Source organism: Apium graveolens, chromosome 5 (genome assembly GCF_009905375.1).
Source record: "Apium graveolens cultivar Ventura chromosome 5, ASM990537v1, whole genome shotgun sequence".
NCBI classification, from domain to species: Eukaryota; Viridiplantae; Streptophyta; class Magnoliopsida; order Apiales; family Apiaceae; genus Apium; species Apium graveolens.
Window position 1 is genome coordinate 246,635,305 of NC_133651.1, and position 72,089 is coordinate 246,707,393.

At 36.8% G+C, this 72,089-nt stretch overlaps 3 protein-coding genes, 1 non-coding gene and 1 pseudogene across 5 annotated transcripts; 4 read left to right on the top strand and 1 right to left on the bottom strand.

The window, feature by feature from the left end:
- Window positions 1-4,167: 4,167 nt before the first annotated feature.
- On the top strand, window positions 4,168-4,274 carry LOC141663059 (small nucleolar RNA R71). The gene has a single exon (XR_012551145.1). It is a non-coding gene; the product is annotated as a small nucleolar RNA R71 (small nucleolar RNA).
- A 1,540-nt stretch (window positions 4,275-5,814) lies between these two features.
- LOC141661685 (phosphoglucan phosphatase LSF1, chloroplastic-like) lies at window positions 5,815-9,811 on the bottom strand. The gene is made up of 7 exons (XM_074468691.1): window positions 9,576-9,811; window positions 8,920-9,006; window positions 8,264-8,479; window positions 7,636-7,741; window positions 7,153-7,233; window positions 6,973-7,069; window positions 5,815-6,888 (listed from the first exon to the last, which is right to left on the bottom strand). Exons 3-7 carry the CDS (start codon window positions 8,458-8,460, stop codon window positions 6,869-6,871), a joined length of 501 nt encoding a protein of 166 aa, XP_074324792.1. The 5' UTR covers window positions 8,461-8,479; window positions 8,920-9,006; window positions 9,576-9,811; the 3' UTR covers window positions 5,815-6,868.
- Window positions 9,812-12,139: 2,328 nt separating this feature from the next.
- LOC141663042 (18S ribosomal RNA) lies at window positions 12,140-12,434 on the top strand (annotated as a pseudogene).
- A 19,295-nt stretch (window positions 12,435-31,729) lies between these two features.
- On the top strand, window positions 31,730-33,046 carry LOC141660860 (uncharacterized). The gene is made up of 3 exons (XM_074467843.1): window positions 31,730-32,079; window positions 32,137-32,317; window positions 32,420-33,046. Exons 1-3 carry the CDS (start codon window positions 31,730-31,732, stop codon window positions 33,044-33,046), a joined length of 1,158 nt encoding a protein of 385 aa, XP_074323944.1.
- A 3,815-nt stretch (window positions 33,047-36,861) lies between these two features.
- Window positions 36,862-39,037, top strand: LOC141725030 (transcription factor bHLH30-like). Of its 2 annotated transcripts, XM_074527392.1 has the most exons (3): window positions 36,862-36,994; window positions 37,197-37,643; window positions 38,383-39,037. In XM_074527392.1, exons 2-3 carry the CDS (start codon window positions 37,209-37,211, stop codon window positions 38,848-38,850), a joined length of 903 nt encoding a protein of 300 aa, XP_074383493.1. In that variant the 5' UTR covers window positions 36,862-36,994; window positions 37,197-37,208; the 3' UTR covers window positions 38,851-39,037. The 2 variants fall into 2 exon arrangements, with proteins under 2 accessions (XP_074383493.1, XP_074383492.1); XM_074527391.1 differs by lacking the exon at window positions 36,862-36,994 and having other exon boundaries at window positions 37,191-37,643.
- The last annotated feature ends 33,052 nt before the right edge of the window (window positions 39,038-72,089 follow it).

The window sequence follows — 72,089 nt, forward strand, 5'->3', positions numbered from 1 at the left end:
TACGTCTATTATGAAAAATGACCTTAAATTATATTTATATAGCAGCCCATGCAAAGTAGAAGTCTTCTGGATCAAAATCAGAATAGAATCAGAATTTTCTTTCTCTGAACTGGCGCGACCATGCTGACATTCTGCCTTCCCGGCGCGGGCGCTGTGCCTCTAGAAAAATTTACTGCCTCTTCCTTTCTTGCTATTTGAGTTGGTCTTTCACGAGCTTTATTCTGGACACCATCCTTACACTAAATTAGCACTAAAACCATGCAAAATCACCTGGTTACCCTGGTAAATGCTTGAAATGCAAAAACACTACAAAAACACGTTAAAAATACTAACAACTTGAGTACAAAACACTAATTCAAAGCTTTACGGAGCGTTATAAAGTGTCATAAATGCCACTCAACACTTCTGGAAGCGGATATGCTGGGGTTCCAAATTTTCTAGTTTGTTTTTAGGGATCTTCTTGAGTTTACCCTTATTGGTTCAATCGGCTTTACTAATTCCTAATGCTTGCCCACTTTCTTTCAGGCCAACGCTCATTCAATGCATTAGGAAATATATGGATTTTATAAAATCTTTTTCCGAGTATTTAAAAACTATTTTCTATAATCGGGAACCGACCGACGTCATCCGTTTTTACGTTTTTATAACCCGAAACTCTTCCGAGAACTCCTTCCTAACCTAATTACAATATTCTGAGCATTTTCCATGTTTCAACTTTTTCGATCTGGCGTACGGTTTGTCCTGCGCGGGTCCCGGCGCAACATTTTCGATACATTATTCGTTTCGGTAAATCAATAAAACTCGTATTTTCGATAAACGGGAATCTTTTTATTAAACTATCACAATTATTACCTCGTAATACGTGAAACCAGGCGCTGAGACCAAGACCGCAGTACAAATTGTACTGGTTTGGATATTATCCCGAAAACCGGTACCGTTTGGATCAATTTTTATAAATAAACGTACCATTTTATATCTGGAATGATCCAACGGGATATTAATTTTCCGTAATTATAAATAGCCTTTATCGTATTTTATTTCGTACCGAAAATCATTTGCAGACAGTAATTACATAATTTTTCAGAGAAAATTTATATATTCATAAACCTTTCTGAAAATCAAACCAACAATCGGAGGTGCTACCGGAATCCATTTGGAAAGCTCGAGTACTCAAAACGAAGGTCTTGAGGTGTACTATCAGAATATGTGCTCCATAGTACTGCAGAATCAAAGGTTTATTTTTTATACATTTATTTATTTTCGAATTATTTTGATTAAAAATATAAATTTTTGTTTAGATGATTGTTTGGATGATTTGATGCTTGCATGTTATAGAGCTTGTTTTCCTAATGATTTTCATGTCATATGAATGATTTGGAGTTCAATAACATGTTCAAAATTGAGTTTAATCTTCGAATTTTAAAATTAGGGTTTATAACCCGTATGAATATTCTTAATTGAAATTTAGGGCTTTTTGATTTAGGGATTATTAGTTGTTGTATTATAGTGGGTTGTGTTCCTTATGAAATTTGCAAGCGATTGGTATATAGCTCGTTAACAGAGGATGTGTGAATCGAAGGGAGTTGTCTTTTGAAAGTTCGACAGTGTTCTTCATTTTCCGGCCATTTTCCGGCCAATCCGTAATAGGTTATGTGTTTTGATTGTATGTATATGTTCCTGGTAATCTGTACTCCAACTGTGGAGAGTTTGGTGACCTGAGGTGGTTGGAATCGTGTCCTCCGGCCACACTCCTGTGAGTCGACGGCGGGGGCTGCAAAATTGCAAACAGGCCCCTGAACTTTTGAAGAAGATACAGATTAGTCCCTGAGGTTTCCAGAAGTTTCAAAAACTGGATTCTTGTTTCTAAATTATTTAAAAATCATATTTTCTATTTAGTTTAATTATAAAAATCCGTTTTTAATTTCTGAAAATTCTAAAAATTATTATTTTAATTCCAAAAATTATTTTTAATTCAAAAATAAATCTGAATTAATTAGTTAATTAATTTCAGTTAATATTTAATTGATTAATTGGTCAATTAATTCGAAAAATTAAATGATTAATTGATTTAATTAATTATTAATTGATTTTAATTAATTATTTAATTAATTTAATTATTTAAAATGATTTAAAAATTTCGAAAAATAGTTTCGAGCTTTAAAATATTATTTTAAATTGTTTTCAAGGCTCGATAATTATTATAAAATTATTTTGAAGCCAGATTTGGCCAATCGAACCCTGTTTATTATTTTTAAAATTGATCCAACGACCCGTTTTAATTCCGAAAAATGTTTTAAAAATCATTTTAAATACCCGAAAGCTGTTTATAACCCGAGGCTTCTTTATAAATAATATATCATTGACTGTTTGATGTGTTATGTGCTATATGTGACTTGTTGGTTGACTGTCGGTCTATATGTTCGATGTTTACTTATTATTAGCGTAACTTTCAATCCGTTAAGCGGATTTGGGTAAAACGAATGGTAGATAGAAGTGTATGTCGAATAGAATCGTATGAGTTGAATATTGATAGATGCTTATGATATGTGAGCAGAAGAGGCAAGGCGTAGGAAAGGGAAACAGGTAGTCGAGGAGTAGACGGTTGTGATTGGAAGTTAGTGCAGTATAGCAAGCTAGTACCAGGCAAGTGTTCTGAACTTTCTCGAGATATATTGTAGTTGGTTGATAGTCCTGTTTTATATTGCAAGTGCTTTGAAGCACTGAACCCTAAACCCTGATTCTAGTTATTGATCTTGAGCCGTAAACCTTATTCTTTCTAAACCATTGATTGTTGTATACCCAAATACAAACCACAAATATGCGATACTACTCCACAAATACATACAAACTAAATACCAAACACTGAACCGAATTACTTACATATTCTAACCAATGTACCTTATGCTTTGAAAGACCAAATCCTTGAAACTTTGAAATGTTGATTCCTTTGTTATCCAATTCTTTCATTACCTAACAGCCAAGCTTTGAAATTGCCATATTGATCCTTTGTGAAGGTGGAAACCATTTCATTATCGAACATCCAATGTTGTTTATGATTCTGTTTATTGCTTTACATTGTTTATTCTGTTATTATGTTAGAATTGGATTGTTTTATAAAATTGTGGACCAGATTCGTGGTCAGACCATATAAATGGTCAAGTTAGGCCAATGTGTGCCTTGGATCCAGTAGGTAGAGCAGTGTTGTGTGCTTTGCTCGGGATTAGTGTGTGACTGATCAGCAGCCTAACCTTGGTTTTTAAAATAAAAATATAATATCCAATTCTAAATCATCCATTGTTCACTTGATATCATAACTCTTTTTACTTGATGATCATTATTCTCAGTTTTGTCATTGAGACTTGCTGAGCTAGTTAGCTCATTCGTGCGATGTTGTTTATGTTCTTTTCCAGTTAAGAAGGAACTAATTGGTAGCGAGGATCCCCAGTCCAGCACGAGAGCTAGGGGTTCAGGTTGATCGAGTTAAGTTAGTAGGCATCTTTTGAGATAATTTAAGTTTGTAAAAGTTTGTAATAATACTTAATACTCAGTTCTGAGTTTGAATAGTTGGGATTTGGATGGTTTGTAATATAAGTGTGTGTTTGGCTTGTGTGCATACTTTAACCTATTGTGGTCCGTGGTAGTTGGTAAGTAGGGTCACTGCATATTATTATTAACTTTATTCTTTGTTATAAGCAGGTTATAAATAAGGTGTGTGTGTGTGTGGACCCCAAACTTCTGACCCGGGTTTGGAGGGCGCCACAATAAGTGGATGGAGCTTGTTATTGTGATCCCTGAAAGTTACTCACAAATTGAGCTGATTCGCTAGAAATAACACACTGCTCAGTTTCACGTGCCCCCGCACAAAGCTCACAAACATTAGTGATTTGATTAACTCCATAATTTGCCAAAGAGTCAACTTTCATCATCAAAGCTTGAAGTTGAGCAATTATAGCAGTAGCTGTATCCACTTCCAGAATTTCTGCTACCTTGCCTTGTAACATTATTTGCGTAGGATTCTGGTATTCATTAGCTTCCATTAGCTCAGTCAACTCATAAGCTTCATTATAGCTTTTGTCCCATAAGGCTCCATCAGATGCTGCATCGAGCATAGGTCTAGATTGTGTGCCTAAACCATTGTAGAAACAGTTTATAATCATCCAATCAGGAATGCCATGGTGTGGTCACTTCCTTAGCATCTCCTTATATTGATCCCAAGCCTCATACAGAGATTCTTCAGTTTGCTGTGCAAAATGAGTAAGAGCATTTCTGATTGCAGCAGTCTTCACCATAGAAAAGAATTTAGTCAGAAACTTTTGAGCAAGATCCTTCCATTTAGTGATAGACCCTGGTGGTAGAGAATATAACCAGTACTTTACTTTATCCCTCAGAGAAAATGGGAAGAGTCGCAGCTTGATAGCATCTTCAGTTACCCCATTGGACTTGAAAGTGTCGCAGATCTCAATGAAATCCCTGATGTGCATGTTGGGGTCTTCTGTAGGAGAACCCCCAAACTGAACTGAGTTCTGTATCATCTGAATTATGCTCGACTTGATCTCAAAAGTGTTAGCCGAGATGGATGGTCTGATGATGCTCAACCGAATATCATTGATCTTAGGCTGAGAATAGTCCATCTGAGCCTTAGGATTTTCTGCTTGATCTCCCATCACTACTAAAGCTGGTTCCTTGACTTTCTCTTCTTCTTCTACTTTCTATTCATCCTCAAAAACTTCCCTTCAAATTACTACAGCTTCTTCCTTGGCTTGATCTGGAGTTCTCTTACGAGCCCGCGAACGCGTATGCATACACGCTCGCTAGAGTACCTGAAACACGACAAGAAAAACAGTAGGTAAGTAACAATGTCCGAGTTAATGAACTTTAACGATCACTGATGAAAATCACATAAACTATAAGTTAACACCGAGTCCCCGACAGCGGCGCCAAAAACTTGTAAGTCGCTAAACACGCGCTAAAATTCATGCAAGTATACTCGTTCGCAAGTAATATAGAATTATTTCTAGTTCATTCCCACAGGGACTGGTTTAGGCTAACTCGTGATATGCACTTATGCAACAATGATATTGCTACTATCCAATGTTAAGACGAATAACAATTTGGGTTTTGATTATACTATAATTAACTATTGAGAATTATACTATAGAACATTAACTAAAAGATTGAAGAGACACTACTAGAAAAAGTAGAATAGACATCGGCTAAAAACCGATGTCTATGAATAAATAAATCCGATGTCTTCGTGGGTGATGTTAAAGGCCCCCCATTTAACATCGGTTTTAAACTGATGTTAAAGAAGACATATAACATCAGTTTTTAAAAATTTAAATTTCTAACACATATCTAATCTTAATATATTATCATAATATGATATTTTTATCAATTTAAACATATGTGAGATAAGCAAAATATTTTCATTTACCTATTGAACTGATGTTACTAATACCAGTAACAACGGTTCTCAAGATAAAGCGATGTAAACATAACTTTTGACATCGGTTCTTTATTTCAAACCGATATCTATTGGTGACAAACCGATCTCTATAAAGCTTAATAACATCGGTTTTCTGTTTTAAGATTTTTTTGTTGTAATATTTAACATCGGTTTTATTCGATATTACTGATGTCAATGTTCCACTTAAACTAATGTATTAAGTTTTGATAGACATCAGTTTTTTATTTTATAACATTTGTTAAAGTGTTAAATTAACATCATTTTCCATTGTAATGATTTCTGATTACCTGTTTCATTATTGTACATTTTATAAATATAGATGCCAAAAATTTTCCAAACCAATAAACTAACAAAACCAATTACTGCATAATATCAATTGTCTATATATCCAATAACAATATCCAAACATCAGGAACAACACTTTAATCTAATCCAAACATCAAGTACTGCACATATTTATGTAGCATATTGTTTGCAAACATACTGTATCACCAGATTCTGGATCTTTGGCTACATTGGCAGTCAATCCAACAATATAGCTCCCTCGTCCACTTGTGTGAATTCCGCAAGGGGATAGCTTATGTATATAAGTCAGCAACTGTGACTTGTTGGTTCCAGGATCACCAAGAAGCAAGATGTTGATATCTCCTCGAAAGCTAGCCCCAGATTGCAATGTCAATGCACTCCGACCAAAAAGCTGCAATTTGTCAATCAACCAAAACTCAGAGTATGGAATGTATATGACTAAATTATATAGTATTGTGCCAACCGTAAAGAAGAGCAATAAAACAGAAAGTTATATAGGACTGTGCCAAAAATATCTAGGATGGGTATATCGTTCAACTTTACACTAAATTATATAGGACTGTGCCAACTGTAAAGAAATCTATTAGCTAGAAGAACTCACACACAATCCAAAGATGAATCAAGATAACCGAGATCAAGAAAGAAGAAAATTTAAAAATAAAATCAAGTTTGGGAGCGGTACCTTTGTTGATCCAGAATTACAAAGCGGCAAAAGTAAGACTAAGAGGACATACCATTTTGCCAATCTCAGTGTCCGCATACAACATCCAGTCGTCTTCACAATACATATAGTGAAGAGCTCCAGGTCCAGATTCATTATGGTTGACAGGGGTGTGATATGAAGTATAAATTGGTGCCCCTGTTGACTGAGACAATAGTACTTTCTCATACTTTGGATCCACTAAATGAATGGTACCATCCAATGTTTTTTGTTTGCTGCTATTCTTCAAGTGATGCAACTGAGATGCTCTTAAAATAGATATCTTATGTACTATGACATATATATTTTCATACATGTGCTAGACAATAGGAATGAAGACAACCTACTAATCCAAAAATTGCTCCAGATGCACCAACTGTTGGTGCTTTACAGAACTAATAACTCATTGATATACCTAATTCACAGTAACAATTTAATCAGATAATAGTAGAAGTACTACCAATGTAAGAGAAATGATACATAATTTATCTGTGGTTACCTGCAACTGCAGAGGTGACATAAACTGCCATATATCTTCCACGACCACTAAGTTTCTCCACTGTCGGACCAATAGAGTTCAAAAAACAACAATTTATCTGAAAAAAGCAAACTCCTCTTATTACACACACTATAAAATAGTTTCCATATTATAATTGTGTGCACAGATATTTAATTAGACCAGGAGATGTCCGATATTTGCATGCAAAAATGAAGATGCCACAAGTCTCCACAGTTGTCCTCTGTCAATTAGACTATTAATCTGCAAGTATATGCAATTTAAATATAGTTAAGGAATTGCATATCAGACAATAGAAGACTATCTGACCAAATAATAGAAGACTATGTATGTTCAATTTTAATATGACATTATCAATATATGCAAGACCTTAGCACCCCAGAGCATTAGTTTCCCTTGTGTTGCCATCTTAAAGCTATAAAAAGTAAAACTTTTCAAATTATGTTATTCACATCTTGCATATACTATCTACATATGACAATTGATCCAAAACACCTTCTCAATGTATAGCAAATTAGCAATCACGTCCAACAGGTGTATTCAAAATATTAATATTTTTCGATATTGATACAAACAGGGAATTTATCACTCAATTTAATAGAGTATTATTAAGGTGGAAAATAAAGAAAGAGCAGAAGCCATTACCCCGTGTCCTATCCACACAAAAGTTACAGCATGGGTTGGAGGTTCATCATGTTTCCCGTCTTCCACCATTGCAATGAGATGCCAGGTTTCCCAGGCAATCGCTGGTCTGCAAGGAATAAAGTTTACTGTAAAAATGTTGAGATTGCATATTGAAAAAAAGTTAACCAAACTGTTCTTTACTACAACATATTTGAGATTAAATGGTGCTTCCTTTTTCAATACAATAACAATTTCCCTATATTGCTTGGCTAGAATCTAATATAACAAAATAACTGGAGACGTCCAAGTACAAGTGATTACTAGGATACAAGTTGAAGGGTTCACAGTAAACTAAGTACAACCCATATCCATGTTATCCACAAAATAATAGATTTGTAATTTGTTTTAAGTTGAAACATTAAAATATTTACAAAAGAATTTACCCTACTAACACTGACTCACAAATAACCTGCACGTGAAAGCCAAAATTTTACACCTTTGAGAACATTAGTCATTCAAACATTCATTTCCATAAATCTTCTTGACTGATATTTGTCTTTCCATATAAAGAACAGAAAACATGCAAACAATAATTAACACACTTCAATAAATAATATTTAAATGAAGGTAGCTGAAGATCAAGGAATACCTATCAGGTCTGTATGAATGTAACCAGGTTACAAAACTATATGTTGTATGAAGAGAGGTATCTGTCATCCAGTGAAGGTACGCAATGACGCAGGCGAGAGAGAGATCAAAACCAGTGGTACAAGTCACGTAAAGACGGTGATTCTTCTTCAGTAAACGTAATAGAAGACCCACACAAAATGACAATTTCTTTCTCATATCAAATGAATTTACTTCCCTAATAAGAAAAATGAAATGAAAGTGCTCATGATTTAAGAAACTTGAAACCTACACTTATTACCTCAACTAATATGAAAGAAAGCTATAGTGTGGAAAAATATGCATGATTTGGCATACCAATTAACTAAAAACCTATTTAAGCACAATAAGGATACTAGGAAGAAAAACCATGCACTTATGCAGGTGACTGCAATTCTAAGCTAATTCAAAAGTTTAACTAGTTTTAGTCTGATGGATGCAAATATAAAAAAACAATTATATTGACATGACATCGTGCTTCTTGTTAGGACATGAACATGAAACTTATCTATTGCAGCCTTTAGATTCTCTTTTCACTTATTTTTTAACTACTACATTGTTTAGTATATTCTAACTAATCTACCTTGGAAATTTAAGCAATTAACAATAAGAGGGAAGATTTATAGCAAAACACCATACCTCTTTCTCGAGCATTCTTTCTCGGCACATTCTTTGCCTTCTGATGCAGCACCAATAGGAAGTGGAGCATCAAATTCTGAAACAGCACTGCAACAAAACAGTAAAACCAAATTAATCCAGTCTGGTACTCCAAAATTAAACTTAAAAACAGTCAACCAAATTGATCACTAGCTTTAGATACAGAAGATTATCAACTAGAATCAATAAAATGAATATCCATCAAAAACTCCACATATTTTACACAAGTAATCAGACACCGATAAATTAATAAGTGATAAATAACAAAAATAAATAATAAAACAGATTACTTGTTGACAACTTAGATCGGAGACCACAATAAAAGCCATTACCACCATAACATATAAAGCTATCAACTTTAATAACCCCCGTACTTACCACTACTAGCCACTACATACTAGATAAACTATCCTCTGCCTACAATTATAAAAGAAAAAAAACCCACCAGAACAGGTAAAGCTTTCAACTTTAATAACGCTCGAAATTAGTACTAATAGGCCCTAGGAAAAAACATCCTCTACCTCAGATTATAAAAGAAAAAAAAACCACCACATCAACATAATTAGTGACCCAAGAAGCACAAAAAATTAGGGTTTAATTTAAAACCCCAAATTTAAAAGTTAGGGTTTAATATTTACCCAATTCAAGTTTAGACCTCTGAATTAGCTTTAACCTCCGACTTGAGCTTTATATTCCAATTTGAGCTTTAAACTTCGACTTGAACAAACTCTAACGACCTTTGCAGAGAGAGCGAGAAAGAGAGAGAGAGAGAGAGGGAGAGAGAGAGAGAGAGAGGGGGAGAGAGAGCGGTCAAGCAGAGAGAGAGATGAGCACAGTTGAGATGGGTTGTTCTTCGGTCGAGTAAAGAGACAGAGGAGAGAGGATAGGGTTTTGATTTTATGTTTTATATTTGATGTTTTAATAGATGTTGTATGTATACGTATTTTAATTTCTGATTTAATTTTAATCTTATGTGTAAAGTCCAAAGAGGGGAGGGAAGATTTAGGCTTGAAATTTTGCTAAGGTAAAAAAAAGGGGGAATTTTAAAGAGGGAATGAATTATTTGGTTAAGGGGGGGAAACACTTGGAGGGAATGAATAATTTGGTTAAGGGGGGAACGGGGAAGGTGCGTTAATTAATTTTTTTAAAACAGACATATAACATCGGTTGTGCTAAACAACTGATGTTTATAACAACAAAAGACATCGGTTGTCAAAAACCGATGTAGAAAACACCTTTTACATCGGTCAGAAAAGCAACCGATGTCTAAGAGGTGATGTCTATTCTACTTTTTCTAGTAGTGAGAGTTGAATAATATATGACATAAACATGGGATTCTAACTTCATTAAGTACTTCATTCAATAGCCTTTTCATTCTTAACCTTAGAATGTAATGGTGACGACACTAATCAGATAACACGAAATGGATAAACGCCAACTTTCGTTGCACGAATAATATACTACCAAACATCCAAAAAAGAGATAAGCTAAATAGACACCAATTATAATGAGACACAATATATCTATAGAATTTAATAACATAACGATTTAATGCACAAGTTATCTATTGTGATTACATAGGGCAAGTAAGATGGTTGAAATTACCTACGAATCATGCATAACAATAACACATGAACCTATGCTAGCATGGAAAGTTCTAAACCCTTAAATTCACTTTCGCTTCATTAAGAATTAACACACTATCTTATAAGTTCACGACGCTCATAAGACGAATAAGCATAACCAAAACTAGGTTATCATATAATCACCACACACTAAGGCATCAAAATAAATTAACTAAAGAAATCCATAAATAAATCTGCTAGAACCCCACAATAACGATCAGCCCATAATCGGACTCATCATCAACATAGGTTCCGAAGAAAGCATGGTATAACAAATATAGTCTTTATAAATAAATAATAAACAAAGTACGTGATCCAGAGTATTAGGTTCAACAAAACAAGAAATGAGCATCCAAGATTACAACTTAGAACAAAGATTCACAAGAATAAACTAGATCTTCTCCGCCTTCGTTGAATTATGTTATAGGTCTTCTTGTCGTCTTCTCCTTAAGCTCTGTTACGTTTCCTTATGAAAAATGACCTTTATTTATATATATATAGCAGCCCATGTATGGTAGAAGTCCTCCAATCGAAAGCCCAAGAGAATCAGGATTTAAATTTCTGACTCGACGCGACCACGCGCTTGATCAGCGTGGGCGCTGTGTCTCTGTACTTTGGGCGCAGCCGCGATCTTTGAGAGTGCGGGCGCGCTGGCCTCCTCGAGAAAATTCTATTTTCCTTCTTTTCTTGCTACAATGAGTTGGTCTTCGTGAGCTTTATTCCTTAGACACCATCCTAACACCATATTAGCATCAAATCAATGCTAATTCACCTTAATCCGGATTAATGCCTGAAATGCAAAAACACTAGAAATACATTAAAATACCAATAACTTGAGTACGAAAATACCAATTCAAAGCTTATGGAGCGTCATAAAGTGTCATAGATTCCACTCAATAATGGTCTCCAAGAGGGGAATTGAAGTAAATCCTGATAAGATAAAGGCCATTTTGGACATGAGCCTCCGCGGTCTATTAAGGATGTTCAAAAACTCACTAGAAGGGTTGGTGCCTTGGGATGATTTATCTCCAAATCTAGAGACAAGTGCTTGTCATTATTCAAAGCCTTGAAGAAAGTAAAAGGTTTCATATGGACCGAGGAGAGTCAAGAGGCATTTGAAGGACTGAAGAAATACATGGTTCAAGCCCCGTTGTTGGCCAAACCAGTCCTGAATGAAAGTTTATACTTATATTTGGCCATTTTAGAAAATGCCCTGAGCGTTGTATTGGTTAAGGAGGAACTTAAAGTCCATAAACCCATATATTATGTCAGTAAAATTCTGCATGGGGCTGAGTTGAATTATTCGACTATTGAAAAGTTTGCTTTAGCCCTGGGATGGCCTCAAGGAAGTTGTGTCCTTACTTCCAAGCTTATAAGATTGAGGTACTAATGAATCATCCTTTAAGAAACATCATTCACAATCATAAAGCCAGTGGAAGGTTGATTAATTCGGCCATTGATCTGGGAGAATTCGACATAAAGTATAAGCCACGAACGGCGATAAAAGCCCATGCCTTGGCTAACTTCGTGGTTGAATGTACCATCCCCAACCAAGAAGTCGTGGGGAAAGAAGAAACCGTACCTCATGACATGGAGGGAAAAGAAGAAAATGAAGGAGGACAGAACAAGAACAAAGAATTCTGGGTTCTCTATTTTGATAGAGCATCAAAAACAAATTCTTGTGGAGCAGGGCTAATTTTACAAAGCCCCGACTGATTAGCTAGTTGGTGAGGCAATAGCTTATCAAGGCGATGATGAGTAGCTGGTCCGAGAGGATGATCATCCATACTGGGACTGAAACACGGCCTAGACTCCTACGGGAGGCAGCAGTGGGGAATTTTCCACAATGGGAGAAAGCCTGACGGAGCAATGCCGCGTGGAGGTAGAAGGCCCACGGGTCGTGAACTGATGGGTTATTGATTGAATATGCTATAAAGTTAGATTTTCCGACTATAAATAATATAGTTGAGTATGAAGCTCTGATAGTTGGCCTTGCCCTAGCAGGGACTTTGAGAGTCAAAAACTTGAAGGTTTGTGGAGGTTCGAAACTTGTGATATTCCAGGTCAAGGAAGATTTCGAAGCAAGAGATGAAATAATGGCGAAGTGTGTACGCCTGGTGAGAGCTGTGATGACCCAATTTAATGAGTGCCAATCGAGCATATTCCAAAAGAAGAAAACACTTAGGCTGATGCATTGTCCAAGTTCGCTTCGTCAGAGGTAAAAGAAAGTTATGTGAGCGGGTATTTTCATGTTTTGAAAACACGTAACAAAGATGTTGAGCTTGTTGCCCCTATAGGGCTTAGGAAATCATGGATAGATCCCATCAAGGCCCATATCCAAACTAGTTGGCTCCCGACTAATGTGATAAAAGCATAAAAATTGGTTGTACGAGCACTGAGGTACTCTTTGATTGACGGGATTTTATAGAAGAGGTCTTATGTGGTTCCCTACCTGAGATGCCTTAGGCCCAACGAGGCATGTTTGACCCTCGAAGAAGTACACGAAGGAATTTGTGGACAACACTTGAGGGCAGAGCTCTTATGCATAAGATAACCAGGTTAGGCTTCTATTGGCCGGAAATGATGGCTGATGCCAAAGACTATGTAAAGAAGTGTGATTGTTGTCAAAAGCATGCACCAGTTGTCCAACAACCCCCCGAGATGCTGAATTCCATCAACACTCTCATTCCCTTCGCTATGTGAGGAATGGATATTTTCGGGCCTTTCCCCATGGCCACGCCACAAAGGAAGTTTTTAATTATGACTATTGACTACTTTACTAAGTGGATCGAAGCCAAGCCTTTAGCCAAGATTATGACCAAGCAAGTTGCACTATTCCTGTGGGAAAATATCATGTGCAAATATGGAATCCCTCGTATCCTGGTAACTGATAATAGAACATAATTCAATAATGAGGAATTCAGGAAGTATTGTGAAGAGAATGAGATTGAGCTGCAGTTCACTTCCATGGCCCATCCTCATGCCAACGGGCAAGCAGAAGTGATAAATCGAATTATTCTGGATGAATTAAAAAAGAGGATTGAAAAATCCAGGAATAACTGGGTAGAAGAGATACTTCTGATACTCTGGGCTTACAGGACCACCTGTAGAGTCACTACAGGAGCAACACCGTTTATGTTAGCATACGGGGCAGAAGCAGTCGTTCCAGTGAAGATATCACATTCAACTCCGAGAATTCAAGCATATAATGCTGAAGAAATGAGGAAGGAAAAAGGTTAGCCCTGGACTTAATAGATGAAGTGTGGGATAAAGCACATGCGAAGATTGCAGAATATCAGAAAAAAGCTTCCTTTTATTATAACCTAACGGTGAAAGAAAGTTTTTTCACGCAAGGTGATTTGGTCTGTGGAAGCTTCTGGAGTAGGGAAGAGGGGAAAACTTGCCCCATATTGGGAAGGCACATACAAGATTAAGAGCGTTCGGGGAAGAGGATCCTACAAGTTAGAGACTATGGATGGAGATAAAATACCAAGGACTTGGCACGCTCAGAACCTGAAAAATTATTATATATAGTTCCTCGGAAAGGAAGTACTAACCAAGGATTTCGTATTCTAGTTCAATAGGATTTCATATATCAGTTGAATAGGATTTCTGTTTTAGTTCACAATATTTATGTAAGGGATGGACCCCAAAGATTTATGAAATTTGTGAAGTTTTCAATATATAATGTTGAGTTTCTGGAAAACATTATAGATTGAAAATATGCAATCCAAATGCAGATAAATATAAGGACAATAAAGTTCGACAAATTAAGAGACCACAAGTCCTGAGCGTAAATAATATAAGTAACAAAGCCACGCAGGGCCAAAAAACTCTAAGGAGAGGAAGTGTCCTCTACGTCCATATCATCCCCTCCGCTCTCACTCGATGTCTCAGCAGTACCGGTCTTGCTGAAAGAGGAGATGATATCCTCTGTGACAGGCCTAGAAGATTACTCTGGAGCAAGGACCAATTGGGTATGAGGGATATCCTCAGAGACAAATACGCGGGTATGAAACCTCTGTAGTAAATTCTCGTCATCTAGGAAAGGTAGTCCGCCGGGTTAATATCCGGACAGGCATCATTCACAATCCCAAGGGTTGTGTCCCAGTCGGTCCTGAAAAACCAGGGAAAAGCTGAATCATCCCTAACCCGCATGGTCTGAGTGAACTCATCCGTGTCCAAGTAAGCATCGATGACTCTATCTTTCTCAAGTTTAAGCTTCACCAACCTCCGCATTGGCTTCAGAAAGTTCCTCCTCTTTGCGCTTTATCTTCATTCCAGGGCCATATGCTTGGAATTCTGCTTCCTCAAGCCCCTGTCATATTTCTCCGAAGCCTTCTTCCAAGACTCGTCATGTCTCACGGCCGCTTGGAAATGAGCGTTGGTCTGAAATAAGAAAAAACAAGAGATAAGGAAAGACAAGCTTCATGCTTTTTTTAAAAAAATGAGATGTTTAAAATTAGAATGCCAAAAAAACATACTGAGGCAATGGACTGAGCTCCCAAAGCTTCACACGCTCCGGGTCCTGGACGGCCATAATATATGTGAAGTCCTTAGGAGTAATGGAATGATAGGACCAATCCCAAGCATACTTCGTGGAACCAACCACGGTATCTCCACGGCGAAAACCCCATATAGGCTGAAATAAGCCCGTAGGAGTAGGAGCAGGAGTGGCAGGGGTTCAGTACCCCCTGAAGAGGCCTCCACCATGGGCTCTTTATGCTTCATCAGGAAGCTAGGCTCCGTAGCCTTACCACGAGGATCCAATCCTGCAAGTCGGGCCTTCTTCATCCTAGTTCTTTCCTCAACCACCGGGATGACGGAGTTGTTTATCTCCTGGGTCGCTGAAAAAGAAACAAAAACAATGGATAATCTATGTTAATAACGTCTAAGAAAAAGGAAAACAAAGTATAGAATGAGAAATACCCTTTTAAGTGAATGTAGAAATTCCCACGTGGATCAGGGAAAACTCTTCCAACAAAGTTCAACTGGGAGTCCTGTCCCTAATCTTTAATAAGTTCCCTATATATAATATTTTCCTCCTCTGATAGGCGAATGGTTTTGGGGCTTCCATCACTAAATTTTTCCAAAGGAAGACCTAAAAAGGGTGCCCTAATCACCGCTCGCCCATCTTAAACCAACAAAACTATCTCTCCAGTGCTGGTTGTTATCAGGGATGGAGGCACTATTGAAAATTTATGGGCACTTGGGCCTCTGCCTAGTATAAACCCAACCACAAGAGGACCAGGCATTGTTATAGCATTGGAAAATTTTCCTAAAAATGGCTACAGAAATGGGAAAACCATGCCTAAGGCATAAGACCATTAAGGATATGACATTTCTCCAAGCATTGGGTGGAAGTTGCATTAGTTAACTTGTGTAAGTCAGCCAATAATCTAGGAATAAACTCATGAAAATGGAACCCAAAGCCCCATATCAAAGGCATCTACATAGATAAATAGAGTATCTGATTTCCAATGGCATGTTCGATCATTACCGTCAACAGGAATTATTTTAAGGGGATGACGACGTTATAAGTTGTGTTAAGAAGGTTAATACTAGCTACATTATATCATTTGTTACAATAATCAAAATAATCTAAATGAGCTATGGATGGGTAGTCATCTCCATAGAGTTGATCATTTCTATCAAAGACATATAGAAAAATGAATATGAATTTATTTACCTCTCTTTGAAGCTGAGGTGATTTTGGCTGCCCTCTCTGAGCTTCTACCCGCAATTAATGGAAGGTGAAAGAGGAGCTTGATGCTGAGATGGGAAGAAAAGGGGGGAAACCTAGCCCTGAAACTTGGCCGGAGAAGCTTGTTCACCACCGGAGAAACTTTAAGGAGCGGGGAGAAGAGTTGAAAAGGAGAGGATTTAGAAATGGGAAAGTGAAGTGTGAGACTTCACTTCTCCCCTCCAACCTCTTATATTACTCCTAGCCGGTCACTGGGTCGGTAAAAAAGGGGATGCCAACCGTTTGTAGCCGGTAGAAAGCCCATCCGAAAACCTAGGGCCCAAATTCCAGAAGGTTCCAGAGCATTCCTAAGGGATAAAGTAAATAGAAATTAAGTATAAAGTTACAATCTAGGGCATTCCAGAACGTTCGGGATATTCCTAGATATATTTGAATAATTCGAAAGAACCCAGATAAAGAGGCCCATTCTAAAAAGGCCCGGATTGGAAGGCCCAATTTAAAAGGCCAAGATAAATAAAGCTCAAAAAGGACCTTATAGCAAAGGCCCAAATCAATAGGCCCAGTTGGGAGGTTTGAAAGAGATATGTCCTAAGTCCAATCACGTATGAGGATTTAGGAATAACTTTTATGTAATATGTTTTGATTTCATTGATATTAATAAAAGACTTGTTTTGTTTTTATTACGGGCTCTATCTATTTCAGTGTTTAAATAAGATATACCATAGTTTAGAGTAAAGCTTTTTATGGATTATGATGAGATCATAATAATGAGACCTAAAAGATGATAACTCTAAACTTAAATAGTTCCTGGTCATAGGATTACTAACTGGTAATTAATAATCCGCAAAGATTGGTACATACTATGCTTGCTCCCTTCAGGAGGATGTCTGTTCTCATAGGCATTTGTGTGGTGACACTTATCTAGTATGTAGGTGCTTATTAGGGAATTAGTTCACTGAACATGACTCGATAAGTTGAACAACTAATGGAGATTACTCACGTGTCAATAGTTATTCACTGAGTGATAGTTGTACAAGTGTCCTTAGACTTGAGATCGTTAAAGGTATCTTATATATAATGAACTGTGCTTTGGTTTAATCCTTAGTCTCAAGGACATCCATTAGGTTTATTCTGGGCATAGGGATTTGTGTATAGAGATAGTTAACGTCAATAGAGGATCTACCCCTTCCAGTATAGGAAGAGAATATCCTATGTTATTCTTAGTATGCGAGTTCTGGAATCTCTGGCCAGAGTGTATGAAATTAGAAAGGAGTTTCTAATTTGCATTAATATGAACTTTGCATTATGAATAAGAAATCATATGATTAAATTTGATAGGCTTGACACGAGATCCATGCCTTGTATTTATTCGGGATATTATAAGGGTAGAAGGAATTTATTGTACGGTAACTAGTCACTGACAGGTTCTTGATATTCTAAGCAGTGAATTCATATTATCCGGATAGTCGCGATATGTTGAGAAGCATCACTCACGATGTAGAATAAATATAATTAATCAGTTAATTATATTTAGTGAATTTTAGTATTCATGTAAATAATTATTATTATTTATTTCTACTACCGGCATAATATTGAACCTACAGGGTCACACCATAAAAGAATATTTTCTTTGATGAAATAATGAGAGAGAGAATTATTTTCTAAATAGTTAAGAAAAAGAAATAATGATTAAAATAGTTTTAATTATTATTAAAGCATTTTTTGAAGATAAAATGTGGGGGTTAATATATATAAAGATATATTATAAAACCCTAGGAGAGCCCTATAAATAGAATGAGATGGATGGCTCATTAAAAAAATAAACACACAATTTTGGTTTTGTGAAAACCATAGCCTCCATCTTCTTCTTCTCTCTCTCTCTCCCAAAAACTCCATTTTTTATAAAAGCTTAGTTTTATAAAAAGGTTCATCAAAGAGGATCGTTCTTGTTGGATACCGGTAGAGTGCTTCACACACTGAGGAGCAACTGCTAGCACTCTAATTTTATAAAGCTTCGATTCACGAGGTATGGTTTCGATTCCACAGTTTTTCCCTTTTATATGTTTTTCTATATGTGTGGTATATGGTTTTTATGGAATAATTATTATTTCACGCTTCCGCTCATCTGTAAATTCCTTCATTGGTATCAGAGCCAGGTTCTGCATATAGAGATTCATATAAAAAATTTCAGATTTTTTTATGCATGTATGGATTTATTATGATTTTGCAAGTTTATTTGGATTTAATTATGAATTAATTCGAAATAATTTTTGCATGAGATTTTGACTACTGATCTGGGTTCTACAAGTGTTGTAGATCGTCTAGGTATTTTTTTCATAATTTTGTGATGTGTAGATTATTTGTTATTAATTTTTAAAAATTGTTTTAATTAAAATTCATGGAATAATTATGCATGTGAATAATTATGATTAAAATTTGCACAAGGACCCATGGATGATCTGATAATTTTCTGCTACTGCCTGATTCGATAAATCATATTATTTTGATTTATATTAATTTATTAATTAAATGTTAATTAATTTATTAATAATAAAATTAAAATAATAAATTAATAAAGAGTTATTAAGGAAGGGAGTAAAAGAAAAAGGGGGTTACCTTTTTGTTTGTAACAACAGCAAATAGTAACGGCTGGAAGCAGACAGGTCGCAGAAGAAGGAGGAAACAACAGAAAAAAAAAACCCTGCTATCGGCTGTTGCAGGCGCGTGCAGCGCACGCGGGGGGGGGGGGGGGGGGTGTTGCGCATTCCGTGAATGCGTTACACACTGTTGCGCATTTATGGAATGCATTACACACGTAAATGGCTCAACAGTGTTGTAACGCATTACGTGAATGCGTTATAGACCTTGTAACGCATTACTTTAATGCGTTACAGCCCATCTGTCTTTTTAAAATTTGATTTTTGGGAGTTTCGTAACTCCGTTTTGGGCGTGCAATATATCGTTGGATTCGTTTTTCTGAGACGGATCTAATGGAGTGGTCAAATATTTTTTATATAAAAGTTTTGAACTGTTTATATTCCCGAAAGTGTTTTAAAGCATGTTTTAATTGTTTTAATTGCTTTTAAATGCTATAATAAATCCATACATCATTATATCAATGTGTGACATGATATTACTTGCATGTTTACTTGTTTATTTATTTTTATATATGATATATATGCCTGTGTTTACCATGCGATGATAGATTTAGGTGAACTTAAATCAATATAAGGCGTGCTCTAGAAAATCTAGAATAGGAATCGTTTCTTGCCTTGACAATATTATTATGAATACAATCATGAGATTCTTATGTTTATGAAACACGTAATTAAACATGAATTTTCAATTTTGAGAGAAAGGATGATTCTGTCAACAACAGATTTCTATCTGTAAGAAAGGGTTATTAAGTGACGCCTCTTGACAATGCTCCACCCGATCTGGGAATCATCTAATTATTGATTATTGATTTGAAATATTTAATTTAAAAGGAAGAATCTCTTTATAATATGATTATGATTTTAACATAATATAATCCCTTTAAAATTAAATAATATCAAGTAGTAATTGGCCAATGACACAACGGGCTTGTGTCGATCATAGCCTTCCAACATGATAGAAAGTGGTTCTTATTTTTAAATCATTGTCGTTTCGTGCTACAGCCGAGGGTTTTGATTTCGAAATAAGAAATACTTGTCTATTACATAGAGATGTGTACATTGAATTAGAATCTAAAGGTCGTTACGTGCTACAGCCGTGGGCCATTGGAGACTGATTCAATTGTACGAAATGTTGGGTTAGACTTGACTTAGAATATTGAGTTTGTCGTGCTACATCCGTGACTCAATTATTCAAGAGGCTAAAATTATATTAGGGAATAATATAAGATGTAATTGATAAGAGTTGTCTGCCTATTGAACATCACATGACGTTTCGTGCTACAGCCGAGGTTGTGTAATGGAATGCAGGATCCCTATTCCCACTAGCATTATGAATGCCTAATTTTCACTTAAGGGGTTGTATAAATTAGATAAACTAGTGGGAGCCACTTATGAATAAAGACCCGATTCATATAGTGTTTTGAAATGAAATTGAATATTTTCTAAGTGTTGTTATGTGTTTATCATTTACAGATTTACTATATTCGTTATGTCTTCTGCACTATCACTCCGGAGTATACTAGATGCTCACAAGTTGACTGGTCCTAATTTTGCTGACTGGCTTCGAAACTTGAGAATTGTTCTCAGGGTGGAGAAGCTGGAATATGTGCTTGACTCACCTAAGCCTACTGAACCTGCTAACGATGCACATAATGATGAACATGTTGTGTATCGTAAGTGGATAGATGATGCAAATGTTGCTCAATGCATCATGCTAGCTTCCATGAACATTGAGCTACAGAAGCAGTATGAGCATATGGATGCTCACACTATCCTTATGCATCTACAAGAGTTGTATGATGTGGCAGGGAGGACAACTCGATACGAGATATCGAAGGAGCTGTTCGGTTGTAGGATGTCTGAGGGATCATTCGTGAATGACCATGTACTTAAGATGATAAATTTGATTGAACGTCTTGGACAACTTGGTTTTGCCATGGATGGGGAGCTGAGCCAAGACTTGGTCTTGCAATCACTTCCGGGTTCATTTTCGCAGTTTGTTGTGAACTTTCACATGAATAAGTTGGATGTCAGCCTGGCTGAACTCCACAACATGTTGAAGACTGCGGAATCGAATTTTACCCCTAAGAAGGGCTCTGTTCTTCTAATTGGTGAAGGTTCCAATCCTAAGAAAAGGAAGAGGAACCCTTCCAAAAAGAAGAAAGTAGGTGAAGAAAAGCCGGTTCCACCAAAAGCTGAAGACCCCAAGAGCAAAGTTGTTTGCTTTCACTGTAACAAGGTGGGGCACTGGAAGAGGAACTGTAAGGTTTACCTTGTAGAGTTCAAGAAGACATGGGGAGTGAGACTACCGCTTCTGATTCAGGTATGTTCATGATAGAAATGAATATATCATTAAGTCAAATTTCTACTTGGGTATTAGATACCGCCTGTGGTTCTTACATCTGCAATTCGTTGCAGGGACTAAGGAGAAGTAGGACTCGTGAGGAAGAGGAGGTGATTCTACTGATGGGAAATGGAGCAAGAGTTGCTGCTGAAGATGTAGGATCACTTCATTTACATATGCCTACGGGCAAGACTATTGTTTGAAATAATTGTTATTTTGTTTCCACGATTGTAAGGAATATTGTTTCTATTCCTATGTTGGATTTGGATGGTTTTTCATTTTATTATTAAGAATAATGAATGTTCTATCCTTAGAGATAATATTCTTTATTGACGTGGTATTTTAAATAATGGTCTGTATGTATGTGACATAATTTACTTCAGATTGAACAAACTAATAAAAGAAAAGGGATGATGAAAATCTCACTTTCTTTTGGCACTGCAGACTTGGTCATATTAGTGAAAATAGACTGTGGACATTGCATAAGGAAGGGTTACTTGACCCCTTTTGATTTTGAATCATATCCTACATGCGAGTCTTGTCTATTGGGTAAAATGACCAAATCTCCATTTAGTGGACATGGAGAGAGGGCTGCAGATTTGCTAGGATTGGTACACACAGATGTATAAGGACCAATGTCTACACAAGCCATGGGTGGATTTTCATACTTCATTACTTTAATAGATGATAGATCTAGACTCGTATATGTGTTTGATAAAATACAAGTCTGATGCCTTTGAAAAGTTCAAAGAGTATAAGTATGAAGTGGAGAAATAAACCAAAATGGTATTATAACTCTTCGATCAGATCGAGGTGGTGAATACTTGAATGGAGAGTTTCTGGATTATCTCAAAGAAAAGGGTATAGTCTCTCAGTGGACTCCTCCAGATTGGTATCTGAAAGGAGAAATCGAACTTTGTTAGACATGGTTCGGTCCATGATGAGCTATGCGAATCTTCCAGTATTCTTATGGGGTTATGCATTGGAAACCTCAGCATATTTACTGAATAAGGTGCCTTCCAAATCTGTCCCTAAAACTCCATATGAGATATGGAAAGAAAGGAAACCGAGTCTTAAACACGTTAAGATTTGGGGATGCGCAGCTTATGTCAAGAAAGTTGACCCAGATAAACTGGAATCTCGATCCGTAAAATGTAGTTTTGTGGGATATCCTAAAGAGACTTTAGGGTATTACTTTTACACCGATCATAGGGCATTTGTCTCCAGACATGCTACTTTCTTGGAAAAGCAGTTTATCCTTGAAGGAAACAGTGGGAGCAAAATTGAACTTGATGAAGTTCAAGAAGCACAAACTACTATGAATCAAGTGGAAACACCTGTTCAGACTGAACAACCTTCTGTGGAACAACCCATTCGTAGGTCAGGGAGAGTGTCTCGCCAACCTGAGAGGTATTATGGCCTTGTCATTGAGAATGACAATGAGTTGTCAATCATTGATGATGATGACCCTATGACCTATAATGAGGCTATGAGTAGTCTTGACTCAGAGAAATGGCAAAGTGCCATGAAATCCGAAATGGAATCTATGTATACGGTATACAAAAGAAAGATTAGAACAGATGGCCAGGTGGAGACCTTTAAAGCCAGGCTTGTGGCAAAAGGATTCAAACAAAGGCAATAGATTGACTTTGATGAAACCTTTTACCTGTAGCCCTGTTAAAATCAGTTTAGATTTTTCTTGCGATTGCTGCTTACTACGACTATGAGATCTGGAAAATGGTCAGATGGTTTTCTTTTCCCTGTAAGCTGTTGCGAACCATATGTGGTTTAAAGCAAGCTTCTCGTAGATGGAACATCCATTTTGATGAGACAATCAAAGAGTTTGGTTTTATCAAAAAACGTAGATGAACCATGTGTCCACAAAAGGGTTAGTGGGAGCGTGGTAACATTTCTTGTATTGTATTGAAAGAGAGTTGACACACATAACAACATAGCAGACCCACTCACAAAGCCACTTTCTGAAAGTCACTTTGATCGTCATAAAGACAAGATGGGTATTAGATACCAGAGTGATTGGCTTTAGTACAAGTGGGAGATTGAAAGAGATATGTCCTAAGTCCAATCACGTATGAGGATTTAGGAATAACTTTTATGTAATCTGTTTTGATTTCATTGATATTAATAAAAGACTTGTTTTGTTTTTATTACGGGCTCTATCTATTTAAGTGTTTAAATAAGATATACCATAGTTTAGAGTAAAGCTTTTTATGGATTATGATGAGATCATAAAAGTGAGACCTAAAAGATGATAACTCTAAACTTAAATAGTTCCTGGTCATAGGATTACTAACTGGTAATTAATAATCCGCAAAGATTGGTACATACTATGTTTGCTCCCTTCAAGAGGATGTCTGTTCTCATAGGCATTTGTGTGGTAACACTATAGCTAGTATGTAGGTGCTTATTAGGGAATAAGTTCACTGAACATGACTCGATAAGTTGAACAACTAATGGAGATTACTCACGTGTCAATAGTTATTCACTGAGTGATAGTTGTACAAGTGTCCATAGACTTGAGATCGTTAAAGGTATCTTATATATAATGAACTGTGCTTTGGTTTAGTCCTTAGTCTCAAGGACATCCATTAGGTCTATTCTGGGCATAGGGATTTGTGTATAGAGATAGTTAACGTCAATAGAGGATCTACCCCTTCCAGTATAGGAAGAGAATATCCTATGTTATTCTTAGTATGCGAGTTCTGGAATCTCTGTCCAGAGTGTATGAAATTAGAAAGGAGTTTCTAATTTGCATTAATATGAACTTTTCATTATGAATAAGAAATCATATGATTAAATTTGATAGGCTTGACACGAGATCCATGCCTTGTATTTATTCGGGATATTATAAGGGTAGAAGGAATTCATTGTACAGTAACTAGTCACTGACAGGTTCTTGATATTCTAAGCAGTGAATTCATATTATCCGGATAGTCGCGATATGTTGAGAAGCATCACTCACGATGTAGAATAAATATAATTAATCAGTTAATTATTTAGTGAATTTTAGTATTCATGTAAATAATTATTATTATTTATTTCTACTACCGGCATAATATTGAACCTACAGGGTCACACCATAAAAGAATATTTTCTTTGATGAAATAATGAGAGAGAGAATTATATTTTAAATAGTTAAGAAAAAGAAATAATGATTAAAATAGTTTTAATTATTATTAAAGCATTTTATGAAGATAAAATGTGGGGGTTAATATATATAAAGATATATTATAAAACCCTAGGAGAGCCCTATAAATAGAATGAGATGGATGGCTCATTAAAAAAACAAACACACAATTTTGGTTTTGTGAAAACCCTAGCCTCCATCTTCTTCTTCTCTCTCTCTCTCTCTCCCAAAAACTCCATTTTTTATAAAAGCTTAGTTTTATAAAAAGGTTCATCGAAGAGGATCGTTCTTGGTGGATACCGGTAGAGTGCTTCACACACTGAGGAGCAACTGCTAGCACTCCAATTTTATAAAGCTTCGATTCATGAGGTATGGTTTTGATTCCACAGTTTTTCCCTTTTATACTTTTTTTTATATATGTGGTATATGGTTTTTACGGAATAATTGTTATTTCACGCTTCCGCTCATCCGTAAATTCCTTCACAACCTCTGACAGTGCTCAAGTTGATTTAGACAAGATGGAAGTAGCTGATAAAAAGAAACTTATGTGGAAAAATGTCAAACCATCAGATCCAAAGAAAAGTCAATTGTTATCCGATTTCATGACTGTTGGATTTAAAGCCAGAGAAGCAAGAGATAGAGCTGGACTAGGTTCTGATGAAGCTAAGATCAAAACAGGAGTTGAAGTGCTTACAAGAGATCCATTTATGTTGACTGATAGACATCTTGAAGATGTTACACAGAAACACCTTGATAAGGTTATCTCTATTCAAGTGGTACTGGATGTTCATGACAAGCACAATGTCAAGGAAAATCTGATTCTTTTTCTAGAAGATGGAAGGATATATCAAATGTCAGAATCAGATGTGCTAAACAAATCACTGAAAGAACTTCAATTCTTTCATTACCTTTTAGAGGTAAAGTCTGATATTACCAGGAGATGGTCAAATTTCATACTGAAGACCGTCAGAGATAAAGCAAGAATTTCTGGTTCAAGAGTTACAAAATTCATTTCTAATATTGTTGAAGGTGATGGAAGTGAAACTCCAATGAGGAAGGATTCTGCTAAGCTTGAAGTGTTACTGAATGAGAAATGTCTGTGCTACAATGAAGATTCTTCTCATCCAATATAATAAGACTGAATGATGGTTTAGAAAGAAACCATATCTCTGCTTTAAGGACTGCAATCTACCAGACTGGGAGTCAGAATGAAGAGATGAAGCAAGTCAAGACTACAATGGCTCAAGTCCCGAGGAGTAAAGAAGAAAAGATGGTATCAAGCTTTGTCAAGAATCATTTTGGATTCAGATTGACTTAGTGAGATTGATAAAATCTACAAGGAATGTAAGTTGTAGTTAGTTATCTAGTTAAACTCTTATTGCATTTGTACTTAAATATTTTTGACATCATCAAATCTATTAACTTATATATTTTGAATAATTAACAAGTTGGGGGAGATTGTTAGATATATTTGAGATGTCATGTCTAATATGATTTGTGTTTAGTTTTCAGAACTTAACAACAGGACAAATCAGGACTTACTGAAATTAAGACTTACTGGAAGTCAGAACTTAATATCAGAACTTAAGGTCATATCAGAACTTAAGTGCGGGAAGACTTTAAGTTAAGGAAGGAAGCTGATTTGCAGGAGAAGATCGAGACGAAAATAAAAGAAGATGTGCATGGAAAGAGTTAGAAGACTGGAAAACTTGTAGAAGATATATGGTTGATATATTTTAGGAGACAGAATTGTATTCCATATCAATTAGAATATATCTTGTAACTGTGTAGTATATAAACACAGAATTAGGATTTACACTATATGTGTTATCATTATCGAGAAGATTATACATTGTAACCTAGCAGCTCTTAGTGATATTTGTTCATCACTGAGAGAGAACAGCAGTTCATATTATAAAAAAGTTTATTCAATGTACTTAATCTTTGTTACATACTAGTGTTAACTCGATTTGATTGTATAAATACTGTATTCAACCCCCTTCTACAGTGTTGTGTGACCTAACACTATCATCTTGTAATAGTCCCCAGAAGTAGCAATTTCTTTGTTCACCAGTGATACAAAGTTGTTCTTTTCATATACAAATCCAGATTGAGACATGATTTTGACTACTGGTGTCATTGTTGTGATTTGAGAGCGGTTACAGAGAAAGGGGTTTTGTTTTAATTTGGAGATGAAGGGAGTAAAATGCTTTGAGAAGGAATAAAGAAAAATGAAAAATGAAAGGGGGCTTTTATACTTTCTCAAAAATAAACAAGAAAAAATTATAAAGTACAATAAAGTACCCAATAAAATATGCCTAAAATAGTCATTTAGAATTAGAATAAATTGTAGAAATTCTAGAGGCTATCCATCGAAATATACTTACAGACTGTAAGTAAATTTGACGGATAGGAAATAGAATTAACAGCTATTATTAAAGCAATTCGATGGATCAAGATTAAACAGATATTTGTTGAGGTAGAAAGTACTCAGAATAATATTTGATTTTTCAACAGAGAATAAAATTCAACGGATATTCATTTTCGACGGATAATGAACATCCGTCGAGATGTAAATTACGACTTAGCCAAAATTTCATCTTTATGGGAAAAATCAAATTTGATTATGGCTACATTTCAAATCGCTTAGACATCAAAGAAATTTAAGTATAATTAAGCATACCTAACTCACTTACCAACCTAGTAAAGGTGGACTCATCAAGTGGCTTGGTAAAGATGTCTGCAAGTTGCTTCTCACTTGGAACAAAATGAAGTTCCACTATACAATTCATGACATGTTCTCGGATGAAGTGGTACTTGATGTCAATGTGCTTAGTCCTTGAATACTGCACATGATGTTCAGTAATAACAATGGCACTTGTGTTGTCACAGAAGATTGGGATCTTGTCTACATGTAGACCATAGTCCAATAATTGATTCCTCATCCATAAAATATATGCACAATAATTACCAGCAGCAATATATTCAACATCAACTGTAGATATAGAGACTGAATTTTATTTCTTACTAAATCAAGATACTAGCTTGTCTCCTAGAAATTGACAGGTTCTTTTTTTACTTTTTCTAACAATTTTATAACTTATATAATATGCATCTAAATAACCAATTAGATCAAAGCCAGAATCTCTAGGATACCAAATGCCAAGTTTTGGTGTTCCTTTGAGATATCTGATACAAATTTTCATATTACAACATATTCCTAACATGGGGTATTTCAACTCTTCAATATCTCACCACAAAAGGGCTAATATGATGGAAAATGATCTTTAATCAATGAAACGCCCCAGAAGAGGCTTCAATCGGATGGGTATCCATGGATGAACCCCAGTCTCTATTGAAATGAGATAAGTCCTAATCTCATGCTTATACATATTCAATATCATGTTATGTGCATATATGAAAATTAAATAACACTAGGCTGCACCTCATATATCTTATTTTTCCCTACATATGGACATATATTTCTAAATATGCATATCATATGTTCTGAAGGAATAAAACTTACATGGGTTTATAAGTATGGGGTTATTGCATTTTATATATTTCCTTCCATTATGCACGGGGTTACAATATTTCTTCAAACTTGTTGGCCGACGCTTTCAAGTAGATACATAGGCACACAATATGCCCTATAAGATACCCACTTGAAAGGACATAACAATAATTTATGGGTCTCTCAATGACCTTTCATTGGTCTCTCCTGCGGTAAACTCAAATAGCCCCATGGAACATGGGCGGGTCAAAAAAGTCCCATATTACATGGGTAGTATTTGAAAGTCCCATATTACATAGGCATGATTTGAAAGTTCCATATTGCATGGGCAGGATTTAAAAGTCCCACAGGCACTGGGCATCATGGGGGAAGTCTTTAAAAACTAAACGATATCTTAGAAGGCCAGGTGATGAAACCGTTAAAGCCTCTAAAAATTGTTGCTTTTTCCTGCAAAGTGTATTAGCCAAGGTTCAGCCTGATTTCTAACGCAGCAACATATATGTATATCTATATTCATACAAAATTATTCGTACTCTCATCTTGAAACTTGCATATTCATGCTTGCATTTTATATGTATGGGTTGCATGCGTTATTCATGTTAGCTACTTAACTCGTGTTACTATCACTTATTTTCTAAGTTAGCTTGGTAGCCCGAGATTTTTGGATGCTCGAAGCCTATTTGCTACAGCAGGATAGCTTCCAGGCTTCATTTGTAATGGATTTTGACTCGAAAATCAACTTCATGAGAAAGAAGAACATCTTGGAAGGTCAGGGGATGTCTTTTGAGGGAAATGGCCGAAAGCTATAGGATTCAACCAATAAGATCAGGAAGCCCTAGATCGGAAATGACATGAGAGTATGCGGTCTAAAGTGTATTGAAGGATTTCATTTAAGGATACAGATTGAGGTACATATGCTCAACTGTTGTGTTTTCTGTTTCTTACGCCGAATTAGCTCATGTAAGCTTGGAATCCTAACACGAAAGTTATGCATTTCTCTGAGGATGATATGAAAGGATTGAACCCTGTGCTTTATAGGTTCCCTTACATTTAATTGTTGCGAGGAACCGGTGGGTAGTTGTTGTACCCAAAATCACGAAGGAATGGGCTTGGTTATCGTGGCTCACTAGGCCTGCTAGGGAGAAGGTACGACAAGAAAAGGCCATAGGTCATGGAAAGAGGATAGAAGGATTATTTGCATGCTGGAAAATGGAGGCTTCCATAAGGTGATTCAATTGGGGTTTTCATAAGGGGCTTTCATTAGGCTTTCCCACATGGCTTCTTTCAGGGTTTCTCGAAGGGTTTCCTTGTAGGGCTAAACAAAGGGCTTTTTATAGATTGGCTGTTACCCTGGGATTCATATAAGGCCTGCTGCCGGGGTTTCTTCACAGGCCTTCCCAAAGGGGTTCGTTACAGAATTTCACGAGAGGTTCCTATATAGGAAACCACCTCTCAGCTGGAAATGATAGGTTGTTGGACTTCTATCAGGATTCTACTACTGGATGATGGATTTGGATGACTATACAAGAGATATATGCAATATATACGTGTATATCTATAGATTAACAAGGTGTATAATGGCATACTTGGAGTATGACTCATACTTCTACCCAACTACTACAAGATCAGCATTGGAGGAAGGTTTAAACACATCAAATGCTTATCAAAACATAGCTTATTTATTAAGAAGAAGTCCCAAACCTAAGAACTACATGGGACTTGATTCCTATATATGTAGGCACTTTGAAAGGGTTGAATGCCTGAGTACGAATAACTCAGCCATGTTGCCCGAAAACCTTGCAAACTCAGTTTCGGCAGCTCAGGCCTGTACTGTTTCCACGTTCAAGCCCGATTTTAGACCTAAATCTCAGCGATTATTCCGTTATATTAACAACAACATCCGTAAGTATTGTATCATTTAACGAGTATAAGATCATATTCAGACCTGTTTCTACTACCTTAAGGTTTTAGTGTGACTAGTTACTTAACATGGTATCAAAATTCGCTTTAGGGAGGGACTCGGGTTCGAGTTCTCTCAACCTCATTTATTTAATTTAAATATTTGTGTACAATTGAGGGGGAATATTGTTGAAGAGTATAAGATCTTGTTGTGAAATTTTTCTACCACCTTAAAATTTTAGTGCGACTATTTACTTAAAATGATACCAAATTCCTCTCACAAGATTAATTATCACATCTAGATTTAAAATTTTAGTGCGACTATTTACTTAAGATGATACCAAATTCCTCTCACAATCACAAAATGAATTATCACATCCAGATACTTACATGAATCCGATCTCTTCATATCTCATAAAAGTAACGGAGACGAGGAAAAGTTAACGTGACATATAAAAATATACGGCCATTAATCATGCATGTGTATAGGTAGACGTGAGATATAAAAATGTAGTGCCATTAATCATGCATGTGTATAGGTAGTCAACAGAAGATATTAAAGGGGAAAGTTAAGAAGAAACACATAGTTAGGCATATTATATAGGCTAGTATATATGTTTGTGGAGGAGGAAGAGTGCGCTCCAAGACACAATGATTACACTGTTGTTGAGGGAAACAGAAAGTACCGGCGTGAAGGAGAGTGCGAGAGAGAGAACATGGAAGCTTGACCAGCGGAGCGAGCATGGAAATACGAAAAGAGTGATTACTTTTTGTATATAGGGAGCAAATAATCACGAGTAGACAGACATAAATTAAACCCTCCTTTTATCACCGTGTCTAGGCTTAATATACTTTAGTAAAAAAGGCATTATTGTCTGATTAACATTTATACATGCTTAAAAATCCTTTCATTATGTTCGGATTTTTAACCCTTGTTTCAATTTTTGAAAGGGAAGAAAATCAAGTAACAGATAATTAAAGTAATTTTACTTTTCTCAATAATTTTGTTTTAAGTTTTTAACGGAAATGAAAGCAAGTATGATGAATGCAAATTTGATAAATTATCCTTTCAAATTTTTCATTCCAAAAATAAAATGAAACTATTTTAAATTATTATCATTTACTTCATTCACTTTTAAAAATTGCATAATAAGACTTAAATACATGAATGGGATTTCAATTGATTCAAAGGTTGAATTAGTACTCAAATTTAACCGGATATGCTAAAAAAATTATTATCTAATATATATTTGCGTTTTTATTATTCTGCTAGGAATAAAAATCTAAAATCTAAAGGCTATATTATTAGCAACCTGATTTCGCCCTGAATACCTAAACTTTCAGTTTTGTAAGTTCCCGAAGGACTTGGAGGAAAATTGATATCGTAATGCATTAATTTAAGAAAATGCACGGATTTTGGGTTGTATGATTATTGAGAGAGCACGATTCAAGATGCGCTACTAACAAGAAGTGGTAACAATTCCTACAACAGAGATACTGTTCTACCCAAACTCCTGGGGTGCTAGGGGCTAAACACTTACTTGTTGGTTAATGTTGGAATTAATCTAAACATGTTTTAGTTAATTAAATAAATGCTATAATATGCTGGATATTGTCAGCTTAGTTAAGTATTTGAATCAGTCATAGAACGTTAGGGAGTATTTGTAGGGAGCAATAAGGTGGTGGCATCATAGTAGGATTCAGGTGCTATTTTCTAGCAAGTCACGATTGGTGTAGTTTAACTTTGATATATGTTTTGTAATCGTTCTTGTTTTTTTCAGTAATACAATTTGTTTTCTCTCAGTTAACAACTTTCTGTGTTCTAATTCACATCACATACAAATTAATTCCTACAGTTGGTATCAGAGCTGTTAAACAATCGTGACAAACCTAGTTCAGTTACAATGGAAACAAGCAAAGTAAAGGAGAACCCGTTTGGCTTGAACTATCCGATGTTGACAAAATACAACTACACCTCATGGGCTATGAAAATGCGAGTCTTTATGCAGGCACATGGAGTATGGGAGGCTATAGAACCCAAGAATCCCAGAGCCGCTATTGAAGATAAGATTGACAAACGTGCATTGACAGTGATTTACCAAGGGATTCCTGAGGACTATTTGTTGGCACTCTCAGAAAAGAAGACATCGAAGGAAGCTTGGAACGCCCTTAAGATGATGTGTTTGGGTGCTGATAAGGTGAAAGCAGCAAAGACACAAACTCTGAAAAGTGAATTCGAGGCCTTGACCATGAAGTAGACTGAGGAACTGGATTGGCTACGATAGAATGAGTTCTATATGAAATTGAACAGATTGGCTACGAAAATTAGAGTATTGGGAGAAGCATATGCGGTGAGAAAGTTACTCAGAGCTGTTCCCTCCAAGTTTGTACAAATAGCATCAACCATCGAACAGTTTGGCAACTTGGAGGAGATGTCCGTAGAAGAGGTGGTTGGCTCATTGAAAGTTCATGAAGAAAGGATTCGTGGACAGGTTGAGACAAGTCAAGGAAAGCTTCTACTGACAGAGGACGAATGGAGGAAAAGGAAGAATAGTGAGGGAAAGTTGCTACTAACTTGAGAAGAATGACTAAAGAGAAGTGGCAAGGAAGGAACTCGAACTGGTGTGAATGTTGCAGTGAGAGATAGGAGCAAAGTGCGTTGCTTCAATTGTCAGGCATACGGACACTTCGCTGCAGAGTGTCGTAAGCCACGAAGGGAGAGAGAAGCACAAAGGGATGTGCAAAAGGAAGCAAATTTGACTCAGCTGCTTCAGACAGATGAACCTGCATTACTTGTTGCTGAAATTGTGAAACCAGTGATAGAGGCTACGCTGTTCAAGAAGGAGATAGCGGTGTCAGAATTGCAATTGAACACTGAAGGGCGACGGGACTCGATGGTCTGGTATCTAGATAAGGGGGCATCAAATTATATGACTGGGCAGTTGGGAAAATTCAAGGATCTGAATGAGCAAATAACTGGTGAGGTTAAATTCGGTGATGGCTCGACAGTAAGCATCAAAGGTAAGGGGACTGTGGTGTTTAAGTGCAAAAACGGTGAGGTGAAAATGCTAAAGGATGTGTATTACATTCCCAGTTTGTGTAACAATATAATTAGTTTGGGTCAACTATCAGACGATGGAAATAAAGTGGTGTTAAGTGGTGACTATCTGTGGGTCTATGATGAAAAAGAGCGACTGTTAATGAAGGTGAAAAAGTCATAAAATAGGTTGTATAAAATCAGTTTAGAAGACACTGTTCCTATGTGCTTAATGGGAAAAATGGAGGAACGAACATGGTTGTGGCATGCTCGGTTGGGTCATGTCAATTTTCAGGCTATGGAATTGATGTCCAAAGAGAACATGGCACGTGGTCTGCCAAAGATGGTACAACCATTGAGAAAGTGTGAAGGGTGTCTTATGTCAAAGCAAACGAGGAAACCGTTCTCATCGCAAACAGACTTTAATGCAAAGGGAATTCTTGAGCTCATTCATGGGGATATTTGTGGACCAATTTCTCCTTCAACACCTACAAGCAACAGGTATTTTCTTTTGTTGATTGATGATTATAGTAGGAAAATGTGGGTTTATATGCTGAAATTAAAGAGTGAAGCTCTTAGTGCATTCAAGAAATTTAAGTTGTGTGTTGAAAATGAAACAAATCAGAAAATTAAAGTGTTTAGAACTGATCGAGGTGGTGAGTTTTGTTCAAATGAATTTGAAAATTTTTATGAAGATAATGGTGTACAAAGACACTATACGGCCCCTTACACTCCACAACAAAATGGAGTAGTGGAGCGTAGGAACCGTACGGTGGCTGCTATGACTCGAAGTTTCTTGAAGGGTGCGAAATTGTCGTCAACAATATGGGGTGAGGCTGTTAGACATTCAGTCTATGTCCTTAATCGATTATCAACACGGGTGTTGCGTGGATGGACTCCTTATGAGGCCTGGACAGGGGACAAACCAGATTTGGAGCATATAAAATTGTTTGGATGCTTAGGGTACATGAAAGTACCAGCTGTGCACACACAAAAACTGGACGATCGAAGTAAGGTGGTTATCTATTTGGGAAAGGAATCGGGAACAAAAGCTAGCAGATTGTATGATCCAAAGGAGGGTGTTGTGTGTGTAAGTCGCGATGTAGTATTCCAAGAGGATAGATTTTGGTCTTGGGAAGATAAGAACAGCAGTGAGGTTGTATTTTTAGGAGTAGAATCGAGCTTTGTTGTTGAACATTCAGTCGAGGAGACAACTGAAATAAGTGGGGAAGACTCAGTGGTTGAACCTGTCATACCTATACAGAACTATGGAGGAATGACAACTGAAGGATCAGTGACAGGTGAACAGGAATCAAGGTCGAGTACTGCAAGTTCAGAACCGAGGAATTACCGTTTATTAAGTGATGTGTATAATGGTACGGAGGAAATTGAGTTAGCAGATGATTTGTTGCTATTAAGTGTTGAAGAACCCAGCTCGTATGATCAAGTAGCACAGGACAAGGAGTGGCAACGAGCAATGGAGGTTGAACTTGAGTCGATTGAGAAAAATAAGACATGGCAACTGACTGATTTGCCACTGGTCATAAAGCGATTGGGTTAAAATGGGTATACAAGCTCAAGAAGGATATAACAGGAGCTATAATCAAGTATAAGGCACGTCTTGTGGTGAAAAGGTACGTGCAAAAACAGGGGGTGGATTTTGAAGAAGCGTTTTCACCGGTCACAAGGCTGGAGACCGTGCGTCTCTTGCTTGCCCTGTCTGCTACAAAAGGCTGTGAAGTTCATCATCTAGATGTAAAGTCTGCCTTCTTAAATGGTGAGATTCAAGAGGAGGTTTATGTGTTGCAGCCAATTGGTTATGAAGTAAAGGGCCAAGAAAATAAGGTGTATAAACTTATCAAGGCACTATACGGTTTGAGACAAGCTCCCCGTGCCTGGTACTCACGTCTGAGGAAGTTCCTTGAACAACTGGGATTTAAGAAGTGTGTATATGATCATGCGGTCTATATTAAGAGGGAAGGAAACGAGTCTTTAATAGTGGGTGTATATGTGGATGATTTATTAGTAACTGGGACAAGTGTGAGTAATATTGATCGGTTTAAGGAACAAATGAACAAAGAGTTTGATATGACTGATTTGGGCAAGTTGGCATATTATCTCGGTATTGAAGTCGATTAGAGGAAGGGACATATCGAGTTGAAGCAGTCTACTTATGCACGGAAAATATTGGAAAACGCAGGTATGAGTGATTGCAATCCATGTAAGTATCCTATGGAAACTAAAGTTCAGCTGCATAAGGATGAAACAGGGAAAGCTGTGGATTCTTCACAGTACAGAAGTTTGGTAGGAAGCTTGCGTTATTTGGTCCACACGAGGCCAGATATATCGTTTGTTGTTGGTATGATAAACAGATTCATGGAACGACCAACTACGTTACATCTCAATGCTGTGAAACGAGTGCTACGTTATATCAAAGGAACACTGGGGTATGGTCTAATATACTCGAAAGGGACTGGTAATCATATGCTATCAGGTTACTCTGACAGCGATTTTGCAGGGAATAGTGATGATCGTAGAAGCACTGGGGGAATGGCATTCTAATTAAGTGAAAGTCTGATAGCATGGGTATCTCAAAAGCAACGTCGTGTTGCCTTGTCATCTTGTGAGGCGGAATTTATGGCTGCAACTGCAGCAGCTTGTCAAGGGATTTGGCTCCAGAAATTACTAAGTCAGGTTACTGGAGAAGCTTCAAAATCAGTCATATTATTTGTTGATAATAGGTCTGCAATAGATTTAGCAAGGAATCATGTCTTTCACGGTCGGAGCAAACATATTGACGTGAGGTTTCATTTCATTCGTGACTGTGTGGAATGTGAAGACATAATGATCAAGCACATCAGTTCTGAACAGCAGCGCGCAGACGTGCTTACCAAAGCTATGCCAGCAGCTAAGTTTGAGAAAATGAGAGAGTTGCTGGGGATTAAAAAGTTGCAGGACAGTGTTTAGATTAAGGGGGTGTATGTTGGAATTAATCTAAACATGTTTTAGTTAATTAAATAAATGCTATAATATGATGGATATTGTCAGCTTAGTTAAGTATTTGAATCAGTCATAGAACGTTAGGGAGTATTTGTAGGGAGCAATAAGGTGGTGGCATCATAGTAGGAGTCAGGTGCTATTTTCTAACAAGTCACGATAGGTGTAGTTTAACTTTGATATATGTTTTGTAATCGTTCTTGTTTTTTTCAGTAATACAATTTGTTTTCTCTCAGTTAACAACTTTTTGTGTTCTAATTCACATCACACACAAATTAATTCCTACAGTTAAACTATAAACGGGTTTTCTAATGTGTGCTTTTGGCACATAATAAACACTAACTCCCATGAGTTTGGTGTATTTTGATTGGTGCTCTAATTATAAATATTAATGGACCTCCTGGATTTACAACAACTCCACTAATAAAAATGCACCAAACTCATGGGAGTTAGTGCTTATTGTGTGCCCCAGAAAGACCGAAACATAAAATTAGAGAGCAGAAGTTGGTAAAGTATGGAAAAAAGGATGGGCTGTAACTTGAAACTTGAAATATGCAGATCATCAAATCTGAATAGAATTTATCTTTGAGTAAAAGCTTTACAGATTCATGTATGGTTTTTACTACTTTGGTCATGTTTGGGATCTCACCTAAATGACTTATAAAAATCCATTTTTTGTTCTCAATTTGAAAGATATATATCAAAGGATTGTTAGCATCATAGTCGACTTACTTAAATCGATTATACGCATTTATCTTATATAAATATAAAATAATTAGAATAAAATCAACCAATGAACTTACAATCACCATGAATATTAGAAGGATCTCACCCCATAGTACAGTATCTCTTTTTTTTCTCTTAACAGTTTTTACAGAAGTTATAAAATTCAGAAACTAGCTTTATATGGAGGTGGGTCCCACTCAATGATATCAACACCATTCAAAAGCAGGCAGTGCGCCACATCAGCTACCCTAGCTCAAAGATGAGTGACCAAAAGAATTCTTGAATCCCCTATTTAAATAACTTGAACACAACTCAATTCATTTTAGGCTTTGCTTCCGCTCTTGCTCGACCAAAAAAAAAAACACTTGAATCAGAGAAAAAGACTGATCGAAGGGGTTCATCAGAAAAGGTTTGTCTTTAATTTTCCTTTCACATATATGTGTGTGTATTCGTAACTGGCAGTCTAGAACCATCTTGCATGATTCAACTTCTTCCTCCACTTTTCTCAATATTCTCCCCTTTTCATCTTCTTTTTTAATTTCTCATAAAAAGTTGAGATGATTATGTAAATATATTTATTTCTTGATAATATTTTACAAATAATCATGCAGAAACAACAAAAAATGAGCAGTCATGATGCATATTTACAAGGTGCAGCAGCTGGTGTTGGAAGTAACAAGATGTTTGGTGAAGTTTTACCCTGGACTCTCCCTCATCATTTCCAAACAAACCAGATCCAAGATCAGTTTCTTTATCCTCCACCACCCCCATCAACTTATGCTAATTTCTTCAATACATCAAAATATGGTGTGCATGAGGGTCAATCTTCTGCTGATCAGCTCAGATTCATATCTGATGCGGTTCTAGGCCAGGTTATTCATCCGTGTTCCGGGCCTTTTGGGCTCCAGCCTGATTTAGGGAAGCTAACAGCTCAGGAGATTATGGATGCTAAGGCTCTTGCTGCTTCTAAAAGCCATAGTGAAGCTGAGAGAAGAAGAAGAGAAAGAATCAATAATCACCTTGCTAAGTTGCGCAGTTTACTCCCTAGCACGACTAAAGTAAGTTGTACCAACACTTTAAACATGTCATACATTTCATACATATATATAGTACAGAACTGTCACTCCTGCAAAATGTTATGTATGATTTCGTAATATTGTAGTCTTTTGTTTGGCGAGTGTATATAATTTTACTTGATTTATTGGAGACTAAATCTAAGATTCATTCGGATGCTAACTGGGATTTTATTCTTTGCTACTACTAAATAGTCTAAATTAGTAGCTATGTGTGTGTGTATTATTCCTTGCAGTGTGTCCTTTCATATTGAGGTCTCGGACAACAATTTTGTATTCTCGATCTGTTTGTTATTCTCTGTGATTCTAGTGATAGTTCCGAGGGTAGAATAAATTCTTTTGACTACTAGGCTATGTACCTAGTAAGGGTCCCCATCAATTGTTGTTATTATGAGTAAAGCTTAGCTTTCATGGAAAACTCTTGCCGGTTTCAACAGTTGCATATAACATAAAGTTCTATGAAAGATGATTATGTAACACGAGAAGACAAAATAGAATTACTGTCTAAAGGGATTTTTTTTTTTTTTTTGTATTTTCGACAACCTTTGTATCTATGGATTAGTGTCTAAATAAGGATAATTCATTTAAACATTTCATACAACTTACTATTTATGATCACAAATTATCATCTTATCATATTTCTGCTGAATCTTTAAACAATTTATTCTAGTTTTATGAATTACGATCAAGCTTCTCTTAAGATATGATTAAATTGTTGGCGCAGACAGATAAAGCATCTTTACTAGCTGAAGTGATACAACATGTGAAAGAACTGAAGCGTCAAACATCCATCATCTCCGAATCTACTCTGGTACCAACCGAGATGGACGAGTTAATCATCGATAATAATGCTGATGAGGAGGGCAGGTTAGTAATTAAAGCATCAATTTGCTGTGAAGATAGGATTGATCTGTTGCCTGATTTAATGAAGACCCTGAAAGCGTTGAGATTAAGAACACTTAAAGCGGAAATAACAACACTTGGAGGACGAGTCAAGAATGTTTTATTTATCACCGGGGACGATGATGAAGGTCTGAGGATGAATTATGAGCAAGAAACACCTTATGAATGCTCTATAAGTACGATAGAAGAAGCACTCAAAGCAGTAATGGAGAAAAGCAATGGCCATGAATCTTCATCAGCCGGCAGTACTCATGTCAAAAGACAAAGAACCAATGCTTTCTCTACTTAATTTGGTTTTCCCTTTCTTCTAATTTCGGTTAATGTTTTCTTCTTGCTGTTTAGTCTTCCTAATTTACACTTCAAAATATGGCTAACAAGCACTTAGTATATGGTGCATCATGCCATTATATATATGTAAAATATATCTCACTAATTTCTTAATTCAGTACTGAATTATTACACTTTTATTCTTCTTATGACAATCGATTACATGAATTTAAATGTTTAAGCACGTACACATGTCTCTCCGATGACCTGACTACAACGTCGACCTCTTAATACCAAATGCATATAGATAAATATAATTCCACTATGATTATTGTGAAAATGAAATATACTGTTAAATAGAGAATGAGAGAGAGAAAAAAGTTGGAGAGCTTTTGAAATGTTAAATAGGGGAAAGATCTTTATCGTGAGGACTGAATAGAAAAGCCTTAGTTGATAAGAAGCAAACAAATGGAATGTGAGACTTTGTTGATCATGTTTCCACGCAAAACACCCAGTTGGGGATTTGGTTTGTACCTTTACTTTCTTCTCTATCTCTCCAAATGTGTCCATAAATCTGTGTAAGCAAATGAACTTGCATAAATGTATGCTGCTCTATCTAATAATTTGTCAGAGTGATGACTGATAAAAAACAGTATTGATGATATACATAATGTTAAGTTCCCTGCAGTTTCACTATCACCATCTTCGGATCGGGACTGTACTATACGTAGCATATGAAAATGCTGAGCTGCAGCAAGTGTATTCAGAGAAAGTAATTATGACCAAGAAAACTATACATGCGTTTGGTCGTAGAGAAACGGAAGAAATACTAAAGGAAGATGGATTCGAGTCCCGATTTCTTCCATTTTCTTGAAAGTAGTAGCATTTATCTCTTTACAGAAAACGAGGGCAAAAGTATAATTACCATTGGTTAAATCAGAAGTTACCTGCAGGTAATCTCTGGAGAATATGTTGCCTAGCTATATACTGCCCCCATGCATAATGTAGCTTGATTTCACTTAACGTCATGTGATGCTTTTTTTCTTGAAAGAAAAATCATAATTACATAAGTAAAATTTTATTTTCGGCTATAAATGGTCAAGTATCTACCTTTTACGAAACAGTTAAATTTAAAATCTGAATTCAAATCACACATACTTGAAATAGTTAAATTCAAAATCTGAATTCAAATCACACATACTTTAGTTATAGTTGAAGACAATGTTAGCTACATGAGAACATAATTTCAGAGTTTTGTGAAATGTGAATATTGAGCATTGTGCTTGAGTACCACCATATCCACATGTGTACCATATCCATACTTTAATCACTTATTCGGGTAAATTTTTTGCAGAACCCGATGTATTGCAATATTGCATGCAAGAATCTTATATGTTGCATGTCTGATTAGCATGTACAAAATTTGTTTTCTTCAGTTAAACAAATTCTTTCGAAACGTATGTGTGGAAGATTTACCTGTTTAGAAAGATATTACAACTGTATATTTAAACTTCTCGCAGGCTTATAGATATTCGTCAAAGAGTCATACATGCATCGGTGCAAGAACTCTCATGTACCAGTAGTACTCCAGTACAATTTTTTTAATTGTAAATTACATAAAAGCATGATGCATATGGAGAGATAAGAATGATAACTCCGTTTGTGGAGGGAACCAAGAACAATCATACATACATACAACTTTTGAGTTGATTTTTTTTAACCATATGGGATGTTTCTTATGATCAGCTAGCTAGTAACATCAATAAACTCCGGCCACGATAATTTTCAATCTTAGACAATATTCATCATTCTTCGAGCAGCTAACTTTCCACAGACCACTATCTTTACACATGATATGGCAGACATGGAAAGTAAATCTCTACAAGTTTAAGGAGAACAATAATGTTGCCTCTGCAATTAGCATTAAACCTGCGAGCCATGTCACCCATCACTATACTCTTAAGTCTTAACACATAATGTTAAAACACTATACACTGTCGAAGACACCACTAATTTTAGAATTCAACTAAAGCTTTCTATTACTTGTTATCCTTTTATCTCGTCCATGTGTGTAACTTCAAATATATTTTCAACATAGCATCCTCATTAAAACAATACGAGACCATCATTTCCCAGTAAAAACATAGATTTCTTCATATTAGCATTGCTATTACTGATTAATTTAAATTGCATAGTTTTACCTATATAGGGTTGATTTTTGATAGTCGTCTTGGTATTGTACAAGGATCCCATGTTTTTAAAGGTGGGTGCTTAAATCTTATGATGTTGTCTACCACAGTCTTTAAAAGTTTGACAGGAAACAAAATTAAAAGCTCTAAAAACTAATAATAAGAGATCACCTTGCCAAAAAGGCATTGACTTGATCATCACAATATCAGATTTCCAATATAGTCCACTATCATTTTTTTTTCAAAGATGCCTTTTTCGTTTGTTGGATCATATGCTGAAGCGTTCAACAACAATTATGTGTAGTTAACTACTGTATACTTTAGAGGTGTCTCCCCCAAATTTTGTATCTGCTGAATAAATTTCAGAATATTTGTTTGTTCGACTAGATTATTTTTTTAGATGTCGATACAATTTTTTATTTTTAATTTTTTCTTGAAAAAACAGGATCTGTATTTTTTGTGAATAAATAAGCTAAATAAGAAATCATAAATCATAAAATAATAATTATAACATTATTAAACCAAAAAACAAAAACAAAAATTATAAAACACAAACATTAGGACATTCATAACTTATCAATCTCAAACACAAATTATGAAACACATTAGTGCTAGAAAATGGAATTTTAGAACATAAGTTTTTTTATGCTCTTGATATTAATTCCATATTTTAACAATTGTTAACTGTTCTTTTTTTATGGGAACTTAAACTTTTAGATACGGATCTAAGTAATTGTTGTAGTGACATCCATAAAAAATAGAGTTGAAGTGAGTAGCTTCTAAAAGTTTGAAATGAGAATGTGTTATTTTACGCCACATGGTAATAAATAAAGGGATGTTGACTTTATTTTTTATTACACGCATGATTAGTGTATAACTACTAAGGTATATGATGGTGCATGGTGTTCTTACGTGCTTTACACGCACACACAAGTGCGACCCCGCCCCGCCCCACCACGACTCTGGTCGATGGGCGAATGTCTCGGCGTCTCGCGTACGCGAGACGACCTGGACGAGTATTTTATTTATATGAGATTTAATTTTTAACTAGAATTAATTTATCAGTTGGGCTGAGTTATTGTTTCGGTTGGGCTCAATTGGGATGGGCTACGATTTCAGTTGGACTGGGTCACTGAGTAAGTGGGCAGAGTCAGATTCATTTAACTTGGACATGTAACTAATAATATATTCAAAATTAAAATACTGAAACTGATTTATGTGTGGATTAAATATTCAAAGGCTGTTACATTTTATTTAATTTAAAATCATCAGTTTTGATTTTTTTTATTAAATGTAAATGAGCAGTTACATTTCTCTTATTAGTACAAGGTGATATCAGTTACACTTAGCCTCTAGTATAAATAAAGACCTAAGTTGTTGATTCTAAAAAACCAAACATTACATTCTCTTCTTCTCTTCTCTATTTTCTCTGCTCTCCCAATAAGAGTTTGTGGTTTTTTCGGCGATCAAGTAAGGTACAAATCGTCGTAGAGATTTGAAGGTGCTTTGAATTCAAAGCTCAGAGCTGTTTTATCCTGGAGGAGGTGTTGCAAGCATCCCAACATAGCAGGTGGAGGAAATTATTTCTTCAAGAGCAGTCAGGAATTCGAGGAAGGCCTGTCGACTCAGATGTTACTATTTCTTGTTTATTTGTACCTGTTGATGGCTATGGTTTCCGCTTTTCTATTTGTTTATAAGTCTGTTAAAGTTATGGTTGCTAGTATAACTTCTAAACTTTCTTTGTTATTATAGTTACTAATATGCATATTTTTTACCTTCATGTTTTGTTTCGTTAATTTTTTCCTTGGCCTTGGCTTGTTAAATATATTATATAACTGCCTCTATGTTGCTATAATAGTTAATATTTCCAACATTCCTGAAGAGATAATTTGTTATATATTATTAGCATAATGGTTAGCGAAACTGATGATCTTGTTAGTGGTAGTTATGGTGCACCTGCTGAGGTCATTGATGGGACCACTTACAGTTTTCCACAAACCGTTGAATTAACTGGCTTGCCAGAGAAATTCAATGGGGGCATCGGCTTTTCTCGTTGGCATAAAAGGATGAAATTGTGGTTGACTGTAAAGGATTTATGGCCTGTTATGAAGTATGAGAAACCGATTGTGGATCAAGAAAAGGCTGATACAGTTAAGGATTTTTCAAAGTGGGATGAGAAGGATGGGATGACTGAGGCCATTTTGACTGCTCTAACGAACACCTTATTTGATGTTTATTCTTCTGATGCCTACTACGCAAAACTCTTATGGGAGAAGCTGGACCAGACATACAATACTAACTTACAAGGTCTGGAAAAGTATTATATGGCTAGGTTCCTTGAATTCAAGCTAGTGGACAATAAATCCATGACTGAGGAAGTGCATGAGTTCAAGATGATAATGCATGCTTTGAAGGAGTCTGAAATGGACCTCCCCGAAAAGTTCAAGGTTATGAGTGTGATTGAAAAGATTCCAAAGTCTTGGAAAGAGTTCTCTCTCTCCCTGAAAAGACAGAAAGGAGAGATCACTTGGAACAACCTTATGTTGGACATCTCGGTTCAAGAACAACACAAGTCCAAACAGGAACATGTGATGCAATTGAGCACGGTAGCTTGAAGGTAAATGGAGCAACTGTAGGACTAAAAAGGAAGGTTGTAGCTATGAAAGTTAATGGTAATAAACCTAAGAGTGACAATGAAAAGGACAAGAAACCAAAGGAAAACAAACTGTGTTAGTCTTGTGGGCAGGTGATGCCTTATTTTATATAGTACCGCAAGTGCACGGTGTCTGTTGGTAGTAGAAACTAGCAAGTACGAGTCGAATCCACAAGGAGACAAGTCTCAAGAATTTTAGTCTAATTATTGCAAATTGTTCCTACAGTGACAACAATTGCTGGGAATTTTCTATAACCAAATAATGCAAATAACTATGTTTTGAGAATCAATTAACTAAAAGTCTAAGGCAATTGGGTTCACCATGCTTACACCAAACGGGTTCTTAAGCTAAAGCGACTAAAGGGGTCACACAACTAGAGTTTATCAATCTCTCTCAATTATTAACACTCTTGGAACATGATTACACAATAATAACTTTTAGTAATTTAATTGGTCAAGTGATTAGAATATATGTCAATCTCTCTGGAATATTAACACTCTCAGAAATCTAATGATACTCTCGCATTCACATTCATTCGGCTAATCGTATGTGTGCCTCTAATTAGTACATTATCTCTCGATCTAGTACCATTATTGCATATAATTAGTCTATGATATTGGTCAATTACAAAAACTAAGCCTTAAAATATATCAATTAGAATCACTTAAACCAATCAAAATACTATGAAAATCCAGCTATTATAGTGGTGTAAACATGATTTTCCCAGCGCCCTAGATTACTACTACTCACTCATGATTGGAATAAAAACAAGGAAACAAATGAAGAAAGCCATAATAAACATATACTACAAAAACAAGAGAAGAAAATAGTATCTCAAATAATTATATTAATAGAGAACAAAGCTAAAACAAAGTGTATGTGAAAAAGAGTAAGGACCCTAACTCTAATACAAAGTACGTATCTATTCTTCTCTCCAAACTAATAAAAATAAAAACTCACTAACTAATAATAAAATCTAATGTTATATCTAATTATCAAAGTATTTTCTTATTCTAACAAAATAACAAGAAACACTTCTAAACCGAATAGGATTATTTTGTAAAAATTCGCAGGCTTATGTTTTTCTCTATTTCTGGGTTACTCCCACTGGATTCTCCTTACTGGACCATCTCTGAATTAAAGAAAATTCTGGGGGCTTCACGTGGACTGTAAGATCATCAAAATCGGACTTGTGCATCTCTAGATACGGCCCAGATAGTATTTGCAACCCGTGTAGTGATAAGTGGCATTTTATACCACTTAGAACGTCTTATAATGGCTCGAATTGATGTCTTAAAATCAAGTATTTTGTGTATTTGATGCGTTTTTCTAGTGTTTGTGTATTTCAGGGTATTACTTGTGTCTGAGGGGATATTTCATCATGAATAAGCCTAAGTATGTGCTTGGCATTACAAGTGGGAAGTTAGGAGCAGAACGCAGCAGAAAACGGGAGCAAATTAATAAATTTTTCAGTGAGGTGATGGGCTCCCGCTCAGCCTGGCTGGGCGGCCGCTCAGGAAGCTGGGCGCCCGCTCAGGATTGCTGGGCGGCCGCTCAGGGTCGTAAATTAAAACACTGATTTTTAGAGTTCTATTTATGTTGGACTTCCGACTTCTGAGATAGATGGGACTTGTGGGGCTTCTATATAAGTAGTTTTCATAGACGTTTCACGTGTGTTGAATCGTGGTATCAATTGAGGAGCAAGGAGAGAAGGAAGAAGACCGTTTTAGCACATCGCAACGAAGAAGAGGAAGCATAGTTTTCTTGTGATTCTTTTATTCGTTGTATCAGTGAATGCTAGTTTTCTTTACATTGAACCTTATTACTCTTGTGACGTACTCTGGTTTAATAAGTATTTTTATTAGTTACACCAATGTGTTATTATCATGTTTTCATATGAATCCATGGTGACGATGAGTTCAATCATGGGCTAATCGTAATCATGGGGTCGTAACAGATTTACTATGGAATTATTTAGTTAGTTGTTTAATACCTTAGTGTGTGATGATTGTATGATATCTAGTATTGGTTGTGCTTATTCGTCTTATGTGCGTCGTGAACATATAAGATAGGGTGTTAATCTCTTGTGAAGTGACAGTGGATCTTGAGGATTAGAACTTGCCATGCTAGCATAGGTTCTTGTATGTGTATGTATGATTAGTGGGTAACTCTAACCGTTTTACTTACCCTGTGTAATCATAAGGAATAACTTGTGCTTAAATCGTTATGTTGTCAAATTCTGTAGACATATAGGGTCTCAACATAATTGATGCCTATTCAATGTCTATCTTAATTGTGGATCTTTGGTAGAATGGTATTAGTATAACGAAAGTTGGCTTTTATCAGTTTCGTGTTGTTCGATTAATATTATCACCGTTACGTGCTAAGGGTAATAACAATAACTATTGAAGGAAGTAGTAACGAAGTTATAATCTCATATGTGTTTAATATTGTTAATTCACGTGTTAATTAAGTGTTTAATTCTCATAGTTAATTATAGTTAATAATTAGTTAATCAATTCTACATGTTATTGTCTTGACATTGAGAAGTAATCATACATTGGTGAGTAAGTGTTGATTGAACATAATTATTCTGAGTCTCTGTGGGAACAAACTAGAAATTATTCTATATTACTTGCGAACGCGTATACTTGCGTGAAATATTAGCGCGTGTTTTGTGCCTAACAAGTTTTTGGCGCCGCTGCCGGGGACTCGGCGTATTTGTTTAGTTTATGTACTTACCATCAGTGGTCATTAGGACTCATTGATTAAGACGTGTTACTTATTGTTTCCAGTTGTGTTTCAGGTACTTTAGCGAGCGTTTATGCAAACACGTTCTCGTACTCGCAAGAGGATTTAGATACAACTGAGGAGACAGACTCAGTTCTTGATATTTCAGAGAAGATTGATTTTGAAGATTCAGATAAAGAGAGTGAGCAGAAAGAACCAGTAATCATGGGTGTTCATATAGTTCCGCCAGATCCAGCTCTTATGGACTTTTCTCGGCCTAAAATTGATGTCATTCAGTCAAGCATCCTTCATCCCTCTATTCAGGCCAACACTTTTGAAATCAAGCCGGGCACTATTCAGATGGTGCAGAATTCTGTTTCTTACGGAGATGCTGCGACTGAAGACCCCAACATGCACATCAGGAATTTTGTCGAGATCTGTAGTACTTTCAAATATAATGGTGTGACTGATGAGGCTATCAAGCTGTGGCTTTTCCCATTCTCTCTAAGGGATAAAGCTAAGGACTGGTTACATTCTAAACCAGCTGGGTCCATCACTACTTGGCAAGATCTTGCGCAAAAGTTTCTGGTGAAGTTCTATCCAATAGCGAAGACTGCAGCTATGAGGAGTGCTCTTACTCAGTTTGCGCAGCAAGCAACAGAATCTATGTGCGAGGCTAGGGAGTGCTACAAGGAGATGTTGAGAAAGTATCCACATCATGGTATGCCTGACTGGATGGTGATCACTGGTTTCTATAATAGTTTGGGGGCCCAATCTCGGCCCATGCTCGATGCAGCAGCTGGAGGCGCCTTGTGGGCCAAAAGCTATACTGAGGCTTATAATCTTATTGAAACTATGGCTGCAAATGAGCATCAAAACCCAACTCAAAGGATGATGCCTGGGAAGGTAGCAGGTATTCTGGAAGTTGATGCAGCTACAGTTATTGCAGCGCAGCTCCCATCGCTGTCTTTGAAGGTCGATTCTTTAGCCACCTATGGAGTCAATCAGATAGCTATGGTCTGTGATCTTTTTGCAGGTTCTCATGCTACTAATCAGTGTTCTCTTGTTAAAGAATCTGTTCAGTATGTGAACAATTATCAGCGACCGCAGCAGACTGTGCGAGCAACTTATCATCCTAACAACAGAAATTATCCCAATTTCAGCTGGAGGAATACTCAGAATGCTATTCAGCAACCATATCAGCAAGGCGTAAGTAAACAGTTTAATCCACCTGGATTCCAGCAACCACAGTATTATGCTCAAAGGCAATCATATCCTCAACAAGGAGGTGCCGCTCCACCTTCTAGTGCTGATTTTGAGGAACTCAAGCTGTTGTGCAAAAGTCAGGCTGTTTCTATCAAGACCTTGGAAAATCAAATCGGCCAAATAGCCAATGCAGTGCTCAATCGTCAACCTGGCATACTTCCCAGTGATACTGAAGTGCCAGGCAGGAAGGAAGCTAAAGAGCAAGTCAAGGCTATTACCTTAAGGTCTGGAAAAGTTGCTGATGCTGAAAAAGTGAAAGACGGAGAAGCTGAAGTTGTTGATGAAGAAGATAAGCTAAAGGAGAAAGCAGAGGAACCAAGGAAGACTACTATTGAACACACTCTGCTTGAGGGTAATACAAGGGAGAAACAGCTCTATCCTCCACCACCTTTCCTTAAGAGATTGCAACAACAAAAGCTGGACAGGCAGTTCAGTAAGTTTCTGGAGGTGTTCAAGAAACTTCACATCAACATACCTTTCGCTAAGGCTCTGTAACAAATGCCTAGTTATGCGAAATTCATGAAGAGTATTCTTTCAAGGAAGGTGAAACTGGATGACCTGGAGATCGTTGCTCTAACAGAAAAGTGCAGTGCTGTGCTGCAACAAAAATTACCTCCAAAGCTTAAAGATCCAGGTAGATTCACCATTCCTTGCACCATTGGCAAGTTGTTTTTTGACAAATGCATGTGCGATTTGGGAGCAAGCATCAATCTGATGCCATTGTCTATCTTCAAAAAGTTGAATATTCCTGATCCAAAGCCCACCTACATGTCTCTACAATTTGCTGATCGTTCTATTACATATCCACGAGGCATAGTGAATGACATGTTAGTAAAGGTGGATAAGCTCTTCTTCCCTGCAAACTTTGTCATTTTAGATTTCGAGGAAGATAAGAAGATCCCCATAATCTTGGGAAGACCTTTCTTGGCTACAGGCCGTACCTTGATAGATGTGCAAAAATGAGAACTTACTATGAGGGTGCAGGATCAGGATGTAACATTCAATGTATTCAAGGCGATGAAATTCCCTATAGAAGACGAGGAGTGCTGAAAAGTGGATTTGATTGATTCTGCGGTAACTTCAGAACTCGATCATATGCTAATGTCTAATACATTAGAGAAAGCCTTAGTGGGGGAGTTTGACAGTGATGATGAGGATGGCAATGAGCAATTACAATATCTAAATGCTTCTCCTTGGAGGCGAAAGCTAGACATGCCATTTGAATCTCTTGGTACTTCTGATCTCAAGAATGCTGAAGGAAAGTTCAAACCATCTATTGAGGAAGCACCTAATTTGGAGCTTAAACCATTGCCTGAACACTTGAGGTATGCCTTTTTAGATGATGCATCTACTTTCTGTTATTATTGTATCTGACCTTTCAGGTAGTGAGGAGGACAAGCTCTTGAGGATCTTGAGAGAATTCAAATCGGCTATCGGATGGACTATAGCAGATATTAAAGGGATCATCTCTTCGTACTGCATGCATAAAAGCCGACTATTGAGCAACAACGATGACTTAATCCTATCATGAAAGAAGTTGTGAAGAAAGAAATTCTAAAATGGCTAGATGCAGGAATCATATATCCTATTTCTGACAGTTCTTGGGTGAGCCCCGTGCAATGTGTACCTAAGAAAGGAGGTATAACTGTGGTAGCAAATGAGAAGAACGAGCTCATCCCCACTCGAACAGTCACATGATGGAGGGTATGCATAGATTATAGAAAGTTGAACAAGGCCACGAGAAAGGATCACTTCTCTCTTCCATTTATTGATCAGATGCTTGACGGGTTTGCCGGTCATGAGTATTATTGTCTTCTGGATGGCTATTCGGGGTATAATCAGATTTACATTGCACCAGAGGATCAAGAAAAGACTACATTCACTTGTCCATTTGGTACGTTTGCTTTTCGCAGAGTTTCGTTTGGCTTATGTGGCGCACCTGCCACTTTTCAGAGATGTATGATGGCTATATTCTCTGATATGATTGGAAATAATGTCGAAGTGTTTATGGACAACTTCTCCGTCTTTGGACATTCGTATGATGAATGTTTGAATAACCTTCGTGCGGTGCTCAAAAGGTGTGTGGAAACTAATTTGGTACTCAATTGGAAAAAATGTCACTTTATGCTGCATGAAGGCATTATTCTTGGGCATAAGGTCTCTAGCAAGGGTCTTGAGGTGGACAAAGCCAAGGTGGGAGTCATTAAAAATCTTCCACCACCTATTTCTGTGAAAGAAATCCGTAGTTTTCTTGGTCATGCGGGTTTTTATCGTTGTTTCATTAAGGACTTCTCGAAGATATCTAAGCCGTTGTGCAACTTGCTTGAGAAGGATGTGCCTTTCAAATTTGATGATGAATGCTTGGCGGAATTCGAGACTCTCAAGAAGAGTTTGATAACTACACCAGTTATTACGGCACCTGATTGGACAGAGCCTTTTGAGATGATGTGCGATGCGAGTGATTATGCGGTGGGAGCAGTTCTTGGGCAGCGCAAGAATAATCTTTTTCATGTGGTCTACTATGCCAGTAAGACTCTAAATGGAGCTCAAATGAACTACACCACTACTGAGAAGGAGCTCTTGGCTATAGTCTTTGGCTTCAAAAAATTTCGATCTTATCTGCTTGGGACAAAGGTGACAGTATTCACTAATCATGCTGCCATTTGCAATTTTGTCTCAAAGAAGGATTCGAAGCCTAGACTTATTCATTGGGTGCTCTTGCTACAGGAATTTGAGTTAGAGATCAAGGATCGAAAAGGTACTGAGAATCAAGTAGCTGACCATCTCTCTAGATTGGAAAATCCCGATTCTACTTCACATGATAAGACATTGATCAACGAATCTTTTTCGGATGAGCAGTTGTTCGCAGTTCAGGAGGAAGAGCCATGGTTCGCAGATATTGTGAACTATCTTGTCAGCAATATAATGCCTACTAATATGAATACAGCTCAAAAGAAGAAGTTTCTACATGAGATGAAGTGGTACATGTGGGATGAATCATATTTGTTTAGACAAGGAGCTGACCAGATCATCAAGAGATGTATCCCATTCTGTGAAACGGAGGGGATATTACGAGACTGCCATTCCACTGTTTATGGTGGACATTATGGTGGTGAAAAGACAGCAGCTCGTATTCTGCAAGCAGGTTTTTTCTGGCCTACTTTGTTTAAGGATGCACATCAGTTCGTTTTAAGGTGTGATCGTTTCTAAAGAGTGGGGAATCTTACGAGGAAGTATGAGATGCCGTTAAATGTGATGCTTGAAGTCGAGGTCTTTGATGTTTGGGGAATCGATTTCATGGGACCATTTGTCTTGTCCTACAATAATCAGTACATCTTGCTGGTAGTCGATTATGTCTCAAAATGGGTAGAAGTCAATGCTCTACCGACGAATGATGCAAAGGTAGTGTTGAATTTTCTTCATAAGCAGATTTTCACAAGATTTGGAACGCCACGAGTAATCATAAGTGATGAGGGGTCGCATTTCTGGAACCGTAAGTTCACTTCTATGATGGAGCGCTATAATATGAATCATCGTGTTGCTACTGCCTATCATCCGCAAACGAATGGTCAAGATGAAGTGTCTAATAGAGAGATAAAGCGCATTCTAGAGAAAGTTGTTTGTCCGTCAAGGAAAGATTGGTCTTTAAAGCTCGATGAAGCTGTTTGGGCTTATAGAACAACATACAAGACTCCACTTGGGATGTCCCCATTTCAACTTGTTTATGGTAAGGGATGTCATTTACCTTTGGAGCTTGAGCATAAGGCTTATTGGGCGTTGAAGAAGTTGAACCTTGATCTAGATGCAGCTGGGAAGAAGCGAATGCTTCAGTTAAATGAACTTGATGAATTGACTCCAAGCATACGAGAACAACAAAATGTACAGGAAAAAAGTGAAAAGGTGGCACGACAGGAAGCTATATCTTAAGTCATTTGTGCCGGGACAGCAAGTTCTTTTATTCAACTCTCGACTCCGACTTTTTCCTGGAAAGTTGAAATCAAGGTGGTCTGGACCTTTTATTGTCAAAACTGTGTTTCCAAATGGAGCGGTGGAGATTTTTAAGAATGACCCGGGATAAGCATTCAAGGTTAATGGTCAGCGATTGAAGCATTACTATGGGGACACGGCGAACCGGGAAGTGGTTAGTGTCGTTTTATTATCAACTTGAGCAAGGTACTCTACGTCAAGCTAATAACGTAAAAGAAGCGCTTCTTGGGAGGCAACCCAAGATTTGTTATTATAGGAACCCTTAGAAGTCAGTAACCTATCCAAAAACATAAAAAAAATCAGAAAAATTGGGCAAGAAATTTTTTTTTGCAGACACACTCTGGGCACCCGCTCAGCTCTGCTGGGTGGCCGCTCAGGATGCTGGGCGCCCGCGCAGCTTTGTTGAGCGGCCGCTCAGCCCCGACTGTCTGAATTTTTTTTAGCCTTATAAAAATCCAAAAAAAAATCAGGAAAACCAAAAATAAGAACACAAACCCACAACCCACGAATTCTTTTCCCATTAACCCACGTTTTTTCCCTCAAACCCCACTCCTAATCAATTTCTAACCCTAATCCCTACCCTATATATACATACAACTCCTCCATATACTCTCCCATATACTTTCAACCTTAAAACTCTCTCCCATATTCAAAAAACACAACTTTTAAACACTTTTTCTCAGTTTCAATGGCACCCAAAAGATCACGAACTATTGATAGCAGCAGCACCGTTCCTACTGCTGATTCTTCGAGGGGAACTGCTGCGAGACCTTGTTTGTTTGATTGGGATGATGAGGAGGAGTATACTAGGCTTCTAGCTAAGCCGATTCTGAAGGAGAGGGGATTCTTACCATCGGGGAGGGATGGTGAGTTGTTGCCGATGATTGCTGAAAAGGGGTGGATTACTTTTTGTGAGTCACCGGAGGCGGTTCCGATGAGCGTGGTTCGCGAGTTTTATGCGAACGCAAAGGCTGAAAAGAATGAGTTTACTGTTGTTCGTGGGCTTACTGTGGATTATCATCCGGAGGCGATTCGCCGTGTGATTGGACAGCGACAGTGGAAGCCCACGGAGGAAAATTAGAATGAGAAGCCCTCCGAGGAGTTTGATTTGGATTTGATTTGTGCTACTCTCTGTCAACCGGGCACGGTTTAGAAGTTCAATACTGGAACTAACGAGTATCGTTCTTTTCCGGTGATTGCGATGAATAGGTATGCCCGTGCATGGAATGCCTTTATTTGTGCTAATATTTTGCCTACTTCACATGCACATGAGGTTACAGTTGAGCGAGCAAGGTTGTTATGGGGTATTTTGAATGAGGAGTATTATGTGGACCTTGGTGAGTTCATCTACCAAGGGATTCTGAAGTTTTTGAGGGGAGCGAAGCACATGAACATCCCTTATGAATCTACTGTCACGAAGCTATGCCGAGCAGTGGGAGTTCATTGTCCTTCTCACGAGCAGTTACAGATGTCGGCCGCTCCTATTGATTCAGCGACTCTGAGTGTGATGCAGGAGTGGACGGGTGGAGAGCCTGAGGAGCATGGGTTGGGTTATCGTCTTCATGGAGGACGTCCAACAGCTGGTGCTACCATGGCTAGGCTAGGTCGTGATGAGGCAGGCTCTTCTAGAGCTCAAGAGGGTGCTAGGATAGCTGATTCCCAGTATAGGAGGCTATCGAGGAGGATGGATATGATGTATAAGTCGTAGAGTAGATTCGCTCAGGAGCTCACCCTTGCACTTGGGACTGCTTTCAGAGGCATTAGAGCTGACTTCCAGTGGCCCGTTTTTGGTGAGGACTCTGCTTATCCGCCTTCTGATACTCCACCCTCTGAGGGTGATGATGATGATTTCTACGAGTAGGTATACCCTGTGTTCCTTTCTACTACCTTCACTGGGGACAGTGAAGATTTTAAGTTTGGGGGTAGTAGTTAAGGAATATTTTTTGTGTGTGTGTCATGTAGTTGCATATTCATGATAGTTTAGTTCATATAATTGCATATTTTTTCCATATAGTTTTTTTTTATTATAATTTTTTTATTTTATAGCTTTATTTTTCATGTCATTTAGCTCATACATATACCATGATCCCTTTTGCGTTGCTTTACCAATTGATTTATGATATTGATCCAAATGCAGTGATAGCGTTAGAGTGATGTTGAGTCTTGTAGGATGATATGCATGCTAGAAACACTTGTAATTTCATTAAGTCTTAGAGTATGCTTAAGGACTAGATTGTTGTCATGGTTTGATGGTTTTTAAGGTTAATCTATTGATTATGCTTAGAATTTATGATAGGTTCTTAATGATAAAAGGCATGAAAAGAAAACAATGGAGTAAAAATTGGAATTCATTGCTAATTATGGCTAGGCGTCAAATGGATAGTAGCCGGCTCGTATTTTTATGCGAGTAGTCTAGGGTTGAGCAAGATGGAGCGAAACGCACTTGCTCAGAAATTTGAAAAAAATAAAAAAAAAGAAAAAAAAAGAAGAAAAAAAGAAGAAAAAAAAATAAATTGTTAATGCATAATTAATCACGAGTGGGCTCTTTGGTATTCGAGTTATTAAGTTCTTAGGGGACTTTGTGCCTAGTGACCTAAGGCTTTTATAGTCTGGGATCCGCTAACCTAACGCTCGCTAAATGGATGCCATTGTAGAAGTCTTTTGTGGACCTCACTCATTGCACGGTCAAATAAGCATTTGTTGTTGTGTTAAATAAAGGCATGATTCCATTATAAGCTCCAGTAATCTTGAAGTGTTATAAGTCATTTTGTGCCTAAAATTTATTCTTCATATAATCATGCGGTTGCCTTGAGGATAGTCGAGTTATGATAATTGATCCAGTTTTGAATCATATCTGTTAAGCATCCGCATACACCACGTTTCTGGTTGTATGTTAGTTTGCATGATTTGATTGATCTTTATTCTCCTAATTGAATTTTTTGAGATGTTATGAGTTGGTTGGTTTAGTCATTGTAAGGGGGATCACTGCATTTCATATAGATTGCATTCATGCATGTTTTTGTTTTATTTTGAGTCTGTGATGCTTGAGGACAAACATCGATTTAAGTTTGGGGGTGTGATAAGTGGCATTTTATACCACTTAGAACGTCTTATAATGGCTTGAATTGATTTTTGAAATCAAGTATTTTGTGTATTTGATGCGTTTTTCTAATGTTTGTGCATTTCAGGGTATTACTTGTGTTTGAGGGGAGATTTCATCAAGAATAAGCCTAAGTATGTGCTTGGCATTGCAAGTGGAAAGTTAGGAGTAGAATGCAGCAGAAAACAAAAGCAAATTAATAAATTTTCCAGTGAGGTGTTGGGCGCCCGCTCAGCCTGGCTGGGCGGCCGCTCAGGAAGCTGGGCGCCCGCTCAGGATTGCTGGGCGGCCGCTCAGTGTCGTAAATTAAAATACTGATTTTTAGAGTTCTATATCTGTTGGACTTCCGACTTCTGAGATAGCTGGGACTTGTGGGGCTTCTATATAAGTAGTTTTCATAGACGTTTCACGTGTGTTGAATCGTTGTATCAATCGAGGAGCATGGAGAGAAGGAAGAAGACCGTTTTAGCACATCGCAATGAAGAAGAGGAAGCATAGTTTTCTTGTGATTCTTTTATTCATTGTATCAGTGGATTCTAGTTTTCTTTACTTTGAACCTTATTACTCTTGTGACGTACTCTAGTTTAATAAGTATTTTATTAGTTATTCTTGTGTGTTATTATCATGTTTTCATATGAACCCATGGTGACAATGAGTTCAATCATGGGCTAATCGTGATCATGGGGTCATAACGGTTTTACTATAGAATTCTTTAGTTAGTTGTTTAATACCTTAGTATGTGATGATTGTATGATATCTAGTATTGGTTGTGTTTATTCATCTTATGTGCGTTGCGAACATATAAGATAGGGTGTTAATCTCTTGTGAAGCGACAGTGGATCTTGAGGTTTAGAACTTGCTATGCTAGCATAGGTTCTTGTATGTGTATGCATGATTAGTGGGTAACTCTAACCGTTTTACTTACCCTGTGTAATCATAAGGAATAACTTGTGCTTAAATTGTTATGTTGTCAAATTCTGTAGACATATAGGGTCTCAACATAATTGATGTCTATTCAACTTCTATCTTAATTGTGGATGTTTGGTAGAATGGTATTAGTACAACGAAAGTTGGCTTTTATCAGTTTCGTGTTGTTCGATTAATATCATCACCATTACGTGCTAAGTGTAATAACAATAACTATTGAAGGAAGTAGTAATGAGGTTATGATCTCATGTATGTTTAATATTGTTAATTCAAGTGTTAATTAAGTGTTTAATTCTCGTAGTTAATTATAGTTAATAATTAGTTAATCAATTTTACGTGTTATTGTCTTGACATTTAGAAGTAATCATACATTGGTGAGTAAGTGTTAATTGAACATAATTAGTCTGAGTCTCTGTGGGAACAAACTAGAAATTATTCTATATTACTTACGAACGCGTATACTTGCGTGAATTATTAGCGTGTGTTTTGTGCCTAACATGCAGTCCAATAATGCAAATTTTCTTCTATTTTCACTCCAAAGTAGGACGTTTTACTCTAAATCCTTCCAAGTCTAGAATTTCCTTGCATCCTACTATAAAACATCAAAGCCTATGAAATAAATATCCAAATCAATGTAAAACACAATAAATATGAGGACAAAAATCATCTAAAATATATATAAAAATATACTTTATCAAACATCCCCATACTAAGCATTTGCACATCCTCGGGAAAATTAGAGAAATAAAAACTAAATCCTAACTAACTGACTAACATCACTTTCGTGGATGACATGATTGCATTGAGCATATGAAACAAGCCATTAAACCCTTAGGCAACCCTAGTTGTGGCGCCCTCCAAACCCGGGTCAGAAGTTTGGGGTCCACAACACATATACAATATATAAACCTAAATAAGAAATATATTTGCAATGACCCTGCTTTACATAACCACGGATCGCAACAGGTTAAAGTATGAAAAGAAGCCACAACCTTAATTTATTACATCGTACCAAATCCCAACTAATTTAACTTACAATTGATGGTAAAATCATTCTTACAATATGACTAACTCTTTACCGCATGAAACTTCTGCTAGCTCGATCCAACTCGACTGGAACCTTAGCCCGCACTTTGGACTGAGGAACTTCACTATCATCCATATTCTTTTCAACTGTAAAATATATAAAAGAATCGCAAGGGTGAGCTAACTAGCTCAGCAAGTCATGATAACGATAACTGAGGTTAAACAATGATCAAATGAGATGATTCAAAGGAATCAAGTTTCTTTTTAACTAATCATTAGAATTGGATATTCACTTTAAGTTTTAAAAACCAAGGTTAGGCTGCTGATCAGTCACGCACTAACCTCGAGCAAGCACACAGCACTGCTCCAATTACTGGATCCAAGGCACACATTGGCCTAACTTGACCATTGGTATGGTCTGACCACGAATCTGGTCCACATATATAAAAACTATTCAATCCTAAAACAGTTCAATATGATAAAAATATGATTCAATAACACAAGATCATAATCAATGATGGTTAAACATTTGCATAAAAATGTAAGGAAACTCCTGGATATCTCAAGGGTATATCAGGGTATGTATAAGAAACGGTTTTCAGTTTGTACAAGGGTCAGGTATTAGACCAGTAATGATTTTTCAGGATATGGTTCTTTGATATTATAAAGAATGATTGGAATGTAAAAGTTTCCGTGTTTTCAAATCATTCTCTTTCAGAGTTTGGTGTTTGGTAGTTATACCTTTGGGGAGTAGTATTATATTTGTATGGTTTGGTGTCTGAGGATTAACAAAGGACGGATTACAAAGAATAAGGCTTATGGCTCAGGATCAAGAAAATCAGGGTTCAAGGTTGAATGGTTTAAAGCTCTTGCAATATAAAACATGAGTTATTTTGAATAATAGCGACATGTTATAAAACAGTTCAAAAACATTGGTAATATTTATCTTGAAGAAAAGTTCAGAAATACTTGCCTTACAGGCTTTACAACCACTACTGATCAATTCTGATCCGACGCTGCCGCTCAGGCTTTAACGTCCAACCACTAGATCCCATTGGATTCGACTTCGGCACTCAGGTTTTTCTGTTGAAACTCTACTGAGCTCATCGACTGATTGCTAGGTTATCTTTAGTTCATCATCCACTTTCAGTGTTCCCGACTATAACCTACAGGGTCGAAATACCCTACGTTAGATGTCTAGGTATGCTTGATATATCCTCGATATTAATTCTTACCCAACGATATTCAAACCCGACTCGTAATTATTCATATTAGAATAATACAAACCACAATTGGAGTTTATGTTTTCGAAATCGGTTCAGTGTTCGTTTCCAGAAAATACTTATACTCATCATTTTACGAAATTAGGGTTACTGAGTTTTTGGACAGAACATTTACCACAACATACAATCAAGTTCGTATAAAGTATAAGTATATATATATGTTCACTCGACGTTTTGATAATTATCGGATACGCTCCCGCATTTCCATAGTTAATTTTCCGGAAATCGGGCAGCGTCTCCTTTGTTTATCGGAATACCCGTCGAAACATCAATCGACGTCAAACACAAAAACTACCACAGTAATCCCAAAAATTCAATCGATAACGCAACCAAACCATCAATACAATTCTAGTCCCAACCAATTATACCACCCAATAATCTCGAAACCAAATATTTAACTATTACTTTTATTTCAAATATTTTAAAAATAAAATTTACAAATTATTATTAAGCTCAAGAATCATCATCGCCATTTCTCCGTCAGCTCAACGAGTTCATCGCCGACAGCGGCATAACTCCGACGATACCCGTACGGATTTCCTGTCAGAATTTCTCCATAGTTTTAAATCCGAATAACTTAATTTATTGCATAACTTGCTAAAATCACAGAATCATTTGAACTATATGCAATACAACAGCAATTAACTCGAACCGTTACAAGGTATTCGAATAAACTGAATATTTAATCGGAAACAAAACAGCAACAGTACAGGAACCATCATTACCACCGCGCACACACACGCCGCTCTTGCACCCCAGCAAACCCACCACCATCTCGCCGGATTCCGGCGAGAGGCGGCAGAAGATATACCGACGGTACAACCTCACGCCTGAGCCCCTCCCTTTAACTAGTATATACACACATCAGGTATATGTATATGTCAATAAAATAGATAATTGAACCAAGCAATCATGGCAGCCAGAAGAACCAGAACACGGCTGATTACTCAGAGAAATCAAAAATACAGGAGAGGCGAGAGGATGAGGACAGCCCCCCCCACCTGTGTTTTCTATTTCTTTACCCCCTGTTTCTTTCTTTTTCTTTTTTTCTTTTTTTTTATATTTGCTATACAAATCATTGCAGTACACCTGATAGTACAGTTTGTAGTACAATATTTGTTTATTCAAACACATATTATTGGATAATTACTAAAATTCTGAGACCCGGTTTATCAAATTCGAATTTAACGGACCGAGGTGCACGTAAAATAACTTCAGAAAATTACGAAAATCGCCTTAAAAGGTTACAAATATCCCGAAGTTTATAAAAACATAAGTGTTGTGAATATGTTGTGTACTTGATGATTACCTAAACAAAACATCTAAGTAGATTTTATTTAGTGAAATAATGTAGCACTCGACGGATAAGAATTATAGTCCCGACGGATGACTCATTATAGTCCCGACAGATGATTAACTTATTATCCATCGAGTGAGTAGCTTATGTAATAATAAGTTTGTAGCACAGTGTTGTATGCACCTTTGTATAGAATCTGGAGTAGCATATAAGTCATGTTGACTTTAACTAGATATGCAGAATAGGTTGATTAACTGTACATAAGCAATGTCTTGTAATTCTGTGTAAGTGAAATGAAGTCAAGTGCCAAAATAGCTACCAACAGATGATTAACAAAGCTTCGATGGATGACCAAAATAGCTACCAACGGATGCTTAACAAAGCTTCGACGGATGATCAAATGACTATCAACGGATGTTTAACATAGCAGTCGACGGATGATCAATTAAGTCATCGACGGATGATCTGAAAGTCGACAGATGATCATATCAAGATTCAAACATCAGTTGAACAGTGAAAGCTGACACACAGCCGTTGAGTTGGATACAAGTACACTGTGGAAGCCCATTAACTGGGTAATAGAGGACGAAAAAGCAGCAAAGATCAAGACTGTTAGATTTTATATTTGTTCAGTTCTTTTGACTTTGTAATCTTGGTAATATATAAACCAAGAGAGTACAAATAGAAAAATAACTGAGATAGCTAAGAAACAACAATAGAGAAATCTTTTTAAGCACTATCTTTAGCATTTCCTCTGTTCTTAGCAGTTCTATTTGTGTAAGCAGCTGTGAGCATTTCTGCACACAGAGTCCTCTCGATATATTAAATATATCTCTGGTGAAATTGTTTAAATCCACCAGAAAGTTTTTAAAGACTCTTGTTTTTAATTACTTATGTTTTGATTCATTCAAGTTTACATTCCGCATTGTGCTAATCAAAATAAATATATCCATAATCGAGTTGAACATTTTTATTTCAAGAAAAAGGTTCAAGAATTCCATTCAACCCCCCTTCTGTAATTCTTGCTATATTGTTAAGGGACTAACAATTGGTATCGGAACAAGCTCTTAATCTACAAAGAGTTTAAAGATCAAAACAATTCAGCAAGATGAACAAGAAAGATGTTGGAGTCAAGATTCCTTTTCTTGATAAAGATAATTACCATCATTGGAAGGTAAAGATGCATCTTCATATGCTTTCTCAAGATAAGGCCTATGTGGACTGCATAAAAAAAGGACCTCATGTTCCAATGAGAGCTGTAACAGGAAATGAACCATCTGTTCTAAAGCCAAGGCATGAATGGTCTGATCCTGATATTGAATAAGTCAGGAAAGATAAAAAGGCCATGAACATTCTGTTCAATGGTGTTAATGCAGACATGTTTGATAACATCATCAACTGCAAGACTGCCAAGGAAGTTTGGGACATAATACAGATAATCTGTGATGGTACTGAGCAAGTAAGAGAAAATAAAATGCAGCTCCTGATTCAGCAATATGAGCATTTTCACAATGAAGAAAGTTAGTCACTCACTAACATTTTTAGTAGATTCTAAAAGCTACTAAATGCTCTTAAATTGCATGGAAGAGTCTATCAGACTAAAGACTCCAATCTGAAATTTCTCAGATCTCTTCCAAAGGAATGGAAACCAATGACAGCCTCATTGAGAAACTCACAAGATTATAAGGAGTTTACTTTGGAGAGACTGTATGGCATTCTGAAGACCTATGAGCTTGAGATAGAGCAGGATGAAAGAATGGAGAGAGGAAAGAAGAAAGGAGGATCCATTGCACTAGTGGCTGAACTGGAAAAGGAGAAGGAAGTGAAGATGGAAGCTGTGGAATCAACTTCAAAGGCCTGTGAAAGCAAGGGTAAAGGGCTAGCTGCAGAAAGTGAAGATTCATTGAGTCAAGATGACATGGAGGACACTGATGAGCACCTAGCATTCCTTTCAAGAAGATTTGCCAAGCTCAAATTCAAGAAGAACTTTGGAGCTGCCAAGCCAAATAGAAACATGGTGGATAAATCAAAATTCAAGTGTTTCAAATGTGGCTTGGAAGGGCATTTTGCAAATGAGTGTAGAAAGTCAGATTCCAGTAAGAAAAGATTTGAGTCTGTGGATTATAAGCAAAAATACTTTGATCTACTCAAACAGAAGGAAAGGGCTTTTATTACACAAGAGAATGACTGGGCAGCTGATGGTTTGGATGAAGATGAGGATGTCAGCTATGTCAATCTAGCCCTTATGGCCAAGTCTGATGAAACAGAGACAAGTTCCTCAAGCAATCAGGTAATCACTACAAACCTTGCACATTTATCTAAAGCTGAGTGTAATGATGCAATAAATGACATGTCTACAGAATTGTATCATTTGCGTGTTACACTTAAGTCCCTCACTAAAGAAAATGCTAAAATCAAAGAAAACAACTTGTTTTTGAGTGAGAGGAATAATGTGCTTGAGTCTCAGTTTGTTGAGTTTGAGAAACTAAAAATTGAGTGTAGAATTGCCAAGGAGGAATTAACTGAGTCCTTGAAAAAGGAAGAAATTTTAAAGAAGCAGCTCAATCGTGAACAGGAGGTGATTAAAGCATGATAAACATCCAGAGATGTTCATGCTCAAATCACCAAGGTTCAAGGAATTGAGTCTTTTTGTGATGAAGCCTGGAAAAAGAATAAGGAGAAACTAGAACCTATTTTGGTAGATGGATTACTGACAGATGTAGACTCGACAGATGATGAGAACTATCCGTCAGATAACAAAAAGTGTTATCCGTCGAATGATAAAAATCCTCATCCGTCCGCTGTGAGCAAACCCATTAGCAAAGCCAAATTAACCAAGCTAAATGAAAAGTATGGGTCTGTTTCCAAGAACTTTGTTTCAGGAGAGTCAAGTCAAGCCAAGAAAGGGAAGAAGGCTAATGTTGGTCACATGACTGTCAAACAGTTAAGTGACAGACTTGAGAAGATAGAGGTAAAAACAGAGACTAAAAGGAAAAACAATAGGAATGGTAAAGTAGGGATTAACAAACATAATAACTACACACCTGACAAATATGCTCCTAGAAAAATCTGTGTCAAATGTGGTAGTGTAAATCATTTGTCTGTTAATTGCAAATCTGCCATGCCTACTCCCATGTCTGTTCAGCCTCAATTCTCTAACATGAATGCCATGCCTCCCATGCCTGTTAATGCTATGCCTACACAGAACATGAATGCACAGTTTGCTAATATGCCATTTGTACCTAATCCATATTATGCTGCATACAATATGCCTCAAATGCCATTTAGCATGCCTTACTGGAATAACATGTTTGCACCAAGCATGCCATTTCCTGTTAGCCATAACATGCATGATAATTCTGTTGCATCTAGTGGTTTCAAAGGCCCAACCCAAATGACTAAGGAAGAATCTGAAATTCCTAAGTCAAATGAGTTAAGACCAAAGAAACAGAAGAAGAAAGCTAACAAGGCAGGACCCAAGGAAACTTGGGTACCAAAATCAACTTGATTTGATTTTGATGTGTGCAGGGAAACAGAAGGAATCTTTGGTACTTGGATAGTGGTTGTTCAAGACACATGACTGGTGATTCTACCCTGCTCACAGAGTTTGAAGAGAGAGCTGGCCCAAGTATCACTTTTGGAGATGACAGCAAAGGTTATACTGTGGGATATGGCTTGATTTCAAAGGACAATGTCATCATTGAAGAGGTTGCCTTAGTGGATGGTCTCAAACACAATCTGTTGAGTATCATCCAGCTTTGTGATAAAGGCAACTCAGTAACCTTCAAAAAAGAAACCTGTGTTGTGATTAATAATCAAAACAACAAAATGGTTCTCACTGGTGTGAGAAGAGGAAATGTGTATCTAACTGACTTCAACTCAACTAAAGCAGAATCTGTAACTTGTCTTCTTAGTAAAACAAGTCAAGATGAAAGTTGGCTATGGCATAAGAAGCTATCCCATTTGAACTTCAAGACCATGAATGAGCTGGTAAAGAAAGAGCTAGTTAGAGGCATTCCTATGGTGGAGTTTACAAAGGATGGACTGTGTGATGCCTGCCAAAAAAGGAAGCAGATTAAAGCATCATTCAGGAAGAAACTTGATTCAGCAATCGAAGAGCCTCTATAACTGCTTCACATGGATTTGTTTGGACCAATCAATATATTGTCAATCTCAAAGAAAAGATTTTTCCTAGTAATTGTAGATGATTTCTCAAAGTTCTCTTGGACATATTTCCTAAAGTCCAAAGATGAGGCTAGTGAAATCATCATCAATCACATAAGGCAAGTTAACAATCATCCTGATTTCAAAGTTAGAAGAATCAGGAGTGATAATGGAACTCAGTTCAAGAACTATGTCATGAGAGCATTTTGTGAGGAAAATGGAATCTTGCATGAGTTTTCAGCAGCAAGGACTCCACAACAGAATGGAGCAGTGGAAAGAAAGAATAGATCTCTTATTAAAGCTGCAAGGACAATGCTTGAAGAATCAAAACTACCAACATACTTCTGGGCTGAAGCTGTAAACACTGCATGCTACACTCAGAACATCTCTCTGATTAATCAAGCAAGATGCATGACACCTTATCAATTGTTCAAGAACAAGAAGCCAACTCTGAACTTTCTTCATATCTTTGGCTGTAAATGCTATATTCTGAGAAATCAAACTGATCAAAATGGGAAGTTTGATGCTAAAGCAGATGAAGGAATTTTTGTTGGATATGCTGTTGGTAAAGCATATAGAGTCTACAATCTAAGAACCAACATTGTTGTTGAATCTATACATGTTGTTTTGATGATAAAAAGATTGAAGGACTAATAGATGGAGATTACCATGAGAGCCTCAAATTCGACAATGTTGAGATGGTCAGTGATGAAAGTGATGATGAGGGTGATCAAGAAACAGTGTCTAAGGATAATGCAGACAAATTTACTATAAATGAAGTATAAAATTTAACATCCGTCGAGTTACATAACGCTTCATCCGTCGGAAGGCAATCTGTATTATCCGTCGGAAGACAACCTGCCTCATCCGTCGGTACTCAAAATTCACCATCCGTCGGGTTATCAAAAGGAGCAGGAAGTCAAGGAAGATCACCCATAGAAAGCACCCCAATCTCAAATCAAAGATCCACAAACACAGGGGGAGTTTCTAGCAATCAAAACTCAATCACACATTAAGACAACATTGAGGTCTCTTCATCTAGGCTAATCTACCTCAACCAAGAAAATGGACAAAAGATCACCTATTTGAACTGATTATTGGTGATGTTTCTTCCAGAGTTCAAACCAGGAGAGCAACTCAAGAAGAATGTCTATACAACAGCTTCCTGTCTAAGGAAGAACCAAAGAAGGTAGAAGAAGCCTTGTTAGATCCTGATTGGATTTTAGCTATGCAGGAGGAGCTAAACCAATTTGAAAGGAATAAAGTATGGAAGCTGGTACCCAAGCCTACAGGAAAGAATCCAATAGACACCAAATGGGTATTCAGAAACAAGATGGATGAAAATGGCATAGTAGTAAGGAACAAAGCAAGATTGGTTGCTAAAGGCTATTGTCAGCAAGAAGGAATAGATTTTGATGAAACATTTGCTCCTATTTCAAGACTTGAAGCCATCAGAATCTTCTTAGCCTATGCAGCCCATGCCAATTTCAAGGTCTATCAAATGGATGTCAAAAGTGCCTTTCTGAATGGAGATTTGGAGAAAGAAGTGTATGTAAGTCAACCTCCTGGCTTTGAAGATCCAAATTTCCAAGAGTATGTCTATTATCTACTGAAAGCTCTTTATGGACTGAAGCAAGCACCTAGAGCCTGGTATGACACTTTTTCAAAGTTCCTTTTGGAAAATCACTTCACTAGAGCTACTGTAGATAAAACTTTATTTTTCAGAAATGTGAATGGCTCTAGCATACTTGTTCAAATTTATGTAGATGATATTATTTTTGGCTCTACAGATGAGAAACTTTGTAAAAAGTTTGCCAAACTGATGCAAAGCAAGTATGAAATGAGTATGATGGGAGAACTAACTTACTTTCTTGGTTTAAAAGTTAAGCAAGTTAGTGATGGAATATTCATTAGTCAAACTAAATATATTTTTGATCTTTTAAAGAAGTTTGATTGAATGGATTGCACATCTGCAAAAACTCCCATGGCCACTACAACTAAGCTTGAACTAAACACTACTGAAAAGTCAGTGGATATTTCAAGTTATAGAGGCATGGTTGGCTTACTTCTATACTTAACAGCTAGTAGGCCAGATATAATGTTTGCTACATGTTTATGTGCTAGATTTCAGGCTGATCCTAGAGAGTCTCATTTGATAGCTATTAAGAGAATTTTCAGATATCTCAAAGGAACACCAAACCTTGGCATTTGGTATCCTAGAGATTCTGGTTTTGATCTAACTGGTTATTCAGATGCAGATTATGCAGGTTGCAGAATTGATAGAAAAAGCACAACAGGAACCTGTCAATTTTTAGGAGACAAGCTTGTGTCCTGGTTCAGTAAAAAGCAAAATTTAGTTTCTACTTCTATAGATGAAGCTGAATATATTGCTGCTCGCAGTTGCTGTGCACATATTTTATGGATGAAAAATCAATTGCTAGACTATGGTTTGCAAGTTGAAAGGATTCCTAATTTCTGTGACAACACAAGTGCAATTGCCATCACTGAAAATTCAGTGCAACATTCAAGGACAAAGCATATAGACATCAAGTACCATTTCATAAAGGAACATATAATGAATGGTATTGTAGAGTTACATTTTGTTCCAAGTGAGAAGCAACTTGCAGATATTTTTACCAAGCCACTGGATGAATCCACCTTTTCTAGGTTGGTAAGTGAGTTAGGTATGCTTAATTACTCTCGAATTTATCTGAATTATTTTGCAAGTTGAAAAGTAGCCAGAAATTTAACTGATTTTTAGTCTTGGATGAAAATTTTGGCTAAGTCAAAATTTGCATCTCGACGGATGACCATTATCCATCGAGTTGAGTCATCCGTCGATATACAAATTGTAAATAAAAATTAATTACTTTTCTGGAGTATTTAAAGCTCGACGGATAACAGCTTATCCTCATCCGTCGAAGTGTCTAAATCTTAACCATTAATTCCCTGAACATTATCCATCGAGTATACTTACAGTTTGTAAGCATTACACGACGGATAATGGGTAGAATTTTTACAGTTTATTTTAAAACGGCTGTTTTAGGCAATTTCTTTTGGGTAATTTACTTCTCTTTATTATTTTTATCCGTTGATTTTGAGTAAAGTATAAAAGCTTATTTCATTCTAATCATTTTCTTTTATCACTCTCAAATTCAACTATGTTATTTCATTCTCTCTCAAGCAAAAATCCTCTTTCTCTTCAAGCTTTTCTTCTCTAACAATGGCACCCGTAGTAAAGATCATGTCACAGACTGGGTTCATCTATAAGAAGAACAACTTCACTGCTTTGGTCAATAAGGGGATTCAGCAATCTGAAGACTATCATAAGATGATGGACTTCGTGAAAAACTGCAAGTTAAGTTTTGCAATGCTGGAATCACCCACAATTTATTGTGAAGTTGTTGAGGAGATGTGGACAACAGCAATCTACAACTCTACTGACAAAACAATCACTCTGACTATCAAAGGTAATGATTTCTGTATCAATAGTGATGTAATAAAAGCATGTTTCAAGATTCCTGATGATAATGTAACTGCACCACACACTGACACTGATATTGTCAATATGCTCAATTCCATTCATTATGCACTTCCTACTACAAAACTAAGTGAAATTAGAAGACTAGGTCTTAGGAAGGAATGGAGTTACTTGTGTGATGTAGTAACTAAAGTATTTTCTGGAAAAATCAGTAATTTTGATTCTGTGAATATTTCCATGCTTAACATGCTATACATGCTAGTTACAGACAAATATTACAATTTCAGTGACCTTGTTGTGTATGAGTTAGGTTTTAAACTAGGTGACTTAGCCAAAAGAGGAAAGAATATTTACTATGCTAGATTTTTTATGCTTTTGGCTAACCATCTTTGTCAAGAGATTGAACTTGAGAACCCAAACAACAAATTAGCTTGTTGGGTTCAAGAGAGAAGAATCATTGCAGACTTGAACAGAGCCAGCCATCACAAGGATGTGCCAATGTTCTATTTTCCTGAAATGCTGACACCTCAGGTAAGTGAGGTAAGTTCATCCAGACCCTCAACTATTCCAATCTCTTCTATTTCTTTGACTTCAGGCATAGCTATGGCAACTGTGACAATGACCAAACAGTTGCCTACCAAAGCTGCCAAAACAACTGCAATTTCTAAATCCAAATCAAAGAAAACCCCCTCTGGTATCTCTGAAAAGGTACTAGTTGAAAAATCTACCAAAGCCAAAGAGGGGAGTGTGAAGGAGGGTAAGATAGGTGAGGGAAGGGGTGAACATCAAAGAAACCCCAAGGATAAGGTTGGAGAGTTGAGTGAATCCCAGCCTAGCCACACTTCAGTTTCCCAACAAACTGTAGTGCTTAAAAAGGACAAAAGCTCACTTCTAGCTGCATCCTCCCAAAAGGATGTGGCTATTGAACAAAGCTCTCATCCGAGAGTACAGGCCAAGAGGGTTAGGGACACAAGCTCACACCAAACTTACACTAGAAAGAAGAAATCCAAAATAACCGGGGATGCACAGGGCACACACTTAGTGCAAACTGGTGCTAAAGACACAGTCCCTGCACCTTCTCAAATTCAGATTGATGTGGCTCCAATAAATGTGGAGTCACAGCCAAAATCTATCATAATAGAATCCACAGAAACACAATACTCACCAACTAACTCACTGAAAGTGGACATGATAAACACTTCAATTTATGATTCCCCTTCTTTAACTCTGTTGGGGAAGCCAAAATCTAGTGCAAGTGAGCATCATCTTTTAGATGATTTGTTGGCTCACTTGCCAATTCTTTCTGATTCTATTGTGACATCTGTGCCTCAAATAACTTCAATCAACACAGAGTCAACAATAGTTTCTCTTCCCACCTCATTCATTTCTACTCTCTCGATGGATATTTCTCATCCGTCGAGTAGTGATTGTATCCCGACGGATAAGCTTAACAGTAGTTATCCGTCGGATAGCTTTACCACTCACCCGACGGATATCACTTATCCGTCGAGTGTCTCTGCACAACTTCAAACTTCAATCATTTCAAGTGCAGAATATTTGGTGGTAATACAATCACTCTTAGGACTGAGAGAGGAGAGTGCATTGAGTGAGAGGCTGGGTTGCTCCCAGGAAAAAGGAGAGGAAAAGAGTGAATCTCAGCAATCCATTCATTCAGGATTGGCAAAAGTGAGTGAGAGGAGTCCCACCTTAGTAGGTGAAGGTGAGGGTGTGAGGGTGGGGAGCCAGGGTGAGACCCTGATGCAACAAAAGAGAGAATATGAGAGAAAGGCAGGTACTGGAGAAATAAGGATGAAACCAGTCATTGCTAGTGAGTCAATGATTGTGGATGATGCTGAAAAGGAAAGACAATTTCAGCAACATTACAAAGCTGTAATTGATAACATTTCCTTGGATGCTGACACTTTTACTCACCCTGTTTCAGCCTATCAACTGTTGGCTGCTCAGGGCAATGTGGAGGCAGAGCAGACTTTGAATCTAGTGCACACCACAGAATCTCTTCAAAGAGATAAAGCTGTTGTGAACAGAATGCCTTCTCAAGCTGGAGAGCCATCTGAAGAATTTGGAGTAAATTCTGATGATGATGACTCTGGTTCTTTGGATGGAAGCATGAACTTAGGGGGAGCTGAAGGCCCAAGTTCTGCTTTCAGTTTACCTAAATGAGCATGGGCAAAGGAATTTTCACCAGGGAAATTTGAGGTGTCTTTGGTAAAACAAGTAATAGCTATTCAGCAGGCCCTTCAAAAAGCTTCAGATGCTGGTACCAAGGCTGTTCTTCAAGCTCACCTAGACTCTTTACATTTAATGAAGATCCAACACTCAAGACAGAATCTCAGTGTGGATGAATTGAAAAAGGAGATAGCTGACTAAAGACATATAACTCTGAGAAGCTGGATTCAATAATGCCATATGGTACCATGCATGATCTATTACTAAGATTAAGGAGAGAATCAGATTCTGACAAGAAGATAGCCAAGCTGGAGAACAGAGTTCAGGTTATTGAGAATTCAGTGGCTCTACTTCTTCAAAATCAACAGACTCAGACAAATCTTCTTATGCAACTGGCTAAAGCACAAGGCCTAATCCTCCACTTGATGATAACAAAAAGGGGGAGAGAGAATCAAGTAAGGGGGAGAAAGGACCAACTGAGGGGGAGAAACTTCTAGTTCAAATCAGCAAAGTAATTGTACCTTCAATTACTATCTCCAAGCCACCAGTTGCAGATGGTATAGATCTTATAAATGCAGCAGCAACAAATTTGAAAGATGCTGATAAAGGAGAGTTGACTCTGATCAACTGGAAAAAGATTGATGAGGAAATACAGAAAAAGTTTCAATTAGTCAAGGAACCAGATCAGTCAGCCATCCATCACTCTCATGTCAAGCCAATCAATGTGAATGAGATGAGCATGAACTATCTGGAGAAATGACAATCTTCCTGCATCAAGACTACAAAGGCTGTGATAATTCTTAAACCAAGGGCAAACTATCCAAAGTTATCTTTGAAGAACCCTATGGATTCTGTGTATGAGACACCCAAGCCTGATGAAAAGAAGCTTATGTCAAGATCTATTCTCCTCTACAAAGATCCAGTTGATTCAGCCTCAAGAAAGAGAATTGCAAAGATATTCAGAAATGGGAAGGAAATTTGTGTGGTAGCTAGACATCCGCAATTTGCTCATGCAAAGGAAGAAGAAAAAGCCAGATTGAAGCAGGAAAAGAGGCAAGCTGCTCTAGATGCAAAGAAGTCTAAACAAAAGAAAGAACAGTTTGCTATCTTGGCCAAGCTTGGAAGAAGATCCAGACCTTCAAGAAACTAGAAAAATCTGCTCATACTAGAGGAGCATCTTGAACTGACTGTGAGCCAAACCTTGTACATTTTTGTTTAAATTGAAGCACTTTCAGTTTTATCTACTTATCTTTAAAGATATATGTTTAGGATGTTTTGTTATCATCAAATATCTCTTAATTTATGGCTACAATTCCAGTAGACATAAATTAGGGGAGATTGTTGTGAATATGTTGTGTACTTGATGATTACCTAAACAAAACATCTAAGTAGATTTTATTTAGTGAAATAATGTAGCACTCGACGGATAAGAATTATAGTCCTGACGGATAACTCATTATAGTCCCGACGGATGATTAACTTATTATCCATCGAGTGAGTAGCTTATGTAATAATAAGTTTGTAGCACAGTGTTGTATGCACCTTTGTATAAAATCTGGAGTAGCATATAAGTCATGTTGACTTTAACTAGATATGCAGAATAGGTTGATTAACTATACATAAGCAATGTCTTGTAATTCTGTATAAGTGAAATGAAGTCAAGTGCCAAAATAGCTACCAACGGATGATTAACAAAGCTTCGACGGATGACCAAAATAGCTACCAACGGATGCTTAACAAAGCTTCGACGGATGATCAAATGACTATCAACGGATGTTTAACATAGCAGTCAACGGATGATCAATTAAGTCATCGACGGATGATCTGAAAGTCGACAGATGATCATATCAAGATTCAAACATCAGTTGAACAGTGAAAGCTGACACACAGCCGTTGAGTTGGATACAAGTACAGTGTGGAAGCCCATTAACTGGGTAATAGAGGACGAAAAAGCAGCAAAGATCAAGACTGTTAGATTTTATATTTGTTCAGTTCTTTTGACTTTGTAATCTTGGTAATATATAAACCAAGAGAGTAGCAAATAGAAAAATAACTGAGATAGCTAAGAAACAACAATAGAGAAATCTTTGTAAGCACTATCTTTAACATTTCCTCTGTTCTTAGCAGTTTATTTGTGTAAGCAGCTGTGAGCATTTCTGCACACAGAGTCCTCTCGATATATTAAATATATCTCTGGTGGAATTGTTTAAATCCACCAGAAAGTTTTTAAAGACTCTTGTTTTTAATTACTTATGTTTTGATTCATTCAAGTTTACATTCCGTATTGTGCTAATCAAAACAAATATATCCATAATCGAGTTGAACATTTTTATTTCAAGAAAAAGGTTCAAGAATTCCATTCAACCCCCCTTCTGTAATTCTTGCTATATTGTTAAGGGACTAACAATAAGTTTCGTAATTTTAAAACAATTTCTAAAATATACTTTATGCCTGCCTTTAAAAATTAAACGAATCGGCGCGGGGGTAAAATTAATCCCAAAAATTCCCAAAACAATTTTAAAATTCCTGGAATATTCCCAACTTACATAAATATGAGTTTCATAATTTTTGAAGAGTTCTTTAATTAAATATGGATTTTACAAATAAAAGCATTCAGAAAATCATTTAAAGATAAATAATTAATAAAATATTGATTTCTCAATTTTATAAAATCCTAAAAATAATTATTGCAATTATAAAATCATAAAAATAATTTTAGAGACACTTCAAATATTTATACAAATAAAGTTGCATTAAATTCACTTTAAAAGTGGAACAATTCTATGAAATTCCTTAATTAATCATGCGAACAACCCTGTATATCATAAATTACACCTATATAATAATCAACCAACACGGAGCAGTCAAAACCAATACACATATTTTATTTAATAATTTCCGTAATAATCACATATTTAAATAATTCAAAAACACACGAGTCGTTATATCCTCCCCCCTTAAAAAGATTCT

Bases quoted from the DNA above. Each gene is read 5' to 3' on its own strand.
- LOC141661685 (XM_074468691.1), bottom strand. From the start codon at position 8,460: ATGAGAAAGAAATTGTCATTTTGTGTGGGTCTTCTATTACGTTTACTG. The intron at 7,742-8,263 runs GTATTCCTTGAT...TATTCCTTGCAG, and splicing joins CATTCATACAGACCTGATAG to ACCAGCGATTGCCTGGGAAA. The intron at 7,070-7,152 runs GTCTAATTAAAT...TGCTTTTTTCAG, and splicing joins CAAATATCGGACATCTCCTG to ATAAATTGTTGTTTTTTGAA.
- LOC141660860 (XM_074467843.1), top strand. From the start codon at position 31,730: ATGGAAACAAGCAAAGTAAAGGAGAACCCGTTTGGCTTGAACTATCCG. The intron at 32,080-32,136 runs GTAGACTGAGGA...GAAATTGAACAG, and splicing joins TTCGAGGCCTTGACCATGAA to ATTGGCTACGAAAATTAGAG. The intron at 32,318-32,419 runs GTTGAGACAAGT...GAATGACTAAAG, and splicing joins AAGAAAGGATTCGTGGACAG to AGAAGTGGCAAGGAAGGAAC.
- LOC141725030 (XM_074527391.1), top strand. From the start codon at position 37,191: ATGCAGAAACAACAAAAAATGAGCAGTCATGATGCATATTTACAAGGT. The intron at 37,644-38,382 runs GTAAGTTGTACC...TTGTTGGCGCAG, and splicing joins TACTCCCTAGCACGACTAAA to ACAGATAAAGCATCTTTACT.